The sequence below is a fragment of the Eufriesea mexicana genome, unplaced genomic scaffold (assembly GCF_001483705.2).
Source record: "Eufriesea mexicana isolate 0111107269 unplaced genomic scaffold, ASM148370v2 scaffold1809, whole genome shotgun sequence".
Taxonomy (NCBI): Eukaryota; Metazoa; Arthropoda; class Insecta; order Hymenoptera; family Apidae; genus Eufriesea; species Eufriesea mexicana.
The window spans coordinates 208,378-280,466 of record NW_016909914.1 but is presented as its reverse complement, the minus strand read 5'-3'; the positions used below and the strand labels follow the sequence as shown (position 1 = coordinate 280,466).

Sequence of the window (72,089 nt, the reverse complement as noted above, 5' to 3'; positions counted from 1 at the left end):
TCACGCTTTCCTCTTACCATCAAATTAACCGAACTGGATTATCGCGGAAAGGAAATTCGGATTTACCGACATCACCATGCCGATAATATCGGTGGGAAAGATTCGATGATGCTTAGTTACAAATCGTTCCGCAGCCATGTAAATGTATCGCGAAATAAGGAAACGTGATATTCATACGAATTTACGATCGAGATAAATAAATAAAATCCCCCTTATTAGGAAACGCTATATCTACAAATTTTCTGGAACAAATAATTCAACGTAATAACGAATCATTTTTTTAGATTAATCGAAATCGCTTGACGTAAAACGAAATTCACTAGAACAGATTAACGCAACGAAATTCGATGAATGTGTACATGGCATAGAATCATCGAGAAGAACACCTTCGTAAAGAAACACCTCGTTGAAGGCGGTAGGTCCAATGCAATCTGTCGATTGCAGTTCGTCGATCTGTTAATTCAAGTAAGTACTTTAATTAGACAATTAATGTAGCGCATTAGCAAATTGGACCAACTAGTTGTGATTGACGACTGGGGTCTACAAATACGGATAGGAAAACGGAAGCATTTTCATTGGAATTCGGAATGATGGAAACAAAACTTGGATCAGATGTATCGAAAGGGTTTTTTCCAATAACCATGTATCGAAAGATCGATCTATCGATGTTGATTTCGCGTTATCGCCAGATAAGTCAAAAAACAGCCGATTCAATCGAAGGTCACAAAAAGGAAACGCGACTTCTTTTGTCAAAAGGAATATGACAGGGTTCGACGCAGAGTTTATTCCAACAGGACGGCTGTTCTCTACGATACAAGCTGTCTGTGATTTTAATAAAGCACGTAGCAGAGGCAAGTGTTGGTATGTACGTACGTATGTACGTATATGAATTCAAGTGGACGCGCGCGCTTAATCGTAAAATGTAGCCTGTGTTGCCAAGGCACATTCAACGCGGTCAGGCCATTTATTGGCTAGCTACGCCGATTCTAATGCACTTCTTCTCGTAAAAATATAGCAACGTACGTGGCCTTTTATTCAACGTACATTATCCCATTAGCTTCCGCACTTTTCTGTCAAGTAATAGCAGATTGACCACGACTTTCGTGACGACTCGTTTCAAGACTGTTGAAGTTAAAATGGCTCTCTGAATTTTCTGCTCCTATTTGCGCGCTCGCGCGCTTTCGTCTTTGCTTATGCTACTATTGCACGAGTAATAAAAATACACGTAAATGAGAAAGTGAGAAATAGCATATGTAGATTTTTTCAGATATTCATGAAAAATTAGGCAAATTTTTATCGAGTTTAAAATTCCTAACATTTTGCAACTTTAACAAAAATTCTTGTGCTTGTTAATTAAGTTGTTAATTTAAACACGTAGATGTTAAATAGATTAAATTCCCAATTTAATATAATGAACATTCGCTGACCCAAAATTTCAATCGACAAAGATTATTTCGTTGATTATTAACCACCTTATGTTACGATTTCGATGTTACAATGTTACAACAGCCTCGGCGCCTATAACCGTCCTAATCATGATCTCTCTTCTAATTTTTATCGAATTATCATATTGAACTTTGTTATGAATCGAATTATCTTTTTAATCAATAAAACGTCCGCTGCAAGATTAAACCCAATTACATCTTATATATTTACTTATGTAATATTCTAAAGCAAACCTACTTCATGTAATCGTTAAATCAAAATGATTAAACAATAAACATATTATTAAGTATTATGTATTTATGAAGTATATCCTGACAAATTTCAAAGTGAAAGATCTTTGAGTTATAAATAAAACATGTACAAGTAATTATACACTTGAAGAGTATAAAAGCAATTGAAAAAAAAATAATGATAAATAAAAAAGGTAAGTATAAAATCACAATTAATCCTATAAAATGATTCACAAATAATATACATATTTTTCAAACATTCATTTGAAATATATTTTCTTTAAATACATTTCAACAGGCAACCTGCAGAAATAATTAATACTACCAAGTATTTCAATTTAATTTGAATTTAATTTCAAATTCAATTTTTCTTTTTATGTATGTATATATGCATATATTTCTGTCTTTTACCTTTTACCTTATCTTTTCTAATTCATTATATTCAAAATCATCACACTCCTCATTCCTTAAGTGTACATCCCTGATTGTTGTCGGTAAAATTTAAAAGTTTGATATCGTTAAAACTGCCGATACATTATCATTATAAGATTCAAGAACACCTGTTTTCTTCACGTTCATCCGTTTATGAAATAAATTATCAAGGATATTCAAAATATATAAAATATACAATATATACAATATATATATATTAATAAATTATATAATAAACATAACGATTTAAATAAGTAAAAAGTAAAAAGAATTAACACTTAAACCAATGTGAATTTTTTAGTTTAAACCTTCGAAGAAGGAATATCAAAATTCTAAGCAACTATAATTCAAAGGACTCCATGGGACTAGTGTTCAAAAGCAGTTTCTCCCATTAACATCCCCAACGACGAATTTTATGAATTCGTTCAAAATAATTAAATGAATATTTTATTTCATTTCAATCGATACCATACAATCAAGAACAATAAAATTAGTGTCAGTTATACTATTCTACTTCTACTTATACTGTTCATTTCTGACGAAAATGTTAAGTATCTTATCTTTAAATTTTGAATCTGATAAAAGATTTGCTCCATTATATAAGGTCTTGAGAAATAAATGTTCAATGTCAAGAGAAATTTTAAAATTATTTTCAACATAAAAATACCACTATACTTCTTACAATGAAACAGTAAAGGAAAAAATATTTCTATTTATCCAATAAAGATTTTATCCCGTGTAACAAATATACATACTTTATTATATCGCATATGTACTTTATTACATTGTATATGTACTTTATTATACTATACATCTATATCACCTATATCATCTATATTACACTATAGATCTAAATTTACGAGTGTTCAATCGATTCGTATATTTATTTTTTCTTTTATTTCGTAACATTAACCATAAAGATATATAGGCAAGTAACCAGATCGCGAATAATGGATCTAAACCTCAGAGGTTAGTTTAACCACCTCTCTACCGAACGAGAATCTAGATCAGAATTTTTACTTAGTACTGTGAAATCGTCGTCGATCTACCTTAATTTATCGATAAAATTCTTGATTTTGAAATCGAAAAAGAAAATCGTTAGAGCCGGATGATTAACAACTAATCCAATGAATTATAAAAAATGACGACTGTTAAAGTAACTTCAATAAGAGATCGCAGTTTTGGTCCTTCTCGCCAGAGGGATGATTGCCACTCGAGACTTAGGGCTCGGGGTTTCGGAGACATAAGCACGGCCTTGAATTGACAGCTAATTGCCAGTGATGACCATACATCAAAGGCCTAGACGATCGGAGGTCACGTGATCTTCCGTTTCATATGGGATGAATGAGCTTATTCCCATTAAGAACACACCAGTCGACGTACACATATGCATGCACGTAGTACCTTTCGCAGTACTCGACGGTCAATTGAACTTGTTGTAAGTGCTTTCTTCTGTTCATCGGTGCAAATCACACGATCGATATCATCAACCGCATCCTGAGGTGGGTTCGTGGCAAAACGGACCATATGAATCGCTTTCACTAACTTCGTATCATGAACAGGCAATTTTTCGTTTACACCTTGAAGCCCTGCCTACAGGATTATTTCCCCTCTTTTCATTTATTGCTTACTAACTTTCATCGCTTTCCGTTACCACTGTGTTTAGTATAATTACTAGAATTTTTTTTTTTTTTGTAAATAATAACTGGTAAAATTGATCATTAGCCGCTTAGGGAAATAAACGATGTCTATCATTTTCTATTCTTTCAAAATGAAAAACTCGGAATTTTTATTTTATAATTTGTATAAGTTCTAGGAAATAAAAATAATTGAAAATGATTATTTATATTACCAAGTGACTTTCGATAAATTTATTTATTATTCTGCTTTTTATTTGTTATCGAAAAAATTCAAGATAGCAACAGATTTTAATATTTAGAAAATATACATGTACGTAATAAATATTTGTTAAAGGTAATTAAAATAGAGATAATAACGATTTATTTCCTCTTGAATAAATATACTTAATAAGCTTTTCTTAAATCATAGTAATCGGCATCCAAAAACACCGAAAATTTTATAATTTTATAATTGTTTACAAAACCATTCGAGGTTATCTCGAAAATTTTACATAATTAAATTCAACACAATCGAGAAATCGGTTTATAAATTTTACAATTCATTCTTTATCCATGATCAGATCCACGATTAAAAATTATTAATACAGTATAATGTATGAAATGTTATCTGTATACTTGAATCAGATAGCATTTTCTTTTAATGTATCGCTGTGACAATAAATGATTCTTGGCGTTCATTTCGACAAGATTTAACATAACCTTTAGAACTTCCTAATACAAGTCATAGTAAAATAAAATAATAGATAAGATCACATAAAATATTTATTTAAATAAAATTATGCAATATGTGTCAACAATATTAAAATTATAGACTTTAAGGATTTACCCAAATATCCAATGTTTCACAAAAATACTTAAATTAAAAATATTACTTCCTTTTCCTATTATCGTATATTATATCATGATTGCAAACAACAGAATTTTTGGTAAGTTTTTGTAATCATGCTATAATTAAACAATTATGTTTCAAGATAAAAAATCGCGTTTTCATTACACGTAATAGCATTTGTGTCGTAATGTTTATTTCTCATTTAATTTATAGTTATTGTTAAGAATATATCATTGAATAATTATTTCAAACTTAGGGAAATTTCCATCAGTGTAGTCAATAATGACCCTAATGGGTAGATGTGACCCTAAATACCAAATTTAAAAAAAAAAAAAAAAAAAAAAAAAAAAAAAAAAATTACCATGATAAATGTATTTTAAATCTAAAAAATGGATTCGTTATTTTACAATAATTAAGTACATATAGGATGTTCAATTTTGATCGACAAATGTGAATTACTCGTAAATTATTCACTGAATAGAAAAATGTCTCTGAAAAAAATTAAATAGTTTCAAGGAAAGCATAAAATGGAGTAGTAATATCTACATTACAAAATAGGTAGGTATCCGAATATTTAGAACAAATATCTCCTAAACTGATGGTTTCCTGACATGATATGGGTTAATACCGTTTCATAAGTAATGACGAGCTGAATCGAATGATGCATTAAAAGATATATGTTTTCAATTAAAAAACCAAAGTTGATCTTCATATGACTTATGCGAGTACACCTACAGAAAAAACAGTTACACCATTTTATGCCCCCCTTAAAACCACTTATTTCTTATCTAAAACATTTTTTCATTGAGCGAATATTTTACAAATAATTCACATTTATCGATTAAGATTGAACATCCAGTATATTATATATGTGATATAAAATTGATTTCCACGTGATGTATAATATAACTAAAATTTATTCGTAGATAACAATAGATAAAATATAAAGGAATAACATATAGAAATGTGTTATAAAAAATATTTGTGTTTTATATATTATTATAATATATATTATATTTCAAATTGTTAATTTTGAGCTAATAACAGTAAAAACAAATAACAGGACCAACAAATTTATATTCGATTGTACTTCGTAAAATATTAAAAACAGAAGAAAAAATTCTGTGAAGCAAATTGAAATTGTGTTAGATTTCTCACATATTACTATTATTATTATAAACTCGTATGCTTATATATACACGCACACGCATTTTTTATATTATTACAATATAAATTTAGATAAAAATCTATTAAAATAAATAAAATTTGTTATTGTTATGATTATAATCTCTCATTTTAAAAATAATTAAACAAAAACATTAAACATATATTTGTTTATAGTTAATAAAAATTAATTCTTTGTAACAACTTTTAAAATGCAATATGTTTTACAATTTATTTTGGATATCTGCTTTTGTACTATTTTATTTTATCATTATACCATTGTTTTGTCACCTAATACTTCAATCATAATCATCATTAACTTTTAGCTCTTTGATTAAAGTGAAAAATTAGTATTAATATTTTTCCTTTTCATGTACAATGAAAAATCTAAATGTAGAGGGATCAAACAACCAAAAAGGTAGGGAAAAATTTGAAATAATTAGATTTTACTTCAACTAAAAAGATATTTGGTATAAACAATTATAATGAAATATTCTAGTGACAGAATATATTTAAAAAACTTGTAAAAAATAGGAGACTATAAAACAATATATGAGAAAGAAACGACTCTATTCGATAATAATAACAGCTTTATTTACTCTGATTTGCAAAAGACTGAATTTACTTTGGTATTTAATGGACTGTTGGATTCTTCTCCATTTTTAATTAAATATAATGTACTAAGTGTACAAGTACATAAATTTCTCACGTCAAACATATTAAATACGCAATTTCAATAATAATTTCATTAATTTTATACAATATATTAATTATAAAATTCAATTATAACTTTACGTGTGCGTGCAATAAAATAAAATATTTAAATTTATTGTACTGTGATTTTACATATTACTTTTCTTGCATTACTTCTGGAATATTGTTTCTAAGAAAAATTATAACCAAAATTTTATATAAGCCATGTACACATAACGACAAGCTTTTCTTAAAAATAATAAATATTTATCCGTAATTTAATGAAAGTACGAAGAGTCAAATATTAAAGAAAAAGATAATGTCAATGTTGCTATCTCATTCTTAACATTAAAATTAAATAACTCATAAGTGAACACATCAAAATGGCAACAAAATTCGTGACTACACAACTCCTCGCCTCTCCTAAGTTTCTAATTTCCTTCCTAATTTGAATTGTTTGTCGTACAAAAACATATATAGATATGTTCATTTGATTAAATTAATAATAAACAGCTTTAATAAAGTTTAATGATATATCTTAAAATCAAAGATGTTCTCTCTATGTACACTTGATCAACATAGGCAATGCTTCACGCACTAAATTTACCTAAGCTGAATAGAACACTATTATTTTTAAGTACAAGGCATTCATGTGCAAAAAGTTTTACCACCTAGAGTTTGCATAGGCAAAATAGTAAAGGAATAAATGACCCAAGAGCTATAAAGACTGGTAACATCACTGAAGAATCATCAATTGAATAAGGGTCTGGAGTTCTGGGACCACTTGTATGTCGACTACGAACTGTAGACTCCTCCTCGTCTTCCTGTATGTTGTGATACTCTTCTGGTTCCTGAGGAATTGGGCCCAACTGTGGTATATCTAAAAAACATTGAACAGTAATTATAAAAGTTATTTTAAAAACTTTCAAATACTCTATAAATTAAAATAATACCTGCAATGTTTCCTTTTACTACAGCAATAGCATTTATCTTTGGGTTATCTCTGTAGCCCTGTAATTGATTAGTTAAGGTTAATTAATTACAATTAAATTAAATTTTACAACACATATAACAACTATAAATATAATACTTTTATAAATTCAACTCTGATTTTTCCAGCTAATATATCAGATTCTTCATCATTATATATTAATTTTCCAGCTTGAACTTTAAATGGAATATATTCGTCATGTGCTATACCACGTCCAACTATTTCAAAGATATCTAAGTCAGTAACAACAGTATGATCTCCATTTAAAACAACATCAAACACCTGTTTTAAAATATAATAATTAATTAAAATCATATTTAATAATAAAAAAAAATACTTGATATTTTATCATAATTACAAAATTAAGATTACCAAACATTACCTTCATATTAGGAGAATTGAAATAAACTTCACAGAACTTCAGTATCATAACATAGTCTCCATCTTCGCTGATAGGGATATCATATCCAAATGTACTATGATGATAGCGTTCAGTTTGATATAAGATCTGATCAATGGCATTTACTCGTCCAATAATTAACTGCTTGCCATAATCAGATGCAGTTCCAACTTTATTCAATAAAGGATCTCTAGCATAACGAATTCCATAACTGTCAGTGTGTGCTTCACCACCAGCATTTATTGCATATATTACTTCTAAACTTTGCAGACTTTGTACACAGAAGGTAAATAATAACGTTAATATTGTCAAAAAATAGACTTCCCATCCGGCAGTCATGGTTGTTATTATATAATAATACTCAATTATTTCGATGTGACAATTTAATCATAACTTATTGTAATTTTTTGTAACCGGCAAGCAAGGTTACACTTGAAATAGAGAAACCCTTAAAGATAACATGTCGATGTTACGTATAAAAAAGTTTCTGTCATTCGATTAAATAAAATTTTGTATTAAATAAAACCTAAATATTACACCCTATCTATTTTGTCAACAAAATACTCTTAAGTCACGAATTACGAGCTATTAACTATACATTGATACAGGCATGTTACTATTACGTGGCAAGTGAATTCATTAGGTTAGATCCACATATAAAACCGCCTTTAGTGCAGAATATATTACAAAATTCCAATAAAAATTTACTTTTAATAAAATACATATGAATTAAATTTTTCAATTTATTTAAGTGAAAATGACTTATTTATTACAAAAAAATATCATAACTTCTTAAATAGCTTGTATGATAATTGATTTTATATTATACAAATTATTAGAGACTGAAAGAAAAATTCGAAACATAATACCCAAATATTGTTTTATATTTTTATATCTCGTAGCATATTCGTTCAATTCGAAAAAGTCATATAAATCGTTTTTCTGAGAAATCAATTCATCTTTATAATATTACTATATTTATTTAACGTAATTTGTTTTAAATAACTGATTTTGAAAAATAAGGAAATATATATTTCTTTTTTCACGCATTTTACTTACAAAATAATTTTAAATTAATTAATATCTAACTATAATTATTAATAGTAGAATTCATATTAGATTTAATCATAATTTATTTATTATAGTTTTTTTAGTTGCTAATCTATATATACAACAAAATATACAAAATATGAATACTTTTACAATTATATTGATAATTTTAACAATTAGTTAAGTATCACTTAGTAAAGTATTGACTGTATTGTAACGTTTTTTGGATAATAATTTCTTTTTTAAGCATTTTTATTTATTATGATAAAATATATAATTCATCTATTACTAGTAAAATTTTTAGAATAGTAATTTATGATAAAATATTTTCAAGTAACGATAAAATTTAAGAAGTCTCTTATCGATAAACGAATACCCACGAATGAAACATACTTGTATATTCACACAAACACACATGAAAGTACACCTTGACAATGTTCAGAAGACCGTTAACATTGCTCACCTGCCAGTAACGTATCTCTTTCTTTCAGTCATGGAAGCCTTACAATAACTAAAATAATAGTGACTCTTCTAAAAATGCTAATCGTGAGATTTCACTACTACGAACAATATAATGTTTTAAATTTTATGATGGTTCATCATGTGTTAATATTTGTATAATATAAAACGTATGATAAAATATGTAAACTTAAAATTTCTAATAAAATATGCAAAAAATCTTTATTCTTTCTGTGTGATATTTTTTGAATCAGACTAAAAAGAAATCGGTGTAACATTGATAGAAAATATTTATCCATGTTTAATTCTGAAAGATACCTATTTGTTTATTACTCAATAAAAATACGAAAATTTTCTATTTTTCTATACATTTATCTATTAAACTAGAATATATAAGGAATACAAACGAAAAAATGATTTTCAAATTTTTAAATGTTTATTGTGGAAATGATAAAGAAATGTGTATGAATTGTCAGATGCTTATGAAATATTTTGAATTATTATTAAATTAAAAACTAACATAATGTGGAAAAGAAAATATGTACATAAGAAAATACCGAAAATAATAAATACTAAATAAATAATAAATTAAAGTTAAAGATTGTAAACAACAATAAAAAATTATAAACAATTTTAGGTAAAATTAAATTGCTAACTTAAATTGTTAATTTAATTACTAATATTTTACTATTTAAGTAGCGACTATGGACATAAATTTAAATATATACAAGTGTTTATTACAACGTTTTACGTGAAGCGCATAAAAAATACGTTTCCAAAATCATATATAATTCCAGAATATAATATTTATATCTTTGTCTCTCTGTTTTAATAAATTTCTACCTTGTTTTTACAAAAAAACAAAAGATAAAGAAAAATACAATTATATTACTGTTTAATCAAGCAATTTGCGACGGAAATTTGATAACGATGATTATCGCAAATATTATATTACTGTTTAATCAAGCAACTTGCGACGGAAGTTTGATAACGATGATTAACGCAAGCTGAATTTATGAGATAAAGTAGTATGGCACCTATATTATTATCTATTAAAATATTTTATTATTATTATTATCGTGTAGTTGTTGTTGTTGTTGTTGTTGCTGTTCTTACTCGGAAGATGAAATTATTTACTTATAATTGTATTACTAAAATTAAATATTTTCTTTTTTGATGTTCTTATATATTATCAATTTGTTATTTATACTGTAATAAAGCTACTGAAATAAAAATTGCTTAAAAGATGTAAAATGACACTAATTTTTTCAAAATTAATTTAATTATACAAATAAATGATAAAAAACTTCATTTAAACAAATTTTTACCATTTACCGTATTTTCTTATACATGTAAATTTCACTGATCTTGCTTTTCCGATGAAATACGATGATATTAATAAAAACATGTATATATGTACATGATAACCTAAATCACAAAACTATTAGATTGATTATTGTTTCAATTTTTATTTTTACTCTGTTGAATATGGATAAATGCAGAATTAGAATATTGAAATACGTAAATTTTTCCACAAATTATTATAAAATTATGAAACATGTATCATGAATTTGCCAGGAAAAATAAATATTAATGTTATTATCTTACAATTTAATACTATTTATGAAAATTATCAGATTCTTTATTATTATTAATTGCGTATATTGAAACTACATTTATTTATTATATTTAACAATCATTTCTTAAAAATGAATAAAGTCTTAAAATAAAATTACATAACAAAATGAGTGAAGGTTTTGATTGGTTAGAAACGTTATATTTTTGACAAAATTGACACTGATCACATAAACACTTGACAGACGTACAAATGTATACGTTTACGATATAAAGTATATAGTAAGAAGGAAAACTAATTTAGTTTTGTAAAACTAACTTTAATAAGTAATAAAATACGTGCGAATGTCTCGACACGCACGAAGCAGCAGAGTATTGAACGGATGTGGCATAACTATACGAGAATACACTGGAAGCTTCTATGAAGCTCGCGAATCTACCGCAATGCCTATATTCATCGATTGCATGCACTGTACATTTGTCGCATAGACTATACTCATTTCCAACAAAAATTTTAACAAAATTCAACGAATTTACACGATATCTGAACACATAAAAGAAAGAAAATTACCATTTCTATTGAATAAATACTGCAGTTAAAGGTAAAAATACGTTTTAACATACATAATTGATACCGACAAGTAAATTTTACATCGATATTGTATAATTTTATATATATTATAATATATTTTCATATTATTATCAAATTAAATAAAATCTATTATATAAAATCCAAACGTTTATATGAGAAATATGTATGTATTACTATAAAATATTTCTTTGCTTCATTATTATTCTTGACTAAATGATTTTTATGGATTACTAGAAAAAAATATTTACTATAAAAGATTGTATATTATGAATAATACGAATATAATTTAATCTTCCTATTATCATGAAAAATAAATTTAATATATTAACAATCTTTTTAACAAAATTAAATGTTTTGTCAAAATATGAATAACTTTTGTACAAAAATATTCAATACGTCAGTGTAAATAAATTTTTTAGTACCTATTATGTTTTTTTTTGTTCTTTATGCACGAGTTCTAACTGTAATTAACCTCACGATATTTTCACGGTTATTTGAAGAACGTGGCGTTTGTATACATACACGTTTCATGCGTCACACGGCGTGAGATGCACATGTGTATATATATGTACGTTATACATACTTAGAACACAATTTCCAAAATACATATATAAATGGAAATCGAAAAATTTTTTTCTGATTGAAATTTTGTAGTTTGATTTCTCATTTTGGCTTTTATGATATTTCTAGCATTTTGATTTAGTAGCAAACAGATATACATGTATAATAATGAAAAAAATAAAAAATTTTGTACATGAATAAATTCTATCTATTTGTGCATTCTGTATTAGATTAATTATTATTTAACAATGAAATCAAATATAATTTAATTTATTTATTTAATGCATTTCAAGATATTTGAACTTATGTATTTCGTATTTCCTGTGGTTCAAATAAATTCTTACTATTTCAGTGACAATTTCATTACCATGCCTATAATGATATATCATCATGATTCAACTAATTCATTAATATTGCTTTTACATCAAGTGTCATTATTCCATACGTTTTTGTTATTATATATATTATTAAAAGAAGAAAATATGCTACTCTTAGTAATTTTGCATATACTAAAATAACAATTTTTTCTACAATAAGTATTACACAGTCAAAAAATATGAACAAGTAAATTATAAAGGTTATAGATGTCAAAGAAGTTAAAAGGCCTTGAACACAACTATACCTATTCATATTTGCATGTAAATTTCATGTGTATGTGTATTGCTGCACGCCTTCTGGAACTAGTTACTAGATTTTTTTCTAACTTGTACGTTACTTCCGTATCATCTGTCGTTCCAACCGGAAATTATTTTAAAAAATTATTTCAATTACTTGTTGAACATTTAAGAAATAGCTTTAAAAATTTAATATAATTTTTATAAAAATGTAAAGATTAGGTTTCTTTAATGTTTTCTACATATAAAATACTTTCGGATCGATCATTAACCATATAAAATTCTATCATTGATACACGTAGTTTGTGGCGCGCATCCAGTAATCATCCGAGTTCAACGGAAACTAGCTTCTGATTGGTTGGTAGAAGGTACTTGACTAAGAAGAACATTCCAGAAGCGTCCTCTGCAAAAGTAATATATACGGAGCCGCGAATGCGGGCTCTTCACTCACGTTGCGAATCGTCAAGTGAAGAACTTCTTTACTGTCCTACGAGACGAACTTTTACACGCGAATAAAGAAAGGTGTGTATCCATTGTTTCCATTTGGTTTTGCAATATTCGACATGTTCATCATTCATTATTTATGCCCAAAATAATTTGGATATTTTTTTCAATAATTTCAATTTTTATTTGCATTTTTATAGAGAAAAGCAAAGATGGCCAAAGCACCTGCAGTTGGTATTGATCTTGGCACTACTTATTCTTGCGTCGGTGTATTCCAACATGGGAAAGTGGAAATCATCGCTAATGATCAAGGAAATCGTACAACACCTAGCTACGTTGCATTCACGGAAACCGAACGGTTAATCGGTGATGCTGCCAAAAACCAAGTTGCCATGAACCCAAATAATACCATCTTCGGTGAATATACTTACTTACAAAATATCTTATGATGAGCAATTATTTTATTTCTTGTAAGTAAAATTATACATCTTTTGCTTTTGATAATTTATAAATTTTATTTTGCGAATTACTCTGAGCTCTATTAGTGAAATTTAAATTGTTCTTAATATTCGCGTTTTTATAATATTTTTTATCTTTTATATTTTTCTAGATACTGGTTTAAAATAGATATATTCGATCGCGTATAAAAGTATTAAAATAAAATTGTCGATGAAATTCATTCTAAAATCTTGAATTAACTATTAATATACTGTACAGTGTAATAATTAAATATTATTGTAAATTATCAATAATCTCTAAATCAGATAAGATTGATCGGTCGTTTTAATTTAATAATTTTACGAAAATTGCAACAATAAGTACTAATTATTCTTAAATTGAAATATTATTTAAAATTATGCTTGGTTGATAATTCTTGAATTATTTAACATTATTTTTCAACGATATCTATTAACTGAAATTTTATAAATCTTCAGTAAAATTTTATGTCGTAAGTTGAACTATTGCTGTAATAGAATAATACAAACTGTTATAAAATGATAAATAATGGCTTTAAATAATGATTAACTTAAAATAATATTACTGGGGATTTTATAAATGGGCGTGGAGAATTTTTGAACATGGTAGGCGATGAGATCAATGCATCTACTAGATGTACGGTAATACGCATGCGCAGATGTATAAGTTAGGCTTATAACGGCTAGAGGACGCCATTTCATTACTTTTTCGCGTTATCGTATAAAAGAAATATTTTCTCTGTTTAACTAAATATTAAAAATATAAAATTTTGGTGTCAGTTTCATTATTATAACACATTTTTAAATATTTGTAGCATATAAAGATTTTATCGTTGAAAGTATTTCCAGAATTTCAAAAAGATGAAAATATCAAATAAAATTGAAATTAATATCTCTTTACTTAATTTCTAATAAATACAGGTATAAATTAAATTTTATATTCAAGAATGAGTAAAAAATACATTGAATATTTCAATTTTAAGTTAAAAACATAATTAATAAAGTATTTATTTTCAAATTTTATCGAATTGTATATTTTCGTTTTCAGATGCCAAGCGCCTTATTGGACGTCGTTTCGAAGATCCCACTGTTCAAGCTGATATGAAACATTGGCCATTCACAGTTGTAAATGATGGCTGCAAGCCAAAAATTCAAGTATATTACAAAGGAGAGACGAAGACTTTCTTCCCTGAAGAAGTGAGTTCAATGGTTCTGGTAAAAATGAAGGAAACTGCTGAGGCATACCTCGGAAAGACCGTCACGAATGCCGTGATCACTGTTCCTGCTTACTTCAACGACTCGCAGCGTCAGGCAACCAAGGACGCTGGTACCATCTCGGGTTTGAACGTTTTACGTATTATCAACGAGCCCACCGCTGCTGCCATTGCTTATGGTTTGGATAAAAAAGCTACCGGCGAGCGCAACGTCCTAATCTTTGACCTCGGTGGTGGCACCTTTGATGTTTCAATTTTGACCATTGAAGATGGCATTTTCGAAGTCAAATCAACAGCAGGAGATACTCATCTTGGTGGCGAAGACTTCGATAACCGTATGGTCAATCACTTTGTCCAGGAATTCAAACGCAAATACAAGAAAGATTTGACTATAAATAAGCGTGCCCTTCGTCGTTTAAGAACAGCTTGCGAACGTGCAAAACGTACCTTGTCTTCGTCTACCCAAGCTAGCATTGAAATTGATTCACTCTATGAGGGAATTGATTTCTATACTTCAATCACCAGAGCTCGATTTGAAGAGCTTTGTGCTGATCTTTTCAGAGGAACACTCGAGCCAGTAGAAAAATCAATACGCGATGCTAAAATGGATAAAGCTCAGATTCATGATATCGTCCTAGTTGGTGGATCCACACGTATTCCTAAAATCCAGAAATTATTACAAGATTTCTTTAATGGAAAAGAACTGAATAAGTCTATCAATCCTGACGAAGCTGTGGCTTATGGAGCGGCTGTGCAAGCAGCTATTCTTCATGGTGACAAGTCTGAAGAAGTACAAGATCTACTGCTTCTTGATGTAACACCTCTATCTCTTGGTATTGAAACTGCTGGTGGTATTATGACTGCTCTTATTAAGAGGAATACTACAATTCCAACAAAGCAAACTCAAACCTTCACTACCTATGCTGATAACCAACCAGGAGTACTGATTCAAGTTTATGAAGGAGAACGTGCACTGACAAAGGATAACAACTTGTTAGGTAAATTTGAACTCAGTGGTATTCCGCCAGCCCCTCGAGGAGTTCCTCAAATTGAAGTCACCTTTGACATTGATGCCAATGGTATCTTGAATGTCTCTGCAGTGGATAAATCTACTGGCAAAGAGAACAAAATCACCATTACAAATGACAAAGGTCGTCTCAGCAAAGAAGATATTGAAAGAATGGTTAATGAAGCTGAAGAATATCGTAATGAAGATGAGAAACAGAAGGAAACCATCTCTGCAAAGAATGGTCTTGAGTCTTATTGCTTCAACATGAAGAGCACAGTGGAAGATGAGAAACTCAAGGAGAAAATCAGTGCCAGTGACAAACAAATTGTATTGGACAAATGCAATGATATCGTTAAATGGCTTGACACCAATCAGCTGGCTGATAAAGAAGAATATGAACATAAACAGAAAGAATTGGAGGATATATGCAACCCCATCATCATGAAATTATATCAGGGATCTGGTGGGGATATGCCTGGAGGATTGCGTGGTGGAATGCCTGATGGAATGCCTGGTGGTTTTCCAGGAGCTGCTGGTGCTAGTGCTCCTCCTTGTGGTGGTGGTGCATCTGGCCCTACTATCGAAGAAGTCGACTAAATTGTTACTCTCCTGCCACACTACACTCTCTATAATTTATTCCTATGCAGAGGATAACAACAACCTGAAGAACATAGAATTACACAGCTGCGATCTTTCGTTCCTCAGTATAATTTATCTAGGATTTAGTTCTTTCTTATATCATTGTAAAAGTCACTTTAGATTTATTTATTTCGTTCCTCTGTAAAACTAGACAAATGATTTATTCTATTAATTATTTTTTACTGATTACAATGCGTGAACAATAATTTTACGCACGTTGATTATTGTATTTACATGTCAGTAATATGGATAAAAGATCAGTTGTTGATTTTCTATGTTCCAAAAACTATGCAAATATAAAACAACCCCCGAAAATTATACAATTGTTTTTAATTTATTACCTTTAATTAAATAAGACTTATAAACGGTCAGCAATGATTTGTTATGATCAGATAAGTCATATTTTAAATTTAATTTGAATTTTATTCAACACTGCAACTTATTGCGATATTTTAATTCATTGTATTGAATAACAAAATTAAATTTTAATTGCCATTCTATTTCAATATTTGATATATTTTATTTTAGTTAGGATATATTTTACATAATAAATTCTAAATTATTCTTTATTCTAATAAATATTTGTAGTATTATATACGTATTTTAATACAACATTTGTAATAGAATAAAGCGTAAAATTTCTTAATTGTATTATAATGTTGTTGAAAATATGTATATAGTTATTGTATATATTTTGTAAAATGTACAACAAACAAAACAAAGTACAAAATTTTTTATATGTAAAATTTACAAATATTTTATATTTTTTTTAATGATTTCACATTTTGACATAAAATAATATTGATCTATTTTAGTAGTTACTTTAGTTTTAATCATTTATTATTTTTAGTTATTTTTATTATTCTACAGACCATTTTTCTATTTATACGAAATTATGTGAACCATCTTTTTTTAGTGATGGGTTAATAATTTGTTTTATGTGTTTTGATATATACTATGTACATTAAAATAAAGTTTAACCAGTTAGCTGTGGCGTCCCTTTTGAAAGCGCGCACTTATATGTGTCGCAAAAATCGAGCGATGACGAGTATATTTGTCAATCACAGAATAAGTGTCGCTATTAAAATATTGAATCAAAAAGATGAGTTTATTTTATAAAATTGACAATTTTATTACTAATATTTACTTATTTGATTAACATCTATTCTCTTATTGGTTAGCCTTTATGGATATCTATGAATTTTAGTGACCGTCAAAAAATAGCTAGGTAACTTCGGGTCAGCAATCGTTAATGGGCTCAGAAGCTTGGTCAGCGTCACGCATTTGTCCCGTGGCGGACCATCCCTAAAGGAATCCTATCATAAATCAACTTTCCGACTTCTGCTTTTGCCCCTTTTACGCTAACATCTAAAAAACGTTATCATCACACATAAATAAATTCGTTATGCAAACTGATAAGCTATTTCAGCCGGTGCATACGAGGACGCATGAGTTCATCTCAAATTATTCTAAACATCTTGAAATTTGAGAACATATTTTATTTTTCACAAAAATTACAATTTAAATAGCCAATGGTCACTACTTTTTACGCATGACGAGTATACTCGTTACACTCGTTAATTTTTGTTTACAATTTCTTTGTTTTGAAAGAAACTATTGAAATAAAATAAGACATAAAAATACATATTAAAAAATAAACCAAAAAGATTGTTTTAAGTTATATTTGCAGGATATTTTAAAAGTTATGATTTTTATTTCGAATAACAGAAGAGACGACTCTTTTAAATACGATGGTCTCATTTGCAAATGCATTGCTACGGTACGAGATAATCCTAGCGCGGATGTACTATGTTCTATCATCGTTATAAATCAATGAGAAATTTTAACGATTAATCAAAATTACGTTAGCATATCGTGAATGTTAGATGCTGGTTGATTATAATCACGATTAGTGCATTGCGAGTATCAGCCGTTAGGTGATTAGACATCGGTACTATTGAAGGAATTAACAATGCAAAGAAATAAATCATTCAAGCATAGTACATTCTTCTCGTTCTATAGTAAAAATTTTTTTTTACAATTTAGAGGCACAAGGTCATCACAGTTATTGCAATAAAATTAAATTTAGATTATTCTTCATAAAATTAAGTTTTATTTGCAAGCACAACAGACTCAAATGCTACAAAAACAATTGTTCAATGATCAATAGTATAATGATGAAAATTTAATAAATAGCAATACATCATCAATATATATTATGATTTGTACTAGGATTTTACAAATTTTCTAACGTATACCCGAAATAACCTGAAATATAACACCTGATAATAAAATAAGTGAATTATGAAATTTGAAAATAACAACATAGAGTGCAAGCGTTATTATGAAAGAAATTAAGATTGATGTGCCATAGTAGTTGCAAACAATACAGTTGATTTTCCTTTCTTTTTCTTCTTCTTTCCACTTCCATTTTTCTTTGTTTCTAGAAAAAAAAAAACAAAAATTGAAGTTATAAATAGAATATTAATTCTATCAATCATCACAGATATGCATTACACAACAATTTCTATAATTCATTAGTAATAATATAATCTCACAAATAAAATAAACACAACGCTCCAATTTTCATGTCACATATTTTCAAATGATTTTTGCAAAATATTTTTCTACCAAAATAAGCTACATGTATTACTAAAACAATATAAAATGAATAATATATTCTTAATTATTACATTAAGATATTTTTATTACGAAGAACATTTCTTTTGCAGTATTATAATATCCTTTGTTCTTGTTTTTTTTTATCCTTTTATATTACAAAAATAACATAAGAAGATAATCATAATAATTTTTAGTATAAAATAAGATAAAGCTTTTACAAATATTTTAATATATTATGTTTTTATTAGTAACAATAAACATCAAGTTTCTTAAACGTTGAACTACATTTGATGTTTCTTCACAATTAAAATATATGGTGATGAGATGAATTAATCTTCAAATGATGTTACTGATTAAATATTAGAATGACATTTAAGAAAATATTTAGACACACATATGTGTATTTCTTTGTAAATTAAATTGGATAAAAATGATTTGATTAGACACTTCATTATTGTGATTTCGTTTAAACATTGAAATAATATTCAAAATATTAGAAACTTTTCATTTTAAAATGTTTGAAAATTTTATAAAATTGAGTGATTTTTACTTACATGAAAATTTGTAATTGCACTGTAGTAAGCTTACCTAATTTTGTTTGCTCTAAAGCAGCTGCTAAGGCATCGCCAAAACTCTGACTGTGTGATGGTACTGGGATATAGTCTTCCTCTTCTTCAGTGTTTCTTGAAGATGATTGAACGGTTATACTAGTATTTAGTTTCCCATGAGTAGAGTTAATTGATGGCCATATTGATTGTGACTTCATACGTGTGCCGGTATTTCGCAACATTTCAGCAAACGATGGCCCCGGTTCGTGAGTGACGTTGTCAGTTTGTTTAGATGTAACAATCTCGTCAAATGTGCTTAAGGATGGACTACTAGCGACACTTGAAGCCGTCGTCGATTCTGGTGGTGATGGAACGCTTTCTCTGTAAACATATATTTCTTAAAATTATTCTATATATTTTGGACTTACTTATACTTTCAATTTGATGATATATATTGACATTTGTCACTAACGAATATTCTCTTATAATCTTTAAATGGCAAATATTTAGTGTTATATAATGTTTAATATTAAAAAGCGTCGAATATATGAAATTAAAAATTTGCTAAGACATAATTCAAGAAATTGTTAAAATATGATGTAAGTTTAATAATAAATTTTTAATGATTGATGTATCGATTATTTGGATATTTTAAAGAAACCTTTAAAACTTTTTATATTTAGTGATAAAAGTGAAATATATTATAAAATAAAGAATTTTTCTTTATGATAATAATACAAAATTTGTGTTTATTTAACAATTTGATGTAAAAGAGCAATTATTAAATGCTAATAGATCAATAACGAATGTATTGATAACGAAAAGTATACATACTCTGAAAATAACAATTCTGGTTGCCATTGAGGAAAATGTTGTTGTGAGTCAATGTGTACAATAGGTGTTGGATATTTTCCCATTCGTTTGTTTTCTTCCTCAGTAATCTTTCTTTCTCTTTTCCTTTCCTCGCGTTCACGTTGTTGTCTACACTTGTGCCTCAATGTTAATTGGGCTATAAAATTAATTACAGTATGAATTTAAATGTCGGTAGAATTTAAGAAGATATACTTGTATTTTTTCTAGAGATAAATGTACCTTGAAATGAAGATAAAACCTCGTTTGATACAATTGGCGGCTTTAATTCAATTTCAGCTACTTCAAATTGGCAAGCCAATGGCAAATGACATAAATATCTTAATCTACGTCTTAGATTTTCCGTAAGACTTCCAGTTTCTTTTTCTAAAAGTTTTCCCATTATGGTATGAGGAGAATTTTCAAGACTACCGTATTGCATTTCTAACATTTTTACATTCATTGCATGTAAATATAAATGTTGTCCATCTTCCGCTGAAAATTAGTATTTTTTATAGGTATATTAAATTTAAACTTTTGGTAAATTACATGTTAAAATATATATATAAAAGGATGAAAAATATTAATTAAAAACCTTGGTAAAAGTAAAAGAATTTTTGAGTGTTCGAAGTTAATTGAGCACTATTAGGAGAATTTTCTATAGACTTTGCTTCTTCATCCAGATTTTTTACGTGCCCTTTTGTTGAAATACTTGCTTCTTCACACTCTTGAGATCCAGATTGAGATAAATGTTTCTCAATGTTGTTATTTCCCGTTTGCGCTGTAGTTTCATTCATAGGAATAACTCCTGATTTCATCTAGGAAAAAATTTGTTTTTATGAAAAAAAAAGGAAAAGAAAATTCTACTCACAAAAACTTTAATCTATAATGTTTTAAATTAAAAATTTTATAAGTTTACTTAAATTTATTTTACCTTTTGTGGTAATTCCTCTTCTCTTTTTGAGAGTTCATCAAGTGCTTGTTCAATATAACAATTTTCTGGAGAATCAGGATTATCTGATAGCTCGAATTTCAATTGAATCCGTTCACATTCAATAATATTCACGACCTGATATATAATTTGTAATACAAGTCACAATTAGTATTAATTATTTGATATCTTTACATTTTAATTTTTAAAAGTTTAAGGAACTTACATCATCTCTATTTGCAATGAGAAGTTTTGAGTAGACTTGAGTGCTAATAGTTTCTGAAACTGGGAAGAAGTTTGTTGGAGTTTGAAGTATGGATCCAACAGGCACTGCGAGCAACGATCCCTTTTCACGACGCATCAAACGTAAAGTGACAATATCTCCTAAATTTAATGTACTTTGTGTGACTTCACTAACACTGAAATGGAGAAGAATATTTTTAATTTTTTATTTAAATTTCATTAAAATATATTAGTTATATTCAAATAAATTACCTTTTTAAATCAGATTTTTGGATAGATTCATAACAAATAGGACATTTACGCCAAGATTTATCAGAAAGTGATAAATAATGAAGAATACAAGGCCAACAATAAACATGACCACAACGTGTCATTTTTCCAGCAACTGGTGAACATAAACATATTGGGCATGATAAGCTTTCAGAACTATGGAGTTTCTAAACAATAAAATTTTATAATTATTATTATTATATAAAACAAATAGAATTAAACAAATTTTATTAAAGATATTTGTAACTTACAACTTGTTCTACCAATTTCCAATCAACTAGTACATCTGGATCACTTAGATACAACGTATAATTTCCACTGTCATTTACAACAAATTGACAGCTGAAAAATAATATAATAATAAAATTTAAGTACGTTAATACTATTAAAGTCATCAATTTTATATTATCAATATTGATATAAAATATCATACCTGGCTTGTAAAAACTGCTCTTTGTTGTACTTATGCCGTTGTATTGGTGGAAGCCACCTATTACTGTTTCGAGAGAAACCTTTCACTGATTTTCCATGACTCCATGCACTTGAACCACTTTGCATATCACGTGGCTCATAATGAAAATTTAGCAGATGATTCAAATTCTGCTTTTTACTTCCTTGGACCACTATTGAGCCAGGCTCAGCAAATTCTGTATGTACTACCTAAAAATTAAAATATTTAATTCAGAATTAAGTTAGGTTATAAATTACATAAACCAGCATAATTAAATATAAAAATCAACCTTGGTATTCTCCTTTGCACTGCCATGATATTGTCCTTTAGGTCTTGGTCTCTTATCAAAACTTTTTGTTTTTTGTACATTGCACTTCTTTGATTGTTCAAATTTCGAAGAACTGCTAGCACCTGCTGGTTCGCGACGGCGCGAATTTCTTGGAAAAAGTTTGTTTGTAACATCTGCAGAAATAATAATTTATAATTTAAAAAATTGTCAGTAATCAATAGACAGTAAACAACTTTCAAACAATGTATAGGACGAATTTATAAATAAATATGAATATAAAATGTATATAAAAAGAAGGAAAAAATTAATTTTATATAATAAATATATAGCATATTTATAACACATAAAAAGTTACAGAAGTGATCATAACATGAAGAAATTCGTATATAACAAAAGTTAATTTTAAAATATTTCATAAATTTGTTATATACTATGAGAAGTAACTGTTATTAATGTCTAATCAATAATTAAATTTAGGATATTGTTAGATATAGTTAGTTGTTTTAAAATAATCTGACTACTTATCATTTTTTCTAATTCTGTTAAGATTTATCTATATAACACATTACACCGGACAGCCATATTATTACTAGTTAATGTTTTTCTCGCAAATAATAATTATTAAAAGAAAATGAAAAGGATAAAGTTTCGAAGTTTTCTACAAGCAACAAGATATGTTATATATCAGTTTTTTTTTATTTAAAATATTTGTTGGAAGTGCAAGTAATCAATTTTTTAAATGAAATGTTGCACATTGTTCTATGCCACATGAAAATTTCTTCTTGATATGACTAAGCAATATAACTACTTTACAAAGTAAAATAAATCAAGTATTGATAATTTATATAAGTCATATTGAATATCACCTGTAATTATACAAACAAGAAATTCTTATAAACATAATAATATGACAATTTCAAAATATCTCTTTTACTTTTAATCTTGTATGATTTTCAAAGTCATTGTAGACTACATGTATTCGTTTTGGTGGACACTTTCATATGTCATAAAAATTATATAATGTTCCATTTAAATAAATTAAGATACCTTCATTTCTCAACAACCACTTTAACAGAAAAGAAAGAGAAAAGAAGATTAAGATGTATAGATAATTCAAAATATTTAATTTTTAGTAAAATATTTTGAACGTTTAAAATAAATATTTATAATTACAATACACATTTATTTCTTGAAATTAGTATCTTTGGTTTAATATGTCTTCAAAATGTTTATAGCATTTACAATAAGGGACTATATATTTTTGTAAAAATATATTACTTTAAAATTATTTATTAAATAAAAAGAGAATTTTATGCAGAAAAAGTATATATTCTTAGACCTTATTTTGTTACCTTTATTGTATTATTAAAAGCTATTTTTATAATATATTTGGTATATTATTAATCTTAATATATATTAATGTTTAATGTATATTATTAAGATTAATAAAACATATATATTTTAGTATAAAAATATAATATAAATTGAAACATAATTGTGATATTATATATGAATCTAAAGGTTATTTATTTTTCTTCAATTTATTATAACAATTTTCAAAAGGTGCATCTGTGCATAATATGCATAAAATTAGGAATAGCTTTAAATTAGAATCACAAAACTATAAATGTCGTAATAAGAAATAAAAATTTTACGAATGTTTTAAAGAGTAAAACCCAAGGTATTTTACTATCTAAATCAGTGAAAATTATTATTGTCATTATGATATCAAAGATATCTTTGATAAGGCAATTTTCTTTCTCTTTTTTCTGCAAAAGAGATTAAATTAGTTTTGAACTAAGAAATAAACTATAAACTCGATATTTTTAAACAAATATTCTAAAATATTTAAAAATATTTAAGTTGAAGTATTCTACACGTTATTATACGAGTTGGTAATATTTAAGTGTCTCGATGGATTTAATGAATTATATAATTAAAAGATTATGAAAATATTATGAGTTATAAACAAGGAGAGTGAAAACCAAAAGATTAAAATCTTCAAGAAACCATAGATTATGAGGAATAAATATCATTCTTTCTTTGTACAAGATACGCATGTAAGACGTCGGCGAAATGATGACGTCGTTATTGAAGTAATCGACATTTGTACGACGCACCTTGAGTCTTTTTACTATCAGCAGGAGCCCCCTTTGTAGAGGATTGCGGAAATTTCGTATTTTTTTCCATTTCTAGCACGAATGTGTTCGTGCTGAATTCCAGAGTGGTTGCGGCTACGGTCTCCTCCGTATGGAGAAACAATATATTTCTGCAAGCCCTTCATCTTCTTCAATAAGCCATGTTTCGTTATTGTCAAAGGTGAAGAAAAAATCCTCGAAATGCCGAAAATCCACGGCCGATGTAACGGTACTAGGATGACCACAAACACAGGTATAACAGAGCAAAAGCTCTGCTTTGGTTTTTCGTCGTAATCGACGATTATTGCAATTCCTGGCTCTGCGGCCAAAAACGGTCGCGATCTCGTCGCTATGATGGCGACGAAACTAATGACTTGCGCAAGCGGAAGTAATACGTGACACATATCGACTACTCTAGTAATTTGCAAACGTTTAAATGATAAGCTAATATTATTAGCATGAATTCTAATTCTTCTATATCTTTATACATACGAGTAAAAATTAATATAAATATGTCGAGTATAAAATATATTTTAATTTTAATACGATAATAGTAAATAATACAATTTATTTGATTTTTGATATTCAAAAACTTACACGTATTACGGTACTGATACGATAAATTAAATTGCGTTATTTTTCAATGAAATTTTATCATATTCTAGAGTATGACATAATATGTTGTAACATGCTAGATATATTGTAAGATATAGGTTTTTTCAAAATGATAGTTGTATTGTACTTAAAATAATGAATTTATTCCTTGATATTTAATTATATATATTACTAAGTTTGATAGGTTTAGTTGTAGAAAATAATAATTTTAACAAGAATTGATTAAATAATTACAATTTTCATTAAATAAAATTTTATATTATTTTTATTTAATGTAATTTAAATTAAGGGTTAGAAAATAAATATAAATTGGACAAATTAAATTTGGTCGAAATCGATAAATGATTGAAAAATCAAGGCGTATTCTCAAAAAAATAAAATCTGTGTAGTACGGAGTTGTACTAATAGATGTCGCTACAAGTTTCTTCTTCACATATTCGCTCGATAATATATCAATAACCAAGGGAAGGAATGACAGAAATTCAAAACTTATTTCTATTAATTAAAATAAAATAATACATATACATATCATAATATATATATATACAAATAACATTTTAATTTCAATTTTTTGGATAAGATAATAGTTGTACATGTTAATTGTCTGCTCTGCATTTACTACAAAAATTAATTAAATGGCATTGATTTTTGAATTTATTATCAAGTATCTATCCTCGTTTGTAGAGTAGCATTAATTCATTAATTTACTGACAAATTTAATACGCTAGAGGATATACATATATGTAGACACAAATGTATTGGTACTTCCAAGATTTGATTAATCTTTATATCTAAAATATGTTTATGCAGTTACAATATTACGAAATTCTAGTAGTACGTACGTAAGTTCTCAATAGTACGAAGTTCTAAAATACATTAACACCGTTACGAAATTAAAAATAATATTTGGAAATAAAGAAGGAAAAGGAGGGAGAGTTATTATCTTATTTTTCATACATGTTTCAGTATTTGATTATAACTAAAATAAACAACTAAATGCAAGGTTTGGCACATCTATAGGAAAAGAATGTTATAGATTATGTTATATACTTTCTGCATAGATAATAATAAAATCATTTTTCTGTAGATCCACGTTATATACAACATGTTGAGGTGGCTGTATAAATTTGATTAACATTAATTTATTATTAGGGCAAAGTATGTAACGTCCACAAATATATTTTTTGATTTTTACTAGTATGTATTTATCAATGTAAAAACAGTTCATGCAATTAAACTTTGTTTAAACTAAAACAATTGAAAATCTATGCAATCATGATGAAACGAATTCATTTATGTAAATATTATGAAATGTAGAAATCATAATCACCACTCGAAAAAAATTATTATGAGGTTATGGTCTAGAATTCATAATTTTGTAGTACAGCACATTGATATATTCCAATAAAGAAACTAAAATAAAAGAACGAAAATTAATATAACTTAAAATCGATAAGGTCTGTTTTCATTTTGCATGCTTATTTCTTACACTATTACGCTGTTGCACATAAGCAATTTACAATTATCGTCGAGCAATCGCATTTCATCCGAAACCACGATGCGTGCGGCTTTTTCGGACGTCGTGAACTCCGCACATGCGTAGACACGAAGTTCACAACTTTGGGTTGGACCTCGTAGTGTCACGTGACTTCAACGCGTATATACGTCCTGCAGCCGGCAAATTTCCTCATTCATTCTTTCAAACCTTTGCGACGAGGTTCTCTTTTCGAATTTACACGCTATCTTTCTGATGGTCTGTCATTGTGACCAATGGGCAATTGCTTTCGAAGTCAGTCTGCAACTGGATCGACCGTACATTTTTGCAATGGTAGCTCTTGCAAACTATGCAGTTACGATCTGAAACAGAAACACAGACATAAAGAGCAATAATCGTACATTTGCACAATGCAATGATTCCTCTTGTCACATTTGTAAAGTAAAAGGGAAGAGGAACGAGAAACGTGAACTCTTATTGTATTTGAGAAACGAATAATCGTTGGACCAAGTTCGAAGTTGTCAGCTGTCTTGAGGATCCTTTCTCGCGTAACAACGAAAGCAACAATTCGTGGACGGTTAGTGGCGCGGTAATGGGTCTGACGGATACAAGTTTCGAGGTACTTTTGACCCTGTGGCGGGTTCTCGTTGTGGGAGTCGTGTGGACCGAAGAAATCTGCGGTCAGTGTCACGGTGTCTTGCTGAGCCACAGCATCGCCGGTCTCACTCGTTAATCGTTTCGGACACGTTATTTGGTAAGTGAAAAGTAGTCGATGCAAATACTCTCACGTTGTCATGATTAATTGTCTTGTAATTTAAAGTCGTAATTAACTATTTGTCTTATTTACTCATTTACTATGATTTGTTTGAATTAGAGCGGGGCACCAAATGGTGCCCAACATCGACGTATTTGGTTATTAAGGGTGAGAGATTTTATTTTTTCGTAGAAAATTATTATAAATATATATCTTAAAAGGAATAGGAATATTATCAAACGTAATTAAATATTAAAAGTGATAGAATTATTTTTTATAATGAAACGAAAAGGAGCAACTTCGTATGTTGCTGAAGAAAATCTATCAAAATGAAAATAATTGTTTTTAAATAAGTAGAGAGGTATCGAAAAAGGGAAGAGTACGAACGAGATTAAGTAAATAAAATAAATAAAATGTAATATTTGTTACCAAAGTCACGAGAATGTTAATTTTCTCTGATATTAAAACTTGCGTTGTTCACTATAAGTTTCTGTGAAATTTCGAAGATAAAACGAAGAAGCAAAGAAATCTCGAGTAAAATGTAAATAAAAACAAAGTTTGTTTGAAAAATTGTAGATAAATGTATAAGAAAGTGCAAAAATAACACGTATATTTTAATTTTTAATTCATTAAAGCCAATTTTATGGAAACTAACCTAGTAAAATGAAGTTTCAGATTAATTTTCATGAAAAAATTTGGTCTACTTCTTAATTATACGTATAATACTTTTAATCTCTCTTTTAATTATTTTTATTAAGTTTTTCCGAGATTTAAGGAAACTTCTTAATAATCATCGAAACGTCGTAGATAACCTTTTGTCTGTTTTAAAATGTTTTTAAACACGGGTCTAAATCTTTCTCGTCGTTATTGTCAGATTACCTAACCCAGTTACGAATTTTATGTAGCTATATCACCTATTGTTAGAATCTATTATAGTGCTTTAGAACCTATTAAATATCAATAGCTATTAATGTTAAAAGTCAGTTCACTTGATATCTAAGAAGATTTTTGAAATATTCAAGAAATAGTTCGAAGTTTTTGTATCTAGAATCTAGATTAGTCATTCGGCTGATTAACGATTGTGGAACAATTATTCGAACGTATTTACAGGTGTACGTTCCATGTGTAAATACTCTTATTTTCCATGGCCGTTTGTGGTTTCGATGATTATCCTTATTCTCATGTTTCAGCATCTAAATCATTTTTAATGCATATGTTTCAAAGAATTTATCTTAGAAGCACGATTCACGGAAAGTCGAAGTGAATCGATGATTTTTCTGTGAAAAGTGATAAGTTTTCCTTAACAAATTCCTAGAAGTTATAATGGATAATAGAGTGAAAGTAGATAAAAAAAGTTTCACATTTAGAATCTATTAAAGAATCGTTAATGACATAAATGACAATGATAATTAAAGACGCAGTGTTATATCGTTAAACCTTTAAAGTAAATGTCTTACAGAACTTGAAAATATATCTTCCTCCCAGATTATATAAAACTGATATAATATAAAAAAAATAATATATATGAAAGATATATAATAGATTAAAGTAGCTACATACGTTTATGTCTAGGAGTTTAAGTAACAGAGAGAAATGTTAAATATTAATTGGAAATTTGGATAAGAGATTTAAATTAAAAGAAGGAAGAATAACAGGATAGACATATCATGCAAAATTGAGAAAAATGTAAGGTGAAATAAAAATATTAGAAAAAGAGTATGAACGATAAGCATAAATTTAACTATAATTAGTATCAACATTCTTGTGATTATTTTTTACCATCCGGTAGTAATAAGAAAAATCTTAGCATAGAGCTATGATGTGTAATTTCATTCGACACTGCTATATAGCAGAGCCCACGACGTTACATGGAAACTGCACCTGATAGTAAGCAACAGGCTGTACGCTTTACTTTACTTAAAATCGAATATCCTCCAACGTATTAATTTCATCGTTATTCCAAGCAGAAATTCTTCTATGAATATCGAAACAATTTTATTTACGAACTTTTACATTTATACATACATCTTCTGCGAAGTCAGTGGCAGATAACATTAAAATATACAAAATTTGCTATGTCAAATCATACAGATGAAATAGAGTGAATGCTTATGTGTATACATTTTTTCATTGCCTTTAGGTGATGAATCAGTATGTCTTAATCTCTCTTTTAATTATTTTTATTAAGTTTTTCCGAGATTTAAGGAAACTTCTTAATAATCATCGAAACGTCGTAGATAACCTTTTGTCTGTTTTAAAATGTTTTTAAACACGGGTCTAAATCTTTCTCGTCGTTATTGTCAGATTACCTAACCCAGTTACGAATTTTATGTAGCTATATCACCTATTGTTAGAATCTATTATAGTGCTTTAGAACCTATTAAATATCAATAGCTATTAATGTTAAAAGTCAGTTCACTTGATATCTAAGAAGATTTTTGAAATATTCAAGAAATAGTTCGAAGTTTTTGTATCTAGAATCTAGATTAGTCATTCGGCTGATTAACGATTGTGGAACAATTATTCGAACGTATTTACAGGTGTACGTTCCATGTGTAAATACTCTTATTTTCCATGGCCGTTTGTGGTTTCGATGATTATCCTTATTCTCATGTTTCAGCATCTAAATCATTTTTAATGCATATGTTTCAAAGAATTTATCTTAGAAGCACGATTCACGGAAAGTCGAAGTGAATCGATGATTTTTCTGTGAAAAGTGATAAGTTTTCCTTAACAAATTCCTAGAAGTTATAATGGATAATAGAGTGAAAGTAGATAAAAAAAGTTTCACATTTAGAATCTATTAAAGAATCGTTAATGACATAAATGACAATGATAATTAAAGACGCAGTGTTATATCGTTAAACCTTTAAAGTAAATGTCTTACAGAACTTGAAAATATATCTTCCTCCCAGATTATATAAAACTGATATAATATAAAAAAAATAATATATATGAAAGATATATAATAGATTAAAGTAGCTACATACGTTTATGTCTAGGAGTTTAAGTAACAGAGAGAAATGTTAAATATTAATTGGAAATTTGGATAAGAGATTTAAATTAAAAGAAGGAAGAATAACAGGATAGACATATCATGCAAAATTGAGAAAAATGTAAGGTGAAATAAAAATATTAGAAAAAGAGTATGAACGATAAGCATAAATTTAACTATAATTAGTATCAACATTCTTGTGATTATTTTTTACCATCCGGTAGTAATAAGAAAAATCTTAGCATAGAGCTATGATGTGTAATTTCATTCGACACTGCTATATAGCAGAGCCCACGACGTTACATGGAAACTGCACCTGATAGTAAGCAACAGGCTGTACGCTTTACTTTACTTAAAATCGAATATCCTCCAACGTATTAATTTCATCGTTATTCCAAGCAGAAATTCTTCTATGAATATCGAAACAATTTTATTTACGAACTTTTACATTTATACATACATCTTCTGCGAAGTCAGTGGCAGATAACATTAAAATATACAAAATTTGCTATGTCAAATCATACAGATGAAATAGAGTGAATGCTTATGTGTATACATTTTTTCATTGCCTTTAGGTGATGAATCAGTATGTCAAATACTTCTTATATATTCAGGGATATCCGGTATATATTCGATATATAATATATATATATATATATATATTATATTATATTACATATAATATACTATTACAATATATTCTGATATATAATAATATAATATATTAGTATATAGTATATGTATATAAAATAAGTAGTTGCAATTATATATTATATAAAAGGTTCTGGGATTTGTTGTTTTAAGCAAGGAAAATGTTTTTACATATCTAGTATACGACTATAATAGTCTCCTATAACATATAAATTCTGCTTGTTTCTGTTGTTTTCAGCTAAAACAGAATGCATGTCACTTTCTGCGATACCAAAGAAAGAATTATTAATTTATTTCTAATTTTCTCGATTTCCTATGACGCGAAATCCCTTTAACGCAGAATCTCTCGAGTCATAGGTGGTTCTACTATAATAGTGCTGTATTATAAAATCTAACAACGGGTAATTATAATTTATAGTACAAAAGAAAAGCGAAAGAAAGAATAACGATATAAGCAGGTGAGAATTTAAAGCTGGCATGCAACAAGTTGTACGATGATGTGAGTAGTGCAGTAGATCATTTCTGATACCTATCATCACGATCCATTGGGGAACTGGCGACTGGTTCCACTAACAACGAGTTAATTAATACCACGATCTTGCTTGTTACCTTGAATAAGAAGCCCTGTCCCCACCGACGAGTCGAGCATTCCGTTTCTTCGAATTTGCACAATTTGCTTCGACGCAACTCTTATCCCCATCTATTTCTTCAGCGCGTTCGTGTGGCACTGTTTAAATCTTGAGGAACACGCGACAGTTGCATTTCGTTCGTTTTTTCCTGAACAAGGCGCTTCTTGGGATCTCGAGGTAGGCTATGTGCCTTGGAATTGTTTCTCGGCCGGGTTTTCGTTTCGCAATGCTCGTTTGCACACGTCTGTGATTGTCTAATTGCACTTCGCCTTTTATTTTGCCATCTTAACTATAACGGTGAATTACGAGAGGAATGTAACGAGATGTTCGTAACGATTCTTTTTAGCATTATATTTTGAGAGCCAGATATAATATGTTCGAGATAATATTCCGTGTAGAAATTGTTTAATCTGTTAGGAGAAATGGTATTTATAATATTCAATCATTTAAGTTGGTCTTTGTAGGTTACCGAAATAGTGTCAGTTATACTGTGCTAGAAAAGAAAATTATCAAATTGATTAAATTGCTTGGTTTTAGATTTCTTGTGCTCTCAATTATTGAAAATCTACAGCTGCTCTTGAGAAAGTCAATAATTATTTTTATTAACAATTGTAAGACAGAAATACAACGCAATAGTTTTATACATATACTTGTTCATTTTTGTAGTACCATTTTAATTATTATTATGTGTTATTTTAAATAACAAATTCTTTATTTTATTTTTAAGTATCAAATAATAAGAAGAATTTTTATTATATTTATACTATTTTATTATGTGTATTATATCTATGTACATGTTATTGAGCAATAATTTCAGTGTCTAGTGAATTTTGAATATATTATATTTATGCCATTGTAAACTATTTTTGTTTAAATTCGATGCTACAAGCTATTTTTACTTCGAAGAATTTTAAAAGTTGTTTTAATATAGATTTAGAGAATTTACAATGCAGACAGCTTTGCAGTTTTCTGCGCATTTTATTGTACTCTATTTAAAATATATTCAGTGTTAAATAAATTGATATTGTTAAAAAACTTTTCATCAAAGAATTTTCAATCAAACTGTAGCTGTTTCATAGATTTTTCTTTTATTTCTTCGTTTTTAGTTCCTTTTTGTAGAACTTATGGTAATGTTATAAGTTGTACCTTTAATTTTTTAAAGTTGATTTATTTTGTTTTTTCAATTGCACGATAGAATATATATTTCTTAAATCTTATTCATATTTTATATTAATTTTATTCTCGTTTATCGTTCAAATTTGTATCAACTAGTTACTAATGGTCCTCCGTAAGTAGTTGCATAAAATGTTTGAATTCAGTTATGAAACTTGTTGATGAAATTTGATCTCAGCCCGAGTACCATCTCGCGGACGAATGTTGTATCAAATCAGTAAACCACAGATGGTATTTTCTCCAAATAAATCGAATAAGAATAAGCTATGACCTGTAATTATAAATACAAATTGAGTTATGTTACCAGATTATACACGATATTACTAGAAGCGAAAAACGAGAAGATTCAATTTAAGTTTGATAATTTATTAATGACAATTTTATTAATGATAATTTATTAAAAAATAATTAGCGAATCCTACATTTTGTGCAAGTAAAAATAAATGTATTACCAAAAATATCAAACAATTAAAATGACAGGCTTCAAATTTTGTACTATTACAATTGCTAAAATGATACAGGTGTGTTAAGCTAAATTAATGTTGACATTTGTTGAGATAGGAATGTGATTAGGTATATATTCTTACATATTTTTATCATATTATTGCAATAATAATCGCTTATATGTAAAATATTCAGGTATACATTACAACTCGTCAGTTCTTGATGTTAATAATTTATTACTTTTCATACAAATTTGATAAATAATTACTTTTTATGAAAAAGAATGTATTAAATTAGAAATAATTTCAAAACATTTTTTTTAATAAAAATTTTATAATTATTTTTTATAAAAAGTAATATAAATTATACGTTTAAAGCGAATATATTATATTTTATGCTAAAATAAATTAAATTCGTTTCAAAATAACATTTTATATAACAATACGAAGTAAAATGAGTAATTCATTTTGTTAATTTTGGAATATAAAATGTAGTGTTATAATGCAACATATAATGTAATTTTTAAATTCGATATTTCATTTTACACTTCATATTCCCGATTTGCAGCTGATTTTCAATTCTTATTCAGTGTTTGCAGTGCAATTATTTCTGCACATTTACAAATTTGTAGGAAGTGACTTATCCTGTAAATGACGTTTGTTAGAATACTTATAAATCTAAGTTGCTAACCTTGTATTTTTTTTTGTGAGTTTTCCTTGATGTGTTCGTAATTAATTTTAAGTGAAACGCTTTTATCACAACCTTAACTTTTTTTTTTCATTTTTGGTTGAAAAATGTCTGTCTTTTTTTCTGTGTATTCTAATTATTGTTTTGCACTTGGTAATGAACCTTATTTGTAATTTGACTTGTTCGTCTTTTTGCTGTTTTAGTAGAAATTCAGAAAAGTCTATCACGTCAGTTTTTCTGATTATGGTGGTATCTGATTGTTTAATTCTATTTTTGTTACTTTATTTTTGTTCCTTATGCTAGTTCCCGGGTTGGCTATTGACTCTCTTTCATTTATTTTGTTTTTGTTATCGCCAAAGAAAATAGAAAATCTTTAATCCGTTATCTTACATGATCGTATAGTTGTGAATAAATTTTTAATTTTGAAAAAATACAAAGTAATATTAAATAGTTTCGACACAAGCTTTTCTAGGAGATCATAAAGAAAACATTCTTTGTAATTACGAGTCTACACATTTTTAAACGAACATCGATAACCGAATCGAAATCTTCTCGAAATTTTCAACAAACTAGAAGCATTAATTGTATTGTAATTATTAGCAGCACATAGGAAAATACAAAATATTTTCAAGGGAGATTAAAATTGTTTAATAAAAGAAAAAATATAGGAAAATAAAAAATGGAAAATGTTTCGAGTTATCGATTAGAATGATTTTATTCGAATGATTTTTATTTCAAATATCGTAAGCAGTAAATCTTCTGTAGGAGTGAGTATGGAATTAAAAAGCTAATTAAACGATTAATTTTAACATTAGACTAGTGATCAATATTTTGTATAAAATGGATCAACGAACTGAACAATAAGAAACAAATCTTTTTGTTATAAAAAAATAAATTTTATATAAAAAGTTAAGTTGATATAAAATATTACGTGCACTATAATACAGTATTATACGCGTTAAAATATTATATATGTACAATATTATTCTTTGTTTCGATATGATCTATAAATTCTTTCAAAATATTTATTCTTTTATGTTTATTTTATGTTGAATTTTCTTTTTTAATTAATATAAGAGATATTCATCCTTTTAATACAATCATTTTTAATTATCTTAAAATATTACTGAAAATATATAAGAAAATATGCTTTTCGAGATTTTGAATACGAGAGATAATTTTCGAAATTAGTAAGTTATTTTGGAAGTGACTTACAGCAACAATTACATAAAATAAATTAATATTATTTTCTTCCTAAAAGATTACAAATTTGTTAGAGCGCATCGCTACTAAAATTATTAACTTGATTTAACACTTCAATTTACATCTATTTCATAGAAATACTTGTGTAAGTATTATTACAATAGAATTTTAAATAATACCAATCAGGTCACAAATTCAATTTCTCACGATTTTCTATTTAAATCACTTTTATAACATTTGTAAATAGTGCATAAAGTGGATCAATAATAAAAAATATTCCAAATGTAAATAAACAACAATCAGCTAACACGCTGTACCATAATCCATAGTTGATCTCGTATTTTCGGGAAGCCATTTTGAATCTAACACAACGTATTGGCTGCATGTTACATCGTTTACTTTAGAAAAATAATGGTATTCTATTTTTCATAATGATTTTACTCCACTTTTTCCTATAGTGAGAGAGATCAGGTTTGATATGCCAGATCTTCGATGCTTAACAATTAGTCTATAGCCAAGGGCCTGTTCTGGAACTGTATTTTCATACTTCTCTAACCAACGATGTATCTACTAGTACATACGTACCTTCGTCAAATTAAATCGCAACTCCAAAGACCATGTTTTATATATCAGAGCTAAACTAAATCGAATAAAACTATCGAGTTGAAATCGATGCAAGACACTGAAGAGTTATTCCCTGACTCTCACAGTAGATTCTCATCGACACCCCACGATCAGAGCTATCTCAGTGTCGCAGCTAATCCGATTTAAAAAACACCAGGCGTCAAAGCAGGATTTTTGTCGCACCTGTTCAGATAGAGGGCGATAGTGTCAAGGAGAGGGGGTAAGCGCGCGCGAGAGAGAGAGAGAGAGTGAGAGAGTGAGAGAGAGAGAGAGAGAGAGAGAGAGAGAGAGTTCTATCGTTGTTCGGCAATAACCGTCGAATATCAATTAATCGGGTCGACCTATAGACAAGCGTGGATCAGTGCGTGTGACAGAAAACCCCTCGTCGAGAGTCCCCTCGAAGCCGGCATCGCGGCCGCCTTTGAAATATACGCTGTTTGTCCGGAACCCGTCACCAGGGCACAATGAGCCTCGCTCGGGGGTTAAGCGTTGTCGCCTGAAGGGCTATCGATAACTTGTCGTCGCCAAATTACACGTGACCGCACCCGCACGCGCCTCCATCCACCACCCTCTTTTCTTCTACCTCTTTCCTTCTGCTCACACCCCAACTTTCGCCACCTTGTCGTATCTAATCTTTATGAGAACGAGAGTACTCGGAGGACTCGGACGACCAAGAATTAGAGAACTCGCTGGCACGATGGTTGTGCAAAAAGTCACCCCCTACCCGGAGGACCCATTACGCTTGTCAGCTCGATCGAGATACCCCTGTCTGCTCGATGGATTTCGATTTGTTTCGTATCAGGATTTTCATGGAGTGCGTCCTTTGTCTCGCGAATTCGAATCCTTCACGATTACCGGTTATGCAACGGTGCGTGCATTTAGAAGTTTCCACGTACATGTGTACTTATGACGCAGGGTTGTTGCATCAGAGATTGAAAAAAATGGTTTGCTTTTGTAGAGCGTCGGGTTTTTGTTCCAGGTTAGGTCGGGTAGAGTATTTGTGGAAATTGGTATTAATCTATGGATCTGTTTGGTGCAGGAAAACGAGACATGTCGTCGAGGGTGGTGAAGAATCATCCAAAGTTGAATGGCAGCGTGGACGGCAGGGAGACCTGGTCCGGCAAAGTCGACTTCCTCTTGTCTGTCATTGGATTCGCCGTTGACCTTGCCAATGTCTGGAGATTTCCTTACCTGTGCTACAAAAATGGCGGCGGTGAGTGTGTTCAACGTTTTGAAAGCTCTTAGCTCATGCTTCACGTATGTCCTACGTTCGAAAATATGTATGTTCGCGAAATATGTAGAGTCCGGCCGTGTAACATGCAAAAGCGAGATTCACATGATTTCTTATGGAGAAATGAGAAAAAGACGTAGAGTAAGTTTTGTACATTTTTGGCTTGGTTTTTGGGAAAATCCTGTTAAAATATTCACTGTCGGGACATATTTGTCGAGCGACGCATTACGTATATAGTGTATGTATACAAAGTTTACATGGGATTTAAAAGTAATTAACTTTGAGTAAAAACGGAAAGAAAATTTGTAACAAAATTTTACTTTACGGAAAAAATTTTATTTTATCAATTAGAGTATTGCTGGAACTGTTGTCCTCGTTGTCGGATACATACCTGTGTTCGATTAATTATCGATATCTGTTCAGCCATAACAGCATGCATAGGCAACTGATTTTCAAATATGATTTTCTCGAAAATTGGACTAAAAAAGAAAAAATTTTATTTTATATTTTTCTTTTTATTTTTCCATAAAAGATTACGTCGCGTTCGTTTCTGCATGTTATTCGGCCTGACCTTGTATATCTACGTTGAATCGAAATTCTTAAAACGATATAACACGTCGTCGTAAAGAGAAAATCTCAAAATAATATCAGTAAAAGTAGAAAATAGTTTAGCTATCATGGTGACGCTAATGTACTCGATGGAGTCTTCTTACGACTGTCATAAGCAACAAGTGAATCAGCGTTACATCTAAAACTATAATAGTTTGCTGCAGATTTCTATTCTTTTTAAAACAAACGTTGAAATCAAAATTCTTTGTTGAAAAATTAAAGGACAAAATTTATCTTAAAATACTAGAGGATATCTCTGTTGACACGAATTCACGTTAATAACTCTGAATGTATCAAATAATATTATCAAATTCGATAATATTAATTAACAAAAAATTGATAAATTTATGTTCTATCAGAGTTTGGAGTTCTCATAAATTCGTCAAATAATGATAGAATCAGTATTAATTATATAAGTGCCAATAAATAAAAACTTCTTTAACATAACTAATCGCGAAAGACTGTTTTATATGAACGAGATACTCACCATGATTTACATAATCATTAGTTGACTCGAAGTAAAATTTACATACCCGTATATATAATGTATATACCTGTATTTCATCTTTTATAATTAGAATTATAAAATATGAGCAGATAATCAGTAAAGCAATGATATTATTTGTAATTCGTTGTAATTTATATAATTTGAGAGTTTAAATTAAATATTTATTCTAAGTGAAAAATTTGTAAATTTCTTCTGAACGAAACATGATTCCTCAACATTAATAAGAATAATACATTCCTGATTTCATGAATTTTCATCACCTTCGTTTTAGCAGACATGAATCATAATCTTTTGCATTCGCAATCATTTAATGCAGCTGTTTTCAGTCTTTTGCATATTAGAGGAGTATTTTGCATTATTTCAGTCGTATAGTGGTTTTTCCTCCACGTATTTCTAATATTCTTCTATCACGTTTTTCCTTCATGGTTATTAGTTTCACCTCTATAATTTTTATCCGAAATGTGATAATAACAGATGTCGTTTTCTCGAATTACTGCATACGTAAGAATATTAACAAGTATGCGATGTCGCAACGATGAGGTCGTTTTCTAATCATCGACTCTACGCATCACGGTTGATTGAAGATTACCAGGGAGTATATTTTCAGCGAATAAAACGTTGGATTATTCCTTTTCCAATTTAGAAAATAATACGGACAAATTCTGTCGATTCAACGGAATGCAAATTTTTACGTAAAGAATATAAAGTATATAAGAGAGAAAAGAAAAATGTAGTTTCTTCTGTCAGATTTATAATCTGTTTCTTAATTAATGATTATAACATCATAAAATTGGTTTTGAAGGAGAAACGAAGGCTTGAAAATACTTTTCAGGAAAAATTATTTAAACATTAAAAAATGTAAGTTTATTGTTTAAAAGTTTATTTAAAAATTTTATTTAAAATATTTAAAAATTTTTGATTTTATAAATTGTAATGAAAATTATTCAAAAATTGCAATAATCGCATTTTAATTATATGATGGATTTATGATAATAACGGAGACCGGGATATGAAAAATTTCGGAAATAAACAATTCCAGTAATACTAAACGATATATAAATAAAGGATACGTTTTATATAATTAAATATTAATATACTATATTAACAATATGGTGTATATAATAATCATAAATTTATAAGATCTTATATAATATACAGTTATTTGTAAATTTTTATATAAATGTAATAAAACACTTACATTTATAATAAACATTAAAACTATGTGTTTCAAATGATAAGCTATACATAACAAAAGAGAAGTTTCAAGATTTATATTCATAGTGCATTAATTAGAAGAATCATGGTGCTAGTATAACCATTAGAAAATTTTAGTATGGTTGTTATAGTAACAGAAGATGGATAAATGTCATATTGATATTTTTTATTTATAATTGAACCTCTTATTATATTTAAAATATTTTTTTGTTATACTCTTGAGATTTTTCTTTCTACATATACAATATTGTTACAACATCAACAATATTGTCACACGCATATCTAAATATTTATTATACTTATATTTTTATCACTATATTTATATATTCAAAATATTATTAAAATAAATCCAAGTAGCAATTTCTATATTTTGAGAATAAGTCAAATTTTTCTGTAATAAATTAAAAATCCTATACTAGGTTACCATTAATTATACCATTAATATATAATATACAGTTAATTTAAATAACTAAAAGTTCACATAACGCGAGTTATTTATTTCTAAATATCAATTTCTAAATATTAATTTCTAAATAAAATAACTTCATTATTTTTCTCGTAATCGAGCATTTTTATTTGGATGCCCTGGCACGTTATCAGTTTGTATCTAGCAGCATTGTAAGGAGTTATTTCGCAGCTGCAATGGGGGATGCATCAAGTAATGCACTCCGGCAGCCAGGCAATACCGCGTTAACCGGTCGAGTAATTGGCATTTACCTCGTGGAAAATGACCCTGAGATTTAGATTTCACCCTAGGCTTCTTCTTATCCGTGAAAGCATCTGCAGGACTCAAAATTGGCCCAAATTAAAGCGAAAGAGCAATTTAAGAGTCACGCACCGACTCGGGAGATTGCATCGTCCACGTAGATTTAATTCTTACCCCAGTTATGTCGTGTTTTCGATTTAGCACTTTGGTTAAGTCGTATCATCTTCCTCGACGTAATCGATGTCCTTCGCTCCTTCTTATTAAAACGACGTTATATAATTCATATTCTAGCTTTAAAAAAGTTTACGAGTTTAGAAGACCTTGATATCTAAACTCTCGTTTTATAAAAATGGAAATAACAATATAAAATTAAATATTTCCTGTTTCTGTAATTACAAAATTCCAAGTATTTTTTCGATGTCAAGTTCCTTAAGAATATACGATGGTATATGATCATACTAATCGTGATGATTCTGACCATGTTGATACTAATACATTTTTATTTTTGCCATACAAAATATTATAAACGACTAAGGTTAATGTAAATTTTGTTTTCAACCTTGACGGCTTTTTAAACGTCATTTTTGAATATTTGACGAGTTACGTTTATTAACGCGAATATAGAAATTTGATCAAATCAATCGCAATTTAGCTTCTGTGAAATTATTTTAACCGTCATCTATTTCTTTTACTACAAAAAAACAATGACTCAATTATGCTTTTATTATGTTTATTTTTAATAATAATATTTTATAAAAAAAACTATTTTATGCTTGTTTTTCTACTTTTAACAATTATACATGATATAAATTTTTCCTTCCATTAAGTTTCAATTTAATTAATTTTCAGCAAAGATATTTGATTAAAAAATATATGATTTTCAGGTTCAAAAATTAAGTAAAACTTATAATCGCGTAATCACGTATAAAAACAGTTAAAATATTATTTCATTATTGCTAACAAGCCCAACAACAAGTAAGAATAATCGTCTTCCACTTTTCCACGTTATTATCGGTTTAAATTACATTTTACATCGTACGATGTTGATGGTAAATCAAACGCCTTTCGACACAACGTAACTCGTCACCCTTTTGCAAACCTTCTAACAACAACTCTCGCAAGCAACTCCACGACTTGGAAGACTGGACTCATCGACGACGACGGCGATGACGACGCTATTAGCCCTGTTCTATCGAGTCCCTCGTAGGAATACGATTAGGACCAGCTATCAGCGATACGGGGCCTCCTCAAAAGCGGCTGCTAACTCAATTAAGAGGAGAGTAGGGCGCACCATTAGTACCGGCAAGATCGGTCGCTAATTTCCAATTACCTTAATTAATTATAATTTCCCATTCGGGCCGGCCTTTGATCATGGACGTCCGCGACGCCTCTGCCTGCTGCATGTCACCGTACGCGATCCATTATGTCGCATGATTTCGTCCTACGTTTCGCGCTTCTTCTTTGCGGAAATTTGCGAATTTCCCACGCGGTTTCGCTGCTATCATCTTCGCATCGTTAAGAGAAAAATTCTCTAACGACGCGATTGAAATAAAATTCTATAAACTGGGCATTATACGCTTACTGAAAAAGGTTAAGGAAACAAAATGATCATTCGCGAAATTTTTTGTATTCTTTATCTTGCGACATTCAAATGCTTTATCTTGCACGATTCAAATTAAGAAAACGTTGCTACATATTCGAAAAGGATATATGTATTGGATGTTATCTCTTCGAAATACTTCTAATTTTAGTATATATATTGTATTTCATAATAGAAGATAAAGAATAGATAAAATTTGCGAATGATTGTTTTGTTTATTAAATTTTAGCAGTAAAGGCACATACAGATATTTTTTAGATAACATAATAGTTGGGTTTTGAAGAAATAGTGTCTTTTGCGAAGCCATGTTACATGGAATAGAGGGATAGTACAAGAAGTAGGGTTAGGTTTAAAGAATTACAGCAACACGTTTATTATTAGGTTTTAGTACGATATAATATAGTGTATCGTATAATATAATGATAGTATATTGTTATCTTGGTTTACGTATTAAATTAGTGAAGGAAAGTTTCACTATCATTGTACCTTTTAGACAATACCTATGATCGATTGCAGCGACATCTGTTTATAGCAGATAAGTTTGAGTTAGGTTGAATTGAAATTGGTATCGAAGGGAATTGATACAATTATACCTGTATGCTATAACTGTCTATTATATTTTCTATTGTTCATTCCAGACTTATTTGTTTTATGTTTTTTATTGGTTATTTAATATTATGTAATGAAAGTATGTACTTCAAAAAGATATTGTTTGTACTTGCAGAGTATATGTAACTCCATTTTAAAAAATGGCACGGAAATACTTTCTATTTCACTAAAGCAAATAGTAATAATATTCTAGTTTTCATATAAAAGTCTTTTTTAAATCTTTTTATGAAGCAGACTTATCTTCCTATTTCTAGTGGTACCTAAATATTCTTTGATACTATTAGAAGCTATTCTAAAAATATAATTTGATATAATTTAAAATTTGAATATATTTTCAAGTTTGTTATTAAATTAATATTGTAATATATTATAATATATAGTTATATTACAAGTGATATTAATATATTAATAATGAATTATATTATAATATAGAATGTAATAATAAATAATTATAATAATAATTAAATACAAATATAACAATAATAATTATATGATACCTATAAAATATTTTTTTTCAATATTTTAATTTAGTAAAAAATAATATTGTATATCAACGTATGCAATAGCATAATATAAAAGTGTGCAAATGATCAACCTAAATTATTGAAGGTACAAAGAGATGAATAATCGTAGCATTTGATAAATAACATTTTATCAAATATTTATCGACATAAATTTGACTTTATGAGATGTTTATATAAATCTATTTCTTCAAGAATTTTTATTTTACGTGACAAAATAGAACCAATAAACATAAAAACATCGATTACAACGAAATCAGAATTATCGCTGAGGACTTAAAGTGCGATGGAATATACTTTTAAAGACAATTGGGATAAAAAAATAAAAAAAAAAATTAACGCCATTGATGGCTAAAATAATAATGATAAAAACCGAGAATCCTTTTCACAATTTAACTTACCATTAATTTCACTGATTTGCGATATCTCCAATTATGAAACAACAAATGAGAACATTATTTCCACCCGCAATTTCTCCATATTTTTCCGGAAGATTGGTAAATAAATGAGAACATTATGAGTCTAACAATTTGCACGTTTCTGTATTCTCTGTGTATTTCATGTTTCATTACTAGTTACTGTACTTTACTCTTAATCCTGCTTCTAGTTCTGTTCGTATCATTAACGAGATCGTGTGGGTTTACGTATTTTTATGCGACGCCATGACTCATAATACTTATGTACGTGTAATACATTCCAGTTCAGAGGTTATTGGACTCTTAGCGTATTTTGGTACAGAGATAAATTAATGTTATAATTAGGAGGCTAAGTTGACATTTGTTAACTTTTCGTGTTAACAATTTTCAAAATCCTGTTAGTAATATGTATTGATAGAATTTTGTTTATTATTCGCAAGTGACTGGCGAGTTTTGAAATGAGAGTGTATCTTTGGTTTTATTTGATTTTCTTTTTCTTTGTGCTTTTATGTATGGAAAGTGACAGTGAGCGCTCAAATAACGTATTTCATTGTTAGACACGCAGCGATAATTAAATTTGAAGTAAACGATATTTGTCAAATTATTAATTAAGTCTGGAAATAATATTAATAGTCAAATCTCCAGCAAAAACTATAACAATAGAAAACATTTTAACATATATCGTAACAATTGGTTTAAGTATTTATATGTGTACAAATATATAATAAGCAATAATAATTAAAACAACGGCAATAGTTAAAAAAATACTATAATAATAATAAAGGGACGTATGACAGACAAATATCCATCATATAGTTTCTAAACGACATAGTAAAAGAAAAAAGAAAGTAATAGTAATAAAAATAAAATAATAGTTTAATAACAATAATAATATAACAATTTAATAATAATAATAATAATAATGATGATGCAATAGTCTAATAATAATAATGTAATAAGAGTAATAAATATGAAAATTAAAAGAAAAGAGAATAGCTAAGAATTTTGTTGTCTCGTTGTTGTATCTCTGTTGTTTTACGGAATTAATTAATGTGACAAATGAATGAATCACACATAAATTATTGTTGGATCACTTTGTACATTATTAGTAACACAAATAATATGTATATATTTAAAAAAAAAGTCAGAATTATAAAAACAATTAGTACATAAATATCTCCAATTATTGTTACTTTTATTTTACATTTCTCAAGTCAATTTAATAACAAACTACCAAAATTAGAATGAAGGGTGGAGTATTAGTCTTTGAAGATGATTGTACCCTCAAAGGACCAAAATTAAGCGGAAATGTTATACAAAGCCGGACATTTGTCCATGAAAGGTGGAAGTCTCTTTAGACGTTGCATGAATAGATATATACATTGTATGGAAATTAAAATACATAGGTCCTTTAACATGTTATTAAAGGATGATACCGAGACATTAGACAAATACTTATTGCTTCAATAATTCTATTTTTGATAAAGCAAATTTCTTACGAAGTTGTTACGAAACGGCTATGATATTGAGATACATTATAATTATTTAAACGAGCTCTTTCGGTTTAATGCCTCTGAGGTTTAACGTTTAATTGACGCTACAATCGATTTCCAACAATTTGCCTGTACATAATTTATAGAAAATAATGTACATTTATTGCGAGCTTGTCGATATTTATTCAGTATGGTGCGTAACAATGTGTCTCGTAAATATGCTAATCGAAGTGTAATCGGTGTTTAATAGGATGTTTAAATAGTATCACGAATATCAGCGAGAACAAAAGAATTGAATGTAAAAAGTGTTTGTATACCTTTTCGGGAAATTTAGAAAGATTAAAAATATTTTTATAATGTGTCAACGAATGTATGTATATGTTAAATTTCTAAAGAATTTAAAAATAGTATAGCATTTTACACATTAGGTAATAGAATTTTGTAGATTAAAATTTACAAAGTACTAATTCTATTAATACTTTTAAATTTGAATATGTTTTCGAAATATTCAATATTCAGTAGGGAAATTAAATATTTGCGTTAAATAACAAGTAAATATGCATATTTAATTTGTTTTTATGTAAACTAGATAAAATTTTTAAATATAATTTGTAACAATAAAAACAAAATAAGAATATAGATATATAATAAAAATATAAAAGTACAATAAACTCATAATAAAAACATAAAAATATAATAAAGGTATAATAAAAACGTAATAAATATAGAATTTGATTTGTATATCTATGTTTATAGTTTATTATTATAAATGTTATACTTTATTCCTCTTTTTTATCTTTTTTTTTCCAAAGTTCGCCATGAAATTTCTGAAATGATAAAATTTCCACAGAAAATGTTTAATGGATTTTGTTACAGATTTTTCTAAGGATAAAATTTATAAATCGACGTCAAGCGTGTTAGTTTTACTTTAATATTATTTGCTGAATAAAAAAGGAGACATTAAATATTTAATATAATACAGAGTATTAATTAATTACATTGAACATACATATCTTTGAGATATAGTTTTGATAATTAGTAATTTAAATTCATTTTTAGTTCACGTAGTATTAACCTTTTGCACTCGGCGATTTTTTCGTTACAGAAAAATAGTAATTAGAAGACTTTCTGCCATAAAGTCGACGATATTTTTAAAACGATAACTCAGAAATCGTATGCAAATTAAGACGTAGAATTATTTTATTTCGACATTCCACGCATCGTTGGGTAATTTTAAATTTTGTATATTAATTAACATCGATCTTTAGAATCTGATTAAATGGCGACTGAGGGTCGTCTCTCGAGTGCAAAGGGTTAACTCTTTGGACTTGAAAATTTTGTCGCTATAAGGAAATAGTCATACGAAACTTCCAACTCGGCGTCATGCATAAATTAACGCATAAAGCTATTTTATTTCAATATTTAATTCGTTGTTACTCTATAAATATCGTAATATAGAATATCAAAGTTTATAATCTTGCTTTTTCACAAAATTTCAAAGAAAACATTACAAAGAAATCATTATTTAATATCAATGTGCAATAACCTTGTTTAATTACCGATTGTTCCAATAAGCATATTTCTCCTAAATATGAAAAGAACCTAGTAACCTTTGCTCATTTTTTAAACTTAATTTTACTTTTAGTATTAATCCTTTGCTTCGTATAACACAGATTCGCATAATAAAAATAATACACTTTAAATTAACATAGTTAATAAGATACATATTCCCAGCATATAGAAAATATAGTTAATACGACACATTCTCAGTGATAAGAATTTCTAAAGTTGTTTCACAAAAAAATAGCAACCATTTGAAATCGGAAATTGAAGGATTACGAATATTTCGTATTTAAACTTAGTGTAATTAGCTAGAGTAGACTATAGAAAGAAATAAAGATCCTTTTTATAAAATATCAAAGTCCGACAGATTCTTGTTCTTGAACGAACAAAAGCATTTAAAAGCACCAACATCGAATTTGTTCGTGAGCGAGAAAAAAATTAATCAAGGTAACTGTGGGGCATGAGAAGAAGGGAATATTCTTGCTTAATGCGATTACGTTTCCGTGGTTACGAAGAAGAATTTATTGGAAAAAACGAAGACGGAACAATGAGTAGGAATGTGCAACATATCTGAGGAAATTCATATTTAAAGCTTAGTCTTAGGAAGCAATATCTACGCACATTTCATCCTCGGAATCTTTCATTCAAGTCTTTTAAAGGTTTTACAAGATTGTAAATCTTGCAAATTTGTTCTAACATAATTTGCAAATTATTTACAAATTTAGAATTATTTAAAATAAATTACTTTTATATTATTTGTCATTACATATCTTTACTTATGATTAAATTTCTGAGACTCTATTTTCAAGGTTTAGAAACTTTTTCAATTATTAAATTTTAATTAACAAAATTAAAAATATTGCTTTTTATATTTACGTATAATTTATATATTTATTATTATTTTATTAATTTTTATACAATATTGCATCGAATATATTAGTTTCAAGTATTGTTTCTTTATTATTTATTATAGTTATATATTTTTTACTTATGATTAAATATCTGAGGCACCATTTTAAAAATTTAAAATATTACAATATTACAATTATATATACATAAGAATTATTAAATTCTAACTAACAAAATTAGATCTTATAGATAGTATACTCATGTAAATTACAATTTGTGCATATCTATGTACGTCCATCCAACAAAGAATACAAAAATTCTTATAGTAACTATTAGTATAATTATCAAATATTATTTTTGAAAAATATCGCAATGGTCGTTCGTCTTAATTTCATTTCTCCTATGTAACCACAATCCTGCTCGAACGACGAATAATATATAAAAATTCGCAATACTTGTATTTGTTTAATCGTTTGATAAATCAACTTTATCGAAATCACTATTTTAGCCATCGCCTTGCTACATTTTCGAAAGTTCGCTATCGAATTACGTACCTAAAAGCACCTTGCTGCCACTGGTGCTCTAAATATTCTGCAATTCAGTTATGCAGCTAACACGATGATGCGAGTGGCGTGCACATCACTTTTTCCTCGCTCTTCATATCGGCCTCTTGTCACACGGCAGATGTCATCAAAGATGATAAGATGATAAGATGGACATTTCCCATAGTGGCTGTAAATAAATTGACCGCGTTCAGTTTTATTCAAGATATTAATCTATTTCTCGTATTCCGGCAAAATTCAATTCCCTCTTATTTATACTTGAACAGCACGAAACAACCCGAATATTCTCAACCATACTTTTATAAATAAAAATTCAATATTTGGAAATTTTTAGATACTTGTGCTTTCAGTTGGAGGTGTAATATACAGAATGGACCATCTAAGGTAACCATCTCAGTTATTTCTAATTATTTTGTTATTAGAAAAGCAACAAAAAATCGTAAATAATAGTATATCGAAAAAGCTTTAAAATACCATATAATTAAAAAAAATTTTTTAAAAACAATTGAAATGTTCTTAAGTGGTCCATTCTGTATGATAGAAAGATATGAAAGTACGTTTGCGTTCTAAACGTTTGATAAAGGAAATATGCACATTGAACTTGAAATTTTGAAAATAATTTTGCATTTGGAGTAGGATACACGTATTGAGAACGTGTTGAAGAAATTGTAAAAGAATCAGATAATAAATACGAAATTTTTAAATATCAAATGTGGACACATCGATTATAGTTATCAGAAAAGTATTCAAATACCTGTATAAATGTGAGAGAATATTAATATTATATATAAAAGTGTCTGGAAATTTTAGGATATTTTCTGTTTTATTAATTAAGTCGTAATAAATGAAATACACGGGTTGGAGTTCAATTTTCGAAAATAATAATGCATCTGAAGTAAAATATGTATTGAAAAAGTGCATTTTATTATTTATAAATATTTAGAAACATTATCCATAATTCTTCGATATATGTTGCTTCACCTGATAGTGTAAGAGTTGGTAAAATTACGGGAGCTCCGGTTACCGATAAGGCGGCATTCTCAAATCGAAGCGGCGATCCGCTTGATCTTTGCGACGAATGAACAAAGGAGGCCTACCTTTAAAAGGGCAGCTCGAGGAGCGAGCCGGAGAGAAGAGAGCGACGTGTATTGTATCGAGAAGAATTAAGTAATGCAGCCACCGAGAGTTAGAATCATTAAAGTCGAGTTTTCTCTCTCTCTCTTCCCTTACAAATTTCAGAAGTGGGATAGAACTTTATGTGTCTACCAGAGTGGATATCACAAGTTACGCGAATTACGAATTTCGTCTTAGTTTTTCTCCCGTACGAATTTACGTGTTGGACGACGAAGTGACTCTATTACGAGTGATTTAGAACTTGGATTTAGAGTTACGCAGTGCATTTAGGAAGGCCTCGAGAACGAATATGCAAATTTTGGTGGCAGCGGCGAAGAAAAAGTTACGAAGCCTGAACATGTTATCGGTCGGTTTAAAAAGCGAGCTTATGAACTGTTTACTGCAAGCACGCGTGACGACCTGCGAGAAGATATTATGGATCAAACTGAAGGGGGACCATCAGATGGGAACGAGACCATGCCTGTCGATGCGGTGCGGATAGAACGTCCGCTATCACCCCCTGCTCAGCCCCAGGTCACGGAAAGGGAGTTATTGCTTCGAGTGAACGAACTGGTCGAAAGAGAGGTACGTCTCCTTAGGAGAGAATTAGAACTTACGAGATGGAGTGGCCACAGCGTGGAAGGAAGCCGACCGTCGACGTCGTCTACAGTTGCTACGTAGAGGGACGCGAAGGTTAGCGACTATGACGGCTCTGGCACCTGCGATCATTGGAGACGGCAAGCAGAGAAGTTCATTCATACATATGCGCTGGACGAGTACACGGCAAAGACATTTGTATGCGGCAAACTTAACCCTTTGCGCTCGAAACTTAACCCCTTACCACCCGATGTGATGCGACAGCTCGAGCGGTGCTTCTCAGGCACCACTCGGACCGATGCGGTAATTCGAGCGATATCGGTATTTATTAGGTTTATTTGTTACTTTATTTATTAGACAAGGCATTGAGATGGTATCACGCACAGAAGGACTGCGTGGACTTGAGTTATGTATAACTGCTCGCGAGGATACAAAAGATGTTCGGACATCGAGCGTGCACCGTGGATCTACGAGTGCGAAAAGCACACTTCACAATCGGGGGGAGTCTTTGCGGATTATCTGCGCGACAAGATCATTTTAGCCGGCAGAGTTCTACTGCAAGAACGCGAAATCATTGAGTACGTGATATACGGAATTCCGAACGAAAGTCTGAGAAATCAGCCGAGTATGCAGCGCTTTGAAACAACGGACGAGATGTTGCAGACGTTCGAAAATATAACTTTGCCCAGCGAGTCAGCGCAACGGAAGGTGGCACCGCAAGAAGGAGACTCGACGGCCACGAAGACGACCGACGCAGGGCGACTCGGACAGAAGATCGAAGCGAGTCGTCGTTGCTTCAATTGCAACGAGACAGGTCACCTCTCTCGGAACTGTACGCGCCCGAAGAAAGAACGAGGAAGCTGCTACCAGTGTGGCGAATTCAGACATAGGAGGTGAACAATGTGTCCGAGGACCTGGCTGAACATGACTTTATGAAGAAGGCGACATACGAAATCGGTTCGAATAGCAAACCTTTCGCTTTATGTTTAGACACCCTTTTAAACTCGGGAAGTGCAGTTAGTTTTATTAAGAAGCGTTTTGTATCGAGCAACATAAAGTCGACATAAGAGGTAAACACCAATTTGTTCGGAATAAATAACAGTCGTGTGATCGTGCGCGGGTTGGTGCTCGCTAATGTTAGTCTCGATGACCATAAATGTTACGATGTACGCTTATTTGTGATGCCCGACAGCACGATGGTTCCGCTGTATTAGGCCGTGACTTCATGAAAAAATCCAACCTTAGTTTATGTACTCCGATCGGTAGAGTCAGACGAAGGAATGCTCGTCGGCAGTTTATGAATTTAAACGTGTGTGAGCCTATCGATAACCAAACCGACGTGTTAGTCATCGCCCTCCGAATCGTGACTTCGAGCAGAAGAAAATAAAGAAAGAACCGAATTGAAAGTTACGAAATCATGTACCTTCTCATTCTTCGCCCCGACGCTTATCGTTCGCGAAGAAGGGCACAGTTCAGAAAATATCCGATTATTTAACAGAAAGGAATATCATACGGCCAAGCGAGTCCGATTACGTTTCGCCAATCGTCTCAGCGAAGAAAAAGAACGCTTCAGTTAGGATGTGCGTCGACTATCGTTCCTTAAACAAAATCACCGCTAGAAACCACTATCCCTCGCCGCTTATCAAAGATCAATTGAACGTGGCACGTGACAAAAAATACTTTAGCTTACGCGATTCCAAAGACGGCTTGCATCTAATAGCAATAGCGGAAAATAGAATTTTACGGTCCCAAAAATGTAACAAGAAGTATTACGATAAACATCGTAATATCATCGTCGGATCAAATACGAGCGTAATCAATATCCGAGGACGGACATAGTCAGGATTGGCCGAATTTGTAAGAGTACGTAAGATTATGCGAGCTCTGGTTATCGATAAGGTGGCGTGAGTGAGGAGCACGTAGCAGTGATAACTGGTCTCAAATCGAAGCGGAGATCCGCTTGATCCGCATGGCGAACTGCTTGATCTTTGCGACGAATGAACAAAACCTTTAAAAGGGCAGCTCGAGGAGCGAGCCAGAGAATCTTACGCGAGAGAAGAGAGCGACGTATACTGTATCGAGAAGAATTACGTAAAGCAGCCACCGAGAATTGACTAATGACTATTAGAACCGAGGTCTGTCTGTCTCTCTCTTTCTCTCTCTCTCTCTCTCACTCCTTACAATAGTGAGATATTACTGTTGAAAATTATTTGATCATCATTATTTTGATAGAGAGAAAGAGAATTTTAAATACTGGTCACAGGAGAAAGATAATTCTTGGAAAAATATATTCATCTGGAATTTAAATATTCTATTTTATATTTTCCATTAAATTTTAAGTATATTTTATTATTCTATTTGATTCGACGTTAAATCATAAATCGAGTTGTATTTAAATATTCAATCATCAATTCAATATAATGAAAATTGCGGTTTTTAATAATTCAATTATATTACAATTACACTCGTAATATCTTCAAAATTGTAACGAAAAATTGCAGTATATAGGCAAATTTATTTTCGTTAGTTAATTTTCTGTTAGTAGCTAAGAAAATAAAATATATTGGGGTAAAGTAAATTTTCTTAAAAAGCACTGAAAGTAGAAATATTTGTTTTATTACATTTTCAAATTATATTATTGTAGCACTTCTTCACTTTTGATATGACAGAAAAATTTTTAAGGTAAACGTATCCTTAGTTGTGAATTTTATTTATATAGTAACTAAAACAAAGTAAATTTTTTGTAAAATTTTTATCTACAAATTTTTAACGATATTAATTAATATTAAAAGCCTTTTTTTAATGAAACTTTAAAGACAATTAATAAAATTGTTATTTAATATTTGAAAAATCTTGTTCTTTAATATTTATTATTTAGTGTTTACGTATTTAACATTTAAAAAGTGTAGTTGTCATACTTCAAATTTTTATCATATGTATATTATATTATATTTTCAGGGGCCTTTCTGGTTCCATATTGTATAATGTTGGTGGTAGGAGGAATTCCACTATTTTATATGGAGCTTGCCCTGGGTCAGTTCAATCGAAAAGGCGCAATAACTTGTTGGGGTCGTTTGGTGCCACTCTTGAAAGGTAAGGACATCAAATTGCTCAATATAGGAAATAATAAGAGTCAAAAAATTGACATTAATAAATTTGAAATTGAGATGTCAATTTATAAAATTAATATAATATATTTTAGTCAGATATTTAAAATTTCAAGTTAATTAGATAATTCATATATTTTAAAGTTCAATTTTCCATTCTCTTATATAAGTTTCTATATTTATTTAATTACATTGATTATGTAATTGAGAATACAATGGTTTTAAAAATTGTATTATTTTAAAAATTATTTAAGACCAAAATAATTCCTTTATTTATTTTTACAAAATATTAATTTCCTAATCTTACAATTAATAACCTCTCCTTTTAATAGTTTTTTGATAGTTTTAATTCTTTGGAATGTATATAAGACTTTATGATTTTATTGGAATTTAGAAAATTTAAAATAGTAAAGATGATTAATGAAATTAATTGCATTCGTTATTTAAACATTAACTTCCAAATTTTTCAATCTTATTTAAATTCTTCTTAAATTCTTAAATTCGTGTATCTTCTTAAATTCATATAATAATTTTAATAATTATTATACAATATATATAAAAAATGTATAATTATTGTTACAAATTAAAAATTATTCTTGCTTTTACCACTTTTCATATAGTTAAACTATAATAAATCCAGATACATCCAACATTATTGTTACAGTAAATATAACATATCATATCAAGTAACTATTTAAGTCACACGAATAACATTATTAACACGTTTTAACACGAGTAAAATTCATATAAATTCTAAAAACTTGTATGACTTTATTGTTACCGAAACAAATATATAGCAATATAGAAAATTAAATTCTTTTTCACTGTATAAGATTTTAGGATTAAATATCAATGTAAAAGGTTAAAAACCTAAATCGACGAATATTAAATTGAAGAAATATTAAAGAAAAGAAAAAAAGATGTCTCGGTACTGGCTTAGAAATAATCGCGTTAAAATTATCTTTCCAACGATGGAGGTAATGGTACTCCCTGAATCACTCTTCTGATTGACTCTTAGGACAGTTCTGAAAACGTTTCGAAGCATTTTACCATCTTTCTCTGAAAGGTACTGTGCATTAGACACGGCTGGTATATTTTCTTTTCCTCTATTCCATGTCCTATACGGTTATGTAATGCGTATAAATTCGGGGAAAATTCGTGGATGATTGTGGATGAAAGACCACTCGGGGAGAGGCTCCATTTCCGTCGATTTCCTGGATCGTGACCATTTCAGCCGGGACCGTCACGATGATCGATGGAAGTGCAGGATTTCTCTTAACTCTTGTCTTCCGCGGGCTTTTTCCTTTTGATCCGCATCGATGAACGACGTAATTGATTCGCCGCTGAAGACACAGCTCCCACGGGATAATGGAATATTCTCCCAGCTCAAGAATCAGGACATAAGACACGCCCTCGAAGATTTTTAATCCCCCTGAAATGAATCGCTTTCTATGTATTAGGACTTATCATTTTCGAAATTAAATGGAACAACTAACGTTTCAAAGCGGGGGATGAAATTCTTTTATTTAAGAAATGAGGGATTGCTGATTGGTTACGAGATTAAGAGATTAATAGTTTTATACAATGAAGGTTGTATCGTAAAATGTAGTTCAGAAATAATTGTAGCAATAGGTTGGATTTGTTATGGAAATTTTATTTTCTTTGAATTCGATTGAAAACAATTATCTTATTTGTAATTTTCTTTTTAAAATAGATTCTTTTATTAAGGAAATTAAACGTGTGGCAGAGTTTTTAAAGCTAGAGAATGAATTACTAAAAATCACTTCTGTAATAAACAGTAAAGAACAATTTGATCAACATTGTATAATATAATTATGTATACTTCTATATATATATTTTATTTTTCGAAAAATACTTCAATTATTATTATCATCTATGTATATTACATTTAGACACATATTGTAATATTAAATTTAATTGAAAATAATTCCTTTAATTATAATTTCCATTTGTAATATGAACAAAATAAATTTAACGTGTAAGAAAGGAAAAAATAAGAAACTCTAAAAATAATAGCACTTAGAAATTTATTAAAAAATGAAAAACACGTGATAATGTTCTGTTTGTATAGGAATTGGATACGCAGTGGCACTAATCGCGTTCTACGTAGACTTCTACTATAACGTAATCATTGCCTGGGCGTTGAGATATTTCTTTGCCTCGTTCTCCAGTCTTCTGCCTTGGACCACCTGCGACAATCCGTGGAACACGCCACATTGTCGCGCGTTCGATGCCAATATTTCTTACACGTTCGACGATGTATCTCTCGATTCTACAGACTTTAGCAATTCATCCTTAATTGAGGAACATTCGGACAGAGGTTCGAATCAAGGCTATAACAACACGTGGTACACAAGCGCTGCACAGGAATACTTCAAGTGAGTCTTGGTACTCTTTTTCTTTAATTATAAATTGTAAATAATTAAAATTAATATACAATATATTATAATTTCAATTGTTTATTATTTATAATGTCTATACGTATAAATATTTTTATATTTTATATCTGATTACGTCATCCAAACATCTTTTTATACAGAATAACGAGAAGATTTGATATTTCTAAAGAAAATATAAGTATTCGTTTAAGGAAAAGTAGTTCCTAAGTTAGTACCTTCTAGTCTCTTGTTTTACTAATTTACATTGTTATTAAAGAGTAATTTCATATATAATGCTATATAATTACATGTGTCATATACTCGAATTGCTATATTTTTAATATCCTATTTAATAATTTTTGATAAATTTGACATCTTTAAAAAATACGACAAAATATTAAAAGATAATGGAAAAGGAATATTTATGTAAAAATAAATACTCGTTGAACAGAACTTGATTAATTAAAAGTAATTTAAATGTAGTTAACTAAAATTAATTCGTTAATATTATTTAAAGCCGAGCTATTCTGGAACTTCATGAAAGCGAAGGTTTGCATGATCTTGGAACAATTAAATGGGACATCGCGCTGTGTCTGCTGGTGGTCTATGTGATTTGTTACTTTTCTTTGTGGAAGGGTATTTCTACTTCTGGCAAGGTAAATTTTGCTCTCTTGCACGATATAAAGTAAACTTTTACAGTTCAAGTTCTTTAAAAATTGAATTTTTTTTATATTAAAAATATAATATAGTTTATATCTTATATTTTTTTGTATTAAAAAGACGTAATTTTACATATTTTATATCTTGCATATTAAAAACGTATAATTTATTTTATATGTTTTATATGTTTTATATTCATGAAAATGAACTTTTTCGTACTGAAAACTGCTCGATACTAAAACTTCATATTAAAAAAATAATTAATTTTAAAATATCGAGAAGTTTACATTGACATTAAAGTCATACATTGGATGTGAAACATATGTGAAAATGTGTTTTGGATAAGTTAAAAATTCCAAAATAATGTGAAAAATTTAGAAAAATCCTACGTATCGATTTTTAAAATATATTTTAGAAAAATCATATTGAAAGCTTTGAATATAAGTATGTTATGGATAATAATTTTTTCTGGGTTTTATGCATTTAACTCTTCTATAACCATTTGGTTCTGTTACTTCAAAAAGGCCCCTTTGTTGCGGTTTGACTTCACAAAAAGTAATTTTCCAATTCCAAGTGCTAGAGTGATATCGATTTGCATAACTGAAGCGCTATTTCATTTTTATCATTGCTCTAGTCCGTTATTAAATTCCAGTTTTATAGTCATTTTTAATACCGATCATCCTCGTTAAAAATTTTTATTCTCATAAAGTTTCAAAGTCGTAACATAATCCTTTAAGTACGCCATGTTGAATTATCGTTTCGAAATATCGTTGAAATCTCGTAAATTCACCATAAGAGAAGGAATTTTCTCCTTACATGTTTTATGACTTTTTTCTTAATTATTCTCCTATATTATTAAAACATTATTAAACATAAAGAAATTATTTTACGTGGTCATGGTATATGACATTTTTAATGAACGCTATTTTAAAATTTTTTAGAAAATTTATTTAGAAATTGATATTATTTTAACGACTATGTAAAAGAAATTTCGGTATATTTTATTACGTTTTTTAAAAAAAGCAATTGCGGAATTTACATTAGCTCACAGTATATAATATGTATATATTAATATATATATATATCTAACATAATTGTTAATAAAGTATTAATAAATATGTGGCTTTTACTATATAAAAAAAATCGCTTAAAGATTATAGAAATATAAAATGCTATTTTATTATTATTTTATTATAGGATCAACTAACAAAGTAGTTACGTATACAATTCTAAAGATGAAAATTTATGTCATTCAGTGACATTAAAAGTCACGAAAATTATTAACTTCTGTTAGTAATAAAATTTCATAAGCATTAACAGTTTCAAAATTTTAGAATTTTTGAATATAATTAATGTTTTAGAATTAGTATTATATTTTCATACAGCTATGAGAAAGAAATAAAGTTGTCTTTTTAAAAATATGTTAAACATTTTAAGTTGCAATTTTTCTGGATATTATATTATCAAAGGATATCATTTAATACCAAATAATATTATGAACATTGATATTAATTAATATTAATTGACGTTAGTAAATAATAATTGCATATAATTATTGACATTGATTATTAACCTAACAAAAATTTTAATTAGCTTTTGTGACGAAGGTAAAATTATTGTTTCGATGAATGTGATAATAAAACAATTTATTTCTTTTTATAGGTAGTTTGGTTCACGGCGTTGTTTCCCTATGCTGTTCTACTAATTCTACTTCTACGAGGAGTCACGTTGCCGGGAAGCTTAGAAGGAATTCGCTACTACCTCAACCCGAATTTTTCTGCCATCACAAAAGCAGAGGTACAGAGAATAATCTCTCTTTCGTAACGTTACAATATTTATATAATTGTGATATCAATATTATAATATATAATATTATATTAAAATATTATTATATATTACAATTATATAATTTTTTTATAATATATAACATAATAATAAAATAATAAAATATTATAACATAAAAGATGAAACTTATTCGAAATTTCAAAATAATTAATAAATTCTGGAATTATTATTCGAATATCTTACATTGACTTGATCAAAAAATTAAATACTTCTTCAAATATCATTATCACTTTTTTTTTAAATTAAATATAAAGAGACAATCATATCTACTGTCATTTTCTTTCAGTATAGAATTGTAGCTATAAAATTATTATTTAATAAATTTCAAAATTATTGTATATAAAATTTTGTAATTGGTACTTCGAAAATTAAATTATGGTTACTCACGTTATGCAAAAATGGAAAGTTCAATTAAAAATAAATAATTTTAAACAATTTTTCATTGTTTATAAATAGTCCAAAATATTTTCAAATTAATACTGTACTTTGTACACCCATATCAAAAATTTCAATAAGGAGGGACGTAAAAAAATAATAAAAAAAGAAAAAAAATTATTACACGAATGAAATAAATATGTAAAATTAAAGACTGGAATTATTTTTATAACTTTATAACATAATCAGTTTTAAAACTAAAGCATTTTTTACAACTATCGTATGAGACATAGACGACAGAAGAGAATAGCAATTATAACAAATCATGAACTGTAAAAAATAAGAATTGGATAGCTACAACTTATTCATCTATTAACAAGCAGCAGGAACAGGACCAATAAAAATTTCTCAACTTTTTTCTGTCTCTAAAATTTGGCTTATTGTCAGTTTATCCCCTCGGTACGTGGCATCTTTCGTAAATAAGAGAATAAATAAAAGGAAATCTTCTAACTCCTTTTATATTATTAAAGCCCACTCTCACTTTCGTGACCCATCGCGCGTTTGTCGACTTCATTTTCTGGATTTAGCGAATCGCCTTTCAGCGGATGATCGCGGCGTTATGAAATGGCCATTTACAGTGGCCGTGGAGAGGAATAAAAATCCGAAGGCCAGGAAGTTAATGCACCGGCATAAGAGGGTCGAAAAAATCGGACAGCATCGCGAGAAAAATGGGAAAGAGGGAAACGTGCCAAGTTTAACCGACGACGCTGAAAATGGAAACTCTGTGTACCTGTCATAATGACCATTAGAGTTCGGTCCAGTCACAGGCCTGGGAATCGCACGTTCGAGCCCTGCGACACGCAAGCGAAATGCATTTCTTTTGAGCGGCTTAGCCACCAGCTTCTAGACCGCTAAAATAGATTTTATACAGCGACCAAGGAAATTTGTTGATTGCAAAAATCCGAGGATTTACGGTGAATCGCCTGTGTCATTTCCTCTTACGGAGGTAGATCTTCTTCGTAAAGGGAATGAACTATTGCCTCGTCTGTGCGACTTGATGCTGTCTTATGGGGAGGGTCGAATAAAGGAAATAAATTGTTTTCAAATTAATTCAGTTGTTAGTAAATTTGAGCTTTGATTCATAGAAGTGTACAAATCATATAGATAAATGGTTCATAGATTTTTATTTACCTACAATATACAACATTATCGTAGTATATTTTTATTTAACTACGGTATACAGTACTATTATAATATATTTTTATTCAACTACGATGTGTAGAGTATTATTAAAGTATAGTTTTATTTAACTACGATATACAATATTATTGTAGTATTTAATTTAAATACAATATTATTATAACAGAACCCAATTATCGGAAACTATTCGGATAATTGAATATATAAAGTGGATTATTGAAATAGAATCGTTACAATTTATTATCAATGATTTCTTCGTTAATTCATTTGTATCATTGTCTGATTTTTTACTTGCATATCTCCTTGATCATTTTTCTCCTACTAATTAGTACTCTTTATCGGTTCAATTCATATTATCCTTTTTGCTGAAAATTTCATTAAGTTAAATTGAATTACACGATTAAATTGCAACTTACAATTATCGATGAGGATATTACATACAGATATTCTAAATAATTTTCAAACTCGTGTTTCGGTCATTAGAACTTCGATTATGGGAACCAAAACGTGACAGTCGTTCGAATAATTATATTATTTTTGTATCGAATAATTGTAATAATTATTTTATAGTAATTTAATAATTTTCTTCGATATCCATTCTAGTTCCTCGCTTTTTCTTATTGTTAGTTGTCAATTCAATGATTTTTTCTGCTTTCTGCACGCGTTTGAAATTATTTCAAATTTTTTTCTAAAACAACGAATGCTAATTAATCGAATAATCATTTAAAGTCGCAATTAATTCAAATTGTATACAGTAATTCGATAATACAACAGTTACAAATTGCTACATAAATATTATCTCAATATCTTTATCGATAATAATATGAATCTTAATATTTAATTATTTTTAACCTGTAATCAAACTTAAACTTCGATCTGTAATAAATACAACAGCACGTCGATATATAATTTAGTATAATGTAACCAAAATAATTTAATAAATTATGATTATTTTCAGCATATCGCAATTCATGCAAATTAATACAATATTATTTTAACAAATATCTATTATTCGAGTTAAATAAAAAATTTTTTATGAGTAATATTTCTATGAACAGCAAAGCGAATGAACGCGGAGTAATGTTTCATTGTTCGAGATCGACGGAAGTTTAAGTAAAATTCAGGTTTCAATTATAAAGTACAGACTACCCGGAATCCTTCGCTAAGAATCCTTAATCTTGGTTTAGGTCTGGGTAGACGCTGCAACGCAGGTGTTTTTCTCCCTCGGGCCGGGTTTTGGGGTGCTCCTGGCTTATGCGAGTTACAATAAATATCACAACAACGTTTACAAGTAAGTAATGCATGCACAATTAAATCTGTCTCATTTAAAGTTTGCTTTAAATAACGGATTCTTGTTAGCGATAATTATTCGTAATGAGTCACGTGTATAGCTTCATATTTGTTATTAGCAATGAATAGATAAAATGATGTTTAATAGTCGAGTAAGAGACTATATTATTCTTTTTTAAAGAAACATAGAAAATTTTACGAAAGGGAAATTATATTTCTGTAAGGAGAGATAATAAAGTTTTTATTTTTCATTTCGTAGATTTAATCAATTTTACAAATCAGCAATTCGAATAAAAATCGTCATTTTATCTGTAAAATTGTGTAGTTATATACATATACAGGGTGGGCCCTTCGTAGTACAACCGACAAAAAAGTGATTCTACGTGAAAAACCAAATCGAAAAAAAAGAATAAAATTTTTTATTTGAAGCTTCGTAGTGAAGAAAATTGTCTTTGAATATTCGCGGGATACGCTGGTATACCGATGCTCCATCTATTTAACAGTAAGCCAAACTTAAGTGCCCGCGTACCCGATGATTATTTAAAGTTGATTTTCTCGACTACAAAGGTTCGAGTGAAAAACTTTTATTTTTTTCTTTCGATTTGATTTTTCACTTAGAATCACCCCTTGCTCAGTTGTACTACGAATTCCGGCCCACCCTGTGTATATAAAATTGTAAATATGAAATTGAAAATTTATTTGTCACTTACATGTTTTTCCAGGGACGCTTTATTAACCAGCCTGATAAACAGCGCGACATCCTTCGTCGCTGGTTTTGTGATTTTTTCTGTACTAGGCTACATGGCAAGAGCAAGTGGAAAATCTATCCAGGATGTAGCAACTGAAGGACCCGGTCTAGTGTTTATCGTCTACCCTGCTGCTATCGCTACTATGCCTGGATCGATGTTTTGGGCGCTCATCTTTTTCATGATGTTGCTTACATTGGGACTGGACAGCTCGGTACAGATTATCAAACAATTCAGGAGCACTCTGGAAGAAAGGCATTTCTAGACATAAGCAATCTAGATTTCTGATTATCACATGTTTTCAGATTATTTTTTATTACATTATTCTTCTGTATTCGAGATGAAGTTTATACAGTATCGATCTTATAGACTCTTTATCAATATGGCGATTTTACAAACAAAAATTGCCTTTTCTTTTTTTTAATATTCTTTTCTGTTTCTTTTCTTTTTTTTCCTTTTTCTTATTCTTTTGCCTTTCCTTTTTCTTTTCTTTTCTTTCTTCTATTTTCTTATTTTCTTTTTATTCTTTTTGTATTCTGAGCTTTTCAACTTTGAACATCTTCATGAACGATTTCGACAGATAGATCCTTCTTCCAGAGAACTCCTAAATTTTTAATAATAATTTTCATAAAAAGTAGGAACAAATTTAATGGAATTTTGTCAAACATTTTTGCAAACGTATCTTATTTTTATACGTTTGTGTATCACTTCCAACTATTTTTATCTTTTTATTTATAAATTGAGGAAATAGTACTTATTGATTAACTTTGAAACAATAGATACGTACAGACTCTAACAAAAGTGTTTAAATACCTTGGGTTCCAAATTTTTAATAAATGGAATACGCACGTTGGGGTAAAATTTTAGAAATATAAAAATATAATATAAATTTTTTTAATAAATTGTAAATGTAGTTATTTTTTTCTATGGAATATTGTTTTATAGTGGTGGAATTAACGGCCTCATTTTCAATGTATTTTTCATTTCTTTAAATCTAATTTTTTATTAATACAAGATACAACAATACATTTCATATAAAAATTGTTGAATTTTTAGTTAACCTATTATCTGGCAAAGCATCCCAAATAAAATTGTATTCAAAACATGGAAAAACGCTGTATCTTGGGTGGTTAATTTCACTTCCTTGAAGAAATTTTGCGGTGATAAAAGAAATTGTTTCATATATATGTACATTGCGCTCGACATGAACAAAAACTTTCATTAAAACCAAAATTTTCTTAATTTTCTTGTAACGTTGTCTTATAATGTTAGTACCTTCTTTATTTACAGTACAATATATTACATGAATCAACTTTAGGACTTGTTAAAAAGACGAAATTATCTGCGGGTAAATCTTATAGATTTTCGTTTTTATTGGCTAAAAATGGCAAAAAAATTTTTATTTCATATTATTAATTTTGTTTTAATCCCATCTTTATGCATTCATCAGACTTGTCTTAATACAATTTCGAATTCCGATATAATTTAATCATTTTACGTTATAATATAATGAAATCTTTTCTTAATTTTCTAGTTCGGGGGCTCTGAGGCGATAATAACTGCTCTGAGCGATGAGTTTCCAATTATCGGGAATAATCGTGAAATTTTCGTCGCTTCGCTTTTCACACTATATTTCCTCGTTGGTTTGGCCTCGTGTTCCCAGGTAAAGAAATGACACAAAGCATTTAACGATATAATCATATGCATTGTACTTACATCAATAAAGTAAATACTGAATATTAGGGCAGTAGTAGGAAATAAATAGAATAATTCTCGAGTCGATTCAACTTAGTTATAAAATAGTTATAATATAGTAATTATAGTATAGTAATTATAGTAATATTTGTAAAAATGATAGGTATATGATATATATATATTATATTATATATAAAATAGTAAATATATTTTATACTATTACTATACTATCATTACTGTTATATTATTGTTACTATTATATTATCACTACTATGATAGTTTCACTGGTATGACACTATACTATTATTAATACTATGTTATTACTGTACTATTATTGCCACTGTATTGCCTTTGCTATATTATTATGATTGCTAAACTACGATATTTTGCAATTGGTATCGTTATATTTCTATTAATATAACACTATTGCTATACTATTAACATGCTTTATTATAATAGTACTATATTACATTATTATGCTATTACAAGTAACAAAATTATTATATGTTACATTAAATATGAAACATTAAAGTAGATAATACAAAAATTATCGCAAATGATGGAGTGTATCATATAATATCCAAACTGAAATACTAAAAATAAAATTTACCAAATTAATTAGAATTATTAAAATAACACGATAGAATTACGATTATCCGACATAATCGAGACTGAGACGGCGCAAGATAATCAAATATGCCAGATAATTGGACTATTCCTAGACACGAAGTGATACAAGTGAAGAATCTAATCAAAATACAACTATGGATAACATAGTAATGCGATCTGCCGACAAAAATAAAATATATAAATAAATATAGCTTTAGTTTCTGTCATTGGCATAACTTTAACTAATAAAATGAAATTTAAGCACATTTGGAAATGAGTTGCCAGAATTATAGAATGCTATGTAGTCTCTTAAATTTGAATTAACACTGACTAACAATGGAATAGATTTTCAGTTACATTGAAATCAAATATTTGACGAATTCTACAGCTTTGTTTATTAATCTTTTAGTATGAACGTGACTATCAACTGTGAGCTCTTGCATGAAATATAATTCTGGATAATTGCCGAAGAATAGGATAAACGTACCGGTCAATCGTGTATTTCATATAATCGGAGGTCGGATAATCAGAATTCTACTATATTTAATTTCGGTATAAGCTGTATTCAATTTCAAGCAAATATTTATAATTGTTATATTGAAATAATATCTATCAAGAATAATTTGTGTTTATATAGGGTGGCTTTTACTTCTTCCACCTACTGGATCGATATGCAGCAGGATACTCGATGCTGTTCGCAGTTTTGGCCGAAGCGATCGCTGTCAGTTGGATCTACGGAGCTGACAGATTTTGCGCAGATATCAAGGATATGATTGGATTTTCACCTGGAATCTACTGGAGAGTCTGCTGGAAATTCGTTGCTCCAATCTTTCTCATGGTACACTAATTATATCGCGTTTATATTTATTGCGAAAGAAAGGGAAGTTTGTCTACAATCTATTACTTATTTTTCCTCTTCTTCTTCTGTGCGTATTGTACGTTACATCGACTACTGTACACATACTGATCTATGATTACTAATAGGTCATTAACGTCGATACTGTTTCTCGATGATCTAAATTTTGTGGTACAAATTTATTTTCTTCAAATTTGAGTGATATTTCTGGCACAAGATGCTACTTCTTTAAAGAACATCCAGCGTGTTTTTAATTAATGATCCACTCTATTTCTAACGAATAATAAATTACACGAAAAGTCAAAGATAGGAAAAAAGAAAGAAAAGTTTGAGTCATTCTTTATAAATAAATTTTTTATATTACCACAGTTTATCATCGTTTATGGTTTAATGGGTTACGAACCACTGACTTACGAGGATTACGTGTACCCAGTCTGGGCAAATGTATTAGGCTGGCTAATTGCGACTTCCTCAATTGCCATGATACCCGGCATCGCAATTTACAAGATCATCGTCACGCCCGGCGGTTTCATTCAGGTAATATCTTTATCTTAATGCAATTGTTTTTATCTTTTTCTCAACATTTTACTAATACTAAAGAAATAAATCCATTTTAAATAATAATACGGACTTAAATTAAGAAAATAAAGTAATAATCTGCAAATTTTTGTATATTCTTTATTTCTCGAAACACATAGATTAAAATTAAAAGTGGACTTCATAGAAGATACTCGAAAAAATACTTAAAGTTGATTGACGTATAAAATGTTATATCTTCGTCTTATTTTTAATTTCGATATTATGTATCTGAAAGAGACGAACAATATAATTCCAGCAAAATTTGCAAATGATTACTTTGTTTCTTAATTCTTGTCAGTAAGTGTTATATATTATATTCAATAATAATATTATTATAATTTAATGCAATATTTATGCATTATATGTCGTATTATGCATATTACATACACAGTGTGTTCATTTGAAAATTGTATATCTATTAATACAGTTAAATACATTATATGACATACATTATGTAGAGTGTAAGGCAATAATGATATAAAGAAAGAGCTAGGGAGTTACACAGATATATATATCATATTCAACGATTACAAATACGCTGGAACTAATTCTACTCGCTAACACTCTCTCGGACACTCTCACTCGACTCTGACAACTCTCTTACAACTATCACCCTGGCAACGCACCTGCAATTACTGCCCCACAACTACTATTTTTCGACTGACTCGCCCGCATCCTTGTACCTCTATCTTAACCTTACACTGTCTTCTTTGCCAGGTACTCGAAACACTCAAACGTATTCCTAGACTTTGCTCATTGCTCGCATTTGACCCTGTCATAAATATTCTTTGCAACCGATCTTCTCACACGTGGTCACTTTCGTCCTATGTTCCACACACTCTTAGCATTTTCTTAGGATCAGGACTTCAATTCCCACAATTATATACTAATTATATTAAACTGACTATATATAATATGCATATTACATACAGGATGTCCGAGTAACAGTAGTACAACCGGAAAGTGGGTGATTCTGCGTAAAAAAGCAAATTGAAAATGAAGAATACAATTTTTTCATTCGAAGCTTCGTTATCAAGAAAATCGACTTTGAATATTCACCGAGTATGCGTACGCTTAATTTTGGCTAACAATAAGGCGGATGGACGCCTTACCAACGAATTTTGAAATTAAAAAATTTTATTCTTTATTTTTGATTTGTTTTTTCACGTAGAATCACTCCCTTCCCGGTTGTACTACTGTTGCAAAGACCACCTGTATATACGTTATATATTGTATATGTTTTGGATAAAAATGTTAAATAAAGAAGCTAGATAGAGGTAAAATAAATGAATATAATAAATAAAATTTAAATAAAAATTAAATAAATGTAAAATCAAGAATCTATAATGCTAAATAGTTTAAAAATTACTTATATCTATAATACGAATGCAGGTAATTTAAAAATAATTTATACTTCAAAATTATTTATCGACTTACCAACCAACTTATAATAACAAGTAACCTTTAAATTATTCGTGTTAATAATATTTATGTTTATATCTATAATTTTTAATTTACTTGTGTTTATAATATCAAATAATTAAAAAAGTACTTATATATATAATATCGAGCGATTTGAAAATTATTTTGATCAACCAGTGAGAATTACATTCTTGGAATTCCCTGTAATTATATCTTCTTTCTTATTTTACCATTCTCAAAGCACATAAACACACAAAAGACTATTGTATCTACGAAATTACAGAGATTGAAGATTCTCACCACTCCCTGGAGAGACACTCAGCAAAGAAACGCAGACTTGTCTTCAGTAGCGAATGGCGCTGTTCGACGTAGTTTCATCGCAGACCAGGATTTAAATCTGACCAAGGAACAACAGGACCTGACCAAGGAACAAACAGAAGTGATGATCCAATCCAGGGAAGGTGTTAACGGAGATCCACCCCCGGAGCCAGTCTAGGACAGTGCGGTTGTGATTTTGCACGGTGCCCGGTTCCAAGTATATCTTTGCTAATATTCCAACGTGGGAATGTAGTCTTACGCGAAACTATTTGCACTGAATCACAAGGATTTCGAACGCACCCACTTAGATTTTACGATAACAAACCCATCTGATGATTCCTTGCTCTCTGAACGAAGCTTTGAGACTCTTGCGAGTTGGACTTCAGCTACTTTTTCGACAGAGGAAGAGGAGCTTTCCTTGACACGTCGTCATTCATCGACCAGAAGTTCTCGAAGCGAATATCATCGTGTCTCTCGTGAAACGTAATGGCTAGTTCAGGAAATATGCTTTTTCGATTGTTTCTATAATTTTGTCAAATTGGTGGGGATTCGGGGAAACTTTCACGCAACGGCATATCTTCATTGAAAATCCAAATTTCACGCGTGGCAGCATCACATAAATGAATGTGGACGTTGCTTTGGTAGTCAGTGATTAGACAAAATTATGAAATCAGTTGAAAAATTGTATCTTCTGAATAACCTGTAAGGGGTTGATCTTGGCGAGTTTTCAGTTGTCATACTCCGAGTACTAGTTTTTTAATGCACTACTGACTTGCTTACTATTAGCGATGCAAGATATGTATCTAACGAGAATATATTGGCTTGTGAATATTTAGATATTATTGTGGAAATGTTTTAATTAATGACACAGGAAAGATTAAATGAAAGAATTCTTGAGATTTGTTTAAGTTTCATCAGCCAAATTTTTAAGTTTTATTATTCGAGTTTATTATTCTTCAGAAATAATTTGGTTATAGATATGATTATAAAATTTATAATTATAAAATTATATATTATAATTGTAATTGCATAATTATTATTGTATGTACATATATAATTTTATAATTTTTTTTATATCATGATATATGATCTTAATTTTGGTTTCTTTTATAAATTACATCAGAACTTGAATATGTAAAGACACATTCTTCCGTATCATTTGAGCGGCAGAAGTTACGAATATTAAATACTGTTAATAATATAACATAAAGTGAAAGTAATATCATGAATAAATGTTTATTTTTAATAAGATTAAATAATCAATATTGCTAAAATAACAAGAATTTGCTATGATTATTAATGATTTTTTCAAATTATTCTTTTTGAAAAAGGTAGAAAGAAGAATTTCTTGATTATATAAGATTTTATATTGAGTTTGAAGCATTGTAGCAAAACAGTTAAGTGCATTGAAAGAGTAACTCACTTTGACGATCTTCTTTTTGAGATAAATCAATCGCACAAATTATTATTATTATATAAATAACTTTGTACTACTCTTGTATAATTTAAAGTTATGTATATTATTATATATAAATAATTTGTATTCACTTTTGTATAATTTAATGTTATTACATTGTTATGTACATAATTTTTATGTACTCTTATGCAATCTAATATATATGTATACAATAATATACATAATTTTCAGCTACTCTTGTATAACGTAAAGTTACGTATATTGTTATATGCAGAATAGTATAATTTTTGTATAATTTAAAATCATGTATATTATTACATACATGATTTCCACCTCCTCGTATAATTTAAAGTTACGAATATTATCATAGACACAACTTTTACCTACTCTTCTACATTTCTGAAACAGTATATATATCTTTGTGAAATTATGTTTGTGAAATTTTCCTCAAGTGTTTGGAAGAACACGTTGCAAATGGTCCAACCTGTAAATATTACAGGCATTATGAAATTTCCTAGGTAAATTCATCAAATAGAGTATGGATATTATTCTAGATCTAGCGAATGTAAGGCTGTAATTATTTCGAGCAAGGAAATTTCTTGGACGACAGCTTTAACATTCAATAAAACTTAATCTTTTATCGATTAAAAATGTTTCGTTAGAAACGGAAACAGGAAAGTGTTAAGCCTTCGCTATATGAACGTTAGATCTATAAACTACAAAATAAATATAAATAGTTGATAAAGAAAGATGAATGATTGTAATAGCGATATAATAGCGATACTTCTTGTCTAGTTCAGAGACATCGAGTATTTGTAAAGCATTCTTCATTCGAGAAGTTGCTGAACTCGTCGTTGTTTGGAAAAGAATATCTGGACTTGCGTTTCATTCTGAATCACAGTGTTAACTCTTTAACTTTACAAAATACTATAAAAACATCATGGGGTACGTACATTTATACATCATATCTCGAATCTATATTTTTCTTTCCTCATCGATGAAACATTGCAATAACTTCGTAATTTAGTAGGTACTTAGACAAAATTCATAGATAAATTCATAGATAAATTCATACTAAATAAACACTCTGTAAATGTTAATAGAATAGTAATTCTAAAACCGATTAAAGTTGAAGAATTGGATAAATATATACTATGATATATAAATACTATATATTAATATCATATAGTATTAATATGTAATATATATTCCATATTTATACTATATATAGTATAAATGCTCCAAAAGTATCACTGACAGCTTGTCGAAGACAACTACAGGAAATAATTACTTCCTCCTCGTGATAAAGGGTTAACACGTGCTTTACACGAATGATGCGTATTAAAAACATAATCACTTCCAATTGTTTCTCTTACACCGTCTGGTTCGACCAGGCGCATATGCTGTGTAGACTATACGCGAATTGTAATCACCGATCAGGTGTAAAACGTTACATTAAAAAGTAGTGAATTTCAAGCGTTATGGTTAACACTAGAATTCCCAAACTAGCCAAGATGAGTTGTTTCGAATTTTTCCTTTTCGCAATTATTTAACCCCTTGCGGTTCCACGTCGAATTGCATCCTCCATTTTCTTTTCTTCGATTCTTCGTAATTTTTATAAATGAAACGAGGCATTTTGCGTTTTAATTTAATGCGAGAAAAATATCTCAACATAGACACGTTATTCATTAGACGAGATAGAAATAAATAATAAAATATGAAAATAGAACGAAATTTTAAGTAGCATTACTAAATAGGTTCTTGGCTATGACTATGAAGCAGTTGAGATACGGCGTCGCGTGGACACTTTTCATTCGGACCGTAAAGGGTTAATATAAATAGCCGTTTTTAAAGAAATTAATGTTGACCTTTATCGAGATAGAAACATAATTATATATACCTATTTATTTTCGTCATTTCGCTTTAATTATTATTATCCATATATACTATGTTTAGGGATATATTACGAATCGGTAGTTCTAGTGTTAAAAAGCAACCACGCTTTAACTATACAATATCTGATACTCGTGTAGGCAATACCTGAAAGATTAACTTGTAAAATGGCTGAAATTTTTTATTAAGATAAGAATGATTTATTTGTGAAACGAGTTGCATATAATGTGACAATGGAGAATTATGTTAAAGAAAAATGGTCGCAATATCGCTGTTTTCAATTCTTCGACCTAATTTTTATTATACATTTGTATAGTTATTTTCATCTTAGAACAATTGTTTTTTAAATTCGTTTACTTGTTTAATTTTAATTTTTTTTTTTTTGTTTAGTGGTTTGTATTCGTGTTAATCGAAATGTTAAGTTTCTTTAGTTCTTAATAATTGTTAATTCACGAATAGTGAATGGTACTTATCGTTATTTCGATTGTTCGAAATAATTATTGTTTTTACTTTATTAAAAGAAACTATTTTATTTATATTATTTTATTTTTAACAGTATTATAAACAGGAACAAAGTATTATAATGTAATTACTATTGACGGTACAATTACTTAAGTTATATGTATACTTGTAGATTTCAGTTCATTTTTTTGTTTATGTTTTATAATAATTATTTTGAATAATTATTTTTCTAAAACAGATTTCTTCTTTAACGATATTATTGTTTCCAACAGAAATATTAAATTAAATGTGACAACTATTTCTTATACTTTTTTTTATTTAAATAAAATTATTCCTATTTTCTTAGGTTTTTATTTTTTTTTATACAGAAATATTAGTTTGTAAAATAGTAATTGTCTGTCCACATTGCGAGAATTGACGACATCGTAAATAATTGAATAAATGTTAAGTATTTGAAAAATTATCGTCGTAAACTTGTTAGAAAATATTCTATGTGCAGATACACATGTATGTACCATATAGTATATAGTTATTGTTGTTAGATGCAATGGTACGTATGTATGTATAGTTATACGCATATATATATTATATATACAGAGGAAACTGCTAAAAGTAAAATCTCCACAAATATGAGAATTTGAAAAAATATCACGGATGATTTAAAAAATGTTCAAGAACTAAACGACATTTGAGAAATGATATATTTCAAGAACCATAGATTTTATTTGTTACTTACTTTGAAAATAATCTTTTCCTGTAATTATTTATATAAATTAAATATTTGCTATGAAGATAAATTAGAAATATTGCTAAAAAATATTATTAAATGTTAAAAAATAATTATTTAGTTAAGTTTTTAGTCATTCAAAAATATATTTGCAAACATTTCAAAAGTATTGTAAAACAGAAATATCGTAATTTAACATAAAATATTAGCAATTCTTTTTTTCATAAATAAAAATTATGCAATGATTGTTTTTATATTCTTTATTCTTAAGTTAACTTCGAAAGATTATCGTAAACTACAAAAATTATGTTAATATTTGTTATCTTGAAAAATATTTGTTTAGAACTATATTTTTGTTAAACATGTGTTAGAATTGTGTATTCGATATTTTCCAAATTCTCAATATTCGAGGAAATTACTCTAATGTTTCGTTTAAGACGAACCTTCCTGTACAATTGTATGTTATATTTTATACATCGCATCCGAGTTGCAACCACAGCCATAGGTAGCAGCTCGGGCCTTGTTAACATAATAAATGAATAAATAAATAAATAAACATTCACAAGGACTTGACAGTTGTCTTATAGACAAAATAATATTTTTTCATTTCTTAATTCCAATCCATAGAGAGATATTTATATACAATGACTCACGAAAATATTCGGACATCAAGGTATGTCCGAATTAATCACATTGTATCGCATATACGTTGTACTCGTGTCGCTTAAGAGTTCCCCGAATTGTTTCGAGATGAACGTGTATTCCTTTAACATCCGTAATTCAGATGGAAAAAGAATGGCGTGGCGGAAAGGGAATGAAGAGTTCCA

The 72,089-nt window shown here is 28.9% G+C and overlaps 4 protein-coding genes across 6 annotated transcripts; 2 read left to right on the top strand and 2 right to left on the bottom strand.

Moving 5' to 3' along the window:
- Positions 1-6,633: 6,633 nt before the first annotated feature.
- LOC108549021 (malectin-A) lies at positions 6,634-8,164 on the bottom strand. The gene is made up of 4 exons (XM_017902227.1): positions 7,808-8,164; positions 7,525-7,707; positions 7,388-7,445; positions 6,634-7,314 (listed from the first exon to the last, which is right to left on the bottom strand). Exons 1-4 carry the CDS (start codon positions 8,162-8,164, stop codon positions 7,106-7,108), a joined length of 807 nt encoding a protein of 268 aa, XP_017757716.1. The 3' UTR covers positions 6,634-7,105.
- A 4,943-nt stretch (positions 8,165-13,107) lies between these two features.
- Positions 13,108-16,776, top strand: Hsc70-4 (heat shock protein cognate 4). Of its 2 annotated transcripts, XM_017902224.1 has the most exons (3): positions 13,108-13,198; positions 13,321-13,537; positions 14,645-16,776. In XM_017902224.1, the coding sequence occupies exons 2-3, from the start codon at positions 13,333-13,335 to the stop codon at positions 16,414-16,416; spliced, it is 1,977 nt and encodes a 658-aa protein (XP_017757713.1). In that variant the 5' UTR covers positions 13,108-13,198; positions 13,321-13,332; the 3' UTR covers positions 16,417-16,776. The 2 variants fall into 2 exon arrangements, with proteins under 2 accessions (XP_017757713.1, XP_017757715.1); XM_017902226.1 differs by lacking the exon at positions 13,108-13,198 and having other exon boundaries at positions 13,491-13,590.
- A 1,772-nt stretch (positions 16,777-18,548) lies between these two features.
- Positions 18,549-25,153, bottom strand: LOC108549007 (RING finger protein 10). The gene is made up of 12 exons (XM_017902204.1): positions 24,782-25,153; positions 22,662-22,834; positions 22,355-22,581; positions 22,173-22,263; positions 21,904-22,088; positions 21,635-21,827; positions 21,412-21,546; positions 21,073-21,295; positions 20,721-20,972; positions 20,463-20,637; positions 19,669-20,009; positions 18,549-18,901 (listed from the first exon to the last, which is right to left on the bottom strand). The coding sequence occupies exons 1-12, from the start codon at positions 24,849-24,851 to the stop codon at positions 18,813-18,815; spliced, it is 2,154 nt and encodes a 717-aa protein (XP_017757693.1). The 5' UTR covers positions 24,852-25,153; the 3' UTR covers positions 18,549-18,812.
- A 2,354-nt stretch (positions 25,154-27,507) lies between these two features.
- DAT (Sodium-dependent dopamine transporter) lies at positions 27,508-67,040 on the top strand. Of its 2 annotated transcripts, none has more exons than XM_017902199.1 (12): positions 27,508-27,663; positions 37,109-37,282; positions 52,621-52,755; positions 54,862-55,168; positions 55,686-55,824; positions 57,491-57,625; positions 60,436-60,539; positions 61,261-61,498; positions 62,819-62,947; positions 64,226-64,426; positions 64,814-64,981; positions 66,729-67,040. In XM_017902199.1, the coding sequence occupies exons 2-12, from the start codon at positions 37,120-37,122 to the stop codon at positions 66,939-66,941; spliced, it is 1,932 nt and encodes a 643-aa protein (XP_017757688.1). In that variant the 5' UTR covers positions 27,508-27,663; positions 37,109-37,119; the 3' UTR covers positions 66,942-67,040. The 2 variants fall into 2 exon arrangements, with proteins under 2 accessions (XP_017757688.1, XP_017757687.1); XM_017902198.1 differs by lacking the exon at positions 27,508-27,663 and adding an exon at positions 32,058-32,115.
- The last annotated feature ends 5,049 nt before the right edge of the window (positions 67,041-72,089 follow it).

Excerpts from the sequence above, each read along its gene's own strand:
- Hsc70-4 (XM_017902224.1), top strand. The coding sequence starts at position 13,333 with ATGGCCAAAGCACCTGCAGTTGGTATTGATCTTGGCACTACTTATTCT. Across the intron at positions 13,538-14,644 it reads CCCAAATAATACCATCTTCG|ATGCCAAGCGCCTTATTGGA; the intron begins GTGAATATACTT and ends TTTCGTTTTCAG.
- DAT (XM_017902199.1), top strand. The coding sequence starts at position 37,120 with ATGTCGTCGAGGGTGGTGAAGAATCATCCAAAGTTGAATGGCAGCGTG. Across the intron at positions 57,626-60,435 it reads CTGCCATCACAAAAGCAGAG|GTCTGGGTAGACGCTGCAAC; the intron begins GTACAGAGAATA and ends ATCTTGGTTTAG. Across the intron at positions 61,499-62,818 it reads CATTGGGACTGGACAGCTCG|TTCGGGGGCTCTGAGGCGAT; the intron begins GTACAGATTATC and ends TTAATTTTCTAG.
- LOC108549007 (XM_017902204.1), bottom strand. The coding sequence starts at position 24,851 with ATGGAAAAAAATACGAAATTTCCGCAATCCTCTACAAAGGGGGCTCCT. Across the intron at positions 22,835-24,781 it reads TGATAGTAAAAAGACTCAAG|ATGTTACAAACAAACTTTTT; the intron begins GTGCGTCGTACA and ends TTATTTCTGCAG. Across the intron at positions 21,296-21,411 it reads AAGAGGAATTACCACAAAAG|ATGAAATCAGGAGTTATTCC; the intron begins GTAAAATAAATT and ends ATTTTTTCCTAG.
- LOC108549021 (XM_017902227.1), bottom strand. The coding sequence starts at position 8,164 with ATGACTGCCGGATGGGAAGTCTATTTTTTGACAATATTAACGTTATTA. Across the intron at positions 7,708-7,807 it reads TCAATTCTCCTAATATGAAG|GTGTTTGATGTTGTTTTAAA; the intron begins GTAATGTTTGGT and ends ATTTTAAAACAG. Across the intron at positions 7,315-7,387 it reads AGTAAAAGGAAACATTGCAG|ATATACCACAGTTGGGCCCA; the intron begins GTATTATTTTAA and ends AATGTTTTTTAG.